Below are 72,089 nucleotides of genomic sequence, written 5' to 3' on the forward strand. Positions count from 1 at the left end.
CAGCCTGACACTCAACTGACTCTTCTCTTCAAGAGGTAAGAACCTATTTGTAAGCTACCACAAAGGCTCTCTGACTCTTGTAATTATCCTTAGATTTCTTGCTAATAGTTCTCAGTCTCTCATTACCCTTTCACAAGTTGTCAATACAATTTAGCAGTAACCAGCCAACTTCACTATCTTTGTAGGCATTGTCCCTTGTATATTTTTCTAATGCATCACTATACCTGCTACAGCATTCCCCTCCACTAGACATTTTTCTAGGTTACCACTTGTAAATCCTTAGCAATTGAGCCAATCCATCCACACCATCTACTAACTAGCATAGCAACCTCTTCACCTGTCAGTTTAGGGATGAGCCAGTCCTGCATCCCCGTCTTAGTGTATGTATTCTCAGGCAACTCAGTACCACATGAAAGAAAATGACGAGGAAGCTGAGGAGCGATGGGAGAGCCATCATACCATGACATGTGACACTGAATAGAGAAAGAGGAAGGACGGTTAGGTGAAAGAGTCCTGTACTGCTGTGCCATCTAAGGAAAGTTTGGCAAGGGCATCTGGGGTTCTTGAGTCAAAATCAGGTGTCAGTAGACTCCAGTATCTCCCAGGAATGGGCCTGACTCATATAACCCTGCCATACTCAATCTCTGTCTGGGAGCATCCCATGTGAAACATATCCCTGACCACAAAACGGAGATGGATTTCAGCATATAGCAACTGGGCCAGCTTCATGGGCATGTGGTCTGTGAAGTTACACAGAGTCCCACACTTAGCAGGGCCCTCTGCTTGTTTTAGAGTTCTGCTGTTGTCACCTCGATATTCTTAAAAATTTTATCCCTGAACAGGTATTTTATAAGTGAAGTTTAATGGGACAATGGAGCATTTGTGTGAGCATATGTATGTCTGCCACTTTATGTCGCTCTATTCATGTGTGGAATTTTCGAAACACCATTCTGGTGGACTCACAATGTATGGCAGTTCAGCTAGACAGTGCGAATACAAGGCAAGCGTGTTACACCTACAACTGAATAAGCAAGTGCACTGATTGGCCAAGAGACCATGCTTTCTGTTCAAAACAGAACCTGCTTCAAACTCAGAAGTTCTAAGAAATATTAACTACTAAGGACTATATCTTATCCTTTCTTTCCTGTATCACTTCCCTGTATTAACTGATAACTTACACAGAAAATAAAGACAGAGAAGGAGAGGGAAAGACCACAGCTTCTTTTCTCTTCAGCTCTTTACTCATCACTAGCCTGGAGGTAGACAGTGTTAACAGAATATGTGTGTTTTAAGAAGTGAAATGAGAATATCTGTGTTAGTTTTGTGCAGTGTCTCAACTATTCTGGTGTCATGGATTGAATTACGTCTCCCCAAAAATGTGTGTCTCAACTTGTTTAGGCCATGATTCCCAGTATTGTGCGGTTGTCCTGCATTTTGTGATTCTAATTTTATGCTAAAGAGGATTAGGGTGGGATTGTAACACCACCCTTACTCAGGTCACCTCCCTGATCCAAGGTAAAGGGAGTTTCCCTGGGTATGTGACTTGCACCACCTTTTATCTCTCAAGAGATAAAAGGAAAGGGAAGCAAGCAGAGAGTTGGGGATCTCATACCACCAAGAAAGCAGCACCAGGAGCAGAGCGCATCCTTTGGACCCGGGGTCCCTGTGCCTGAGAAGCAACTTGACCAGGGAAAGTTTGAAAACAAGGAATCTTCCTCCAGAGCTGACAGAGAAAGTCTTCGCCTGGAGTTAACATCTTAAATTTGGACTTATAGCCTACTTTACTGTGAAGAAATAAATCTCTCTCTGTTAAAGCCATCCACTTGTGGTATTTCTGTTATGGCAGCACTAGATGAGCAAGACATCTGGTAAGAACAAAATACATATACATGTAGGAGCTATGAAATATGAATTGTGTAATTTTGGAGTTTCCACATACTAGTTGACTGCTCCTATATTTTTATTTAAAGCTGGCATTGCATAATATAAAATGAACAATAAAATTCATGATAATAATTTGAAATATTAATTGTCCTTTACTTTCAGTACCTTTAACAATACTTCTTTTTTTACAACAGACTCCAGAAATTATGTAGCTGGCACTACCTAGGACCCTTAGTCAGTTGTGCATCCTGTAGTTGAAGTCCTGCATAGTGTATTGTCATAGTTGTCACATGGGTGTCGCTGTACAGAAAATCCAGGATCCAAAACCAAAACTCCTGAATCCCAATACTTCTGTTAGCTCACCAAACCACATATCCTCTGCATAGAGCTGCCTCCATTTTTCCTGTCAAGGTATGTTTAGAACTCCTGTGGAGGTAAGCTCCTCATCAACAGAGTGCCTGTTTTACATCCTAAACCAATGTAAGTGACAGATGGTGATGATTATGTATATCAGTCATACTTGACAAGGGGGCCACTCTATCCCTCTAAATCAAAGTGTAGCTCATCTGTTCAAGGCTTTGCTGTTTTTCCTTAGAGGAGCAGTTAAGGCTGTGGGTCCCATAGTCGGACTGTCTGGATTCCAATTCTGAATCAACAATGTGACCTGATATATTATTTACTATAAACTTCAGTTTCTTACTCTATGAAATAGGGTAAGATGAAGTAATTTCTCGTGGGTAAAAACATTTATCATGGTGGTAGGCACGTATTTTTCAGAGTTATCTATTGTTATAATTCTCTTCTAGGACTGTTAACAGTTTAAACCCTCCAGAAACCAAGATCAGTCCATTCAGCCCTAAATTTATGAAAATTTATCTTTATGTTCAAAGACCAACTTCCTTGAGTACCTAATTAAGCTGATGATACATCAGAACCCTCAGGCCATTGTCTGCTCATCTCAGACTTTGCCCAATACATGTGATTTAATGATGGTTTATTCCCTCTAAAAAAAAAAAAAAAAGGAAATTAAAATAAATAATTTTCTTTTGTGTGTAACCACGTAAATAAACATCTACCTATAACTTTTGTACCACAAGGAAAGAACCTTATCTTGTGCAAACTTAACATATTATCCTATACATGGCTAGTTCTCAACAAATAATGAAAATTATAACACTAATTATTCAGTTATATAAATACTTTATTATTAAACATAACATAGTTATTTTGTTTAATTGCATGAGAGATTTTGATGTTGGATTACAGATTATTACAGATACCTTTTATTATTATTATTATTCAGCATGTCTGTAGATTAATAGGAAAGAAATTAATATATTTTTTCCAACTGGAATTGAAAGTTTTAAAAATATAAATCTCCAGAGCTTATTTTCCCTTTCCAGCTTATCAAAGGTTAAATTAAAAGACCACTCAGTTGCTTTCAGTCACCGGTATGTGGAATTTGAGCACATCAAAGCAAAGCAAAAGGCCAGTGTTGCTCCATCCTCTGGCTTTTGGCATGATCCTGATGAGAAATAGATTATCAAGTGGTCTTTGGGTAGCCACACTCTGCTGTTATTGAATTTCTCCTCTTTGCAAGTCCCTAGACTTCATTACAGTCTAAGACCGCATTGAAGTTACTAAAATTTTTGATAGACTAGTACCTTTAATGGTCCTTCCTCATTTCTGTATCATTCCCAATTGAACTTGAGTTGAACTGAAATTCTTCAGGACAAAAAAAAAAAAAGCTGACTTCGGTAACTTAGTCAAAGTACTTCAAATCTGGGTCTCGGTAATAGTAATCTGGAGATAACAACTGATTGATACGTTTACCTCTGAATTAAAGACAATTTGAGTTCCTTTTGGGGTCTTTGGAAACCCTGGTGGCATAGTGGTTAAGTGCTATGGCTGCTAACCAAAAGGCCAGCAGTTCAAATCCACCAGGCACTCCTTGGAAACTCTATGGGGAAGTTCTACTCTGACCTATAGGGTGGCTATGAGTTGGAATCGACTCCATGGCAATGTTTTTTTTTTTTTTCTTTTTGAGATCTTCAAGGTCAGTTATAGTAGCAATTATTTCTTGGGAAAATATTCTTCCTTGTTATTCAAGAAATCCGTAACTGTGAGTAAGAGAAAGTTCAAATTTCTCTTGACTAATTAAGGTCCAGTTCAGATAAAATCTGTGCTTTACCAACCACAAGAAGCTCTGCTCCCGAGTAAGAGGGAAAATTAAGACCAGCCCTACTCTCCTCAGCAGAGACTTCTTTTTCCTTCTTGACTTCATCATCTTCTACGTTTGAAAATAAGGCCCAGACTCTTAGAAACCGATATTTTATACACAAGTGAAACATGAAAGGAAAATAAATCCTGGAAGTAAGCATACCTGTTTGTCTCTTTTCTGAACTTTAATCTCATTGGACCCATTGACACACCATTCACTAGGCAGAATATAAAGCCCCAAATATTTTCGTTCTGTTCAAACAAATTGTGAAAATCTTCTTCTCCTTATGACCTGTGGGTCCTCTGTTCCACTTTTCATTCAACTCCTGAACATTGATTTTACTTTCTGCAATTTCTGCCCTTGATTTCCCTGCCTTCACATTTGGTATTCTCTGTGGACTTTGCTCAACTCACCTTTTTTGGCTTTTTCTAATTCTACCTGTCTTGTGTTTACAGGTAACTGTTCAAAAATCTTTATTTCAAGCATCCCCATTTATGACTACCATTTCCCATTGTGTTAATATCAGGGCTGCACAAATGCACAGAAAAAGCCAGGAATATAGTTTCTTAATACCTCCTTCTTACTGCATGACACCTTTTTTTCTTGTTTTTCTAACATCCTTGTTGTTTTCTACCACCTTTCCTTCCACTTGTTATTTTCTCTGCTAAGAATAGTCTTCCTCCAACATTTTATGTGATTTGTTTATCCCCAACAGAGCTCATATGTTTTCTAACTAGAGAGGTCTCCCTGTGACCCTCTACAAAGATACCTTCTACAACTATTTTCTGTCTCATCACTGTTCTTTTCCCTCAGAGTACTTATTATTCTCTGTAAAGAGCTTTAAAAAAATACAGTATTTATTGTCTGTAAATAAATAGAAGCTACATGAAAGGATTTTTATCTCATCCCCAATTATGTCCTCGGCACCTAGCCTGATGCATAATAAACACAGTATAAATGTATTTTTAAATACATTAATAGATAAATAAAAGAGTGAATAAATTAATGAATTAAGAATGTATTAACAAATGAGGTAGTAATTACCCCAGCCCCAGAAAATTCAAACTCCTTCAATAGTATCTGATTTGTGCTCTTTTGACTAACTTTTTCTTCATCACATACCAAAATACTGAAACACACAGAACCTCCATGGTAGTATTTGTAATATTACCCTCTGTAATATTCTGCCTAAGCCGTATTGTTTTTTCCAACATTATTCAAAAACACACAGAACAAAGGAAGACAGTCTCAGAGTCTAATTAGCTGTAGGGCTGATTAATGTGTAACTTTGAATTATGATTCTTTAATAAATTAAAGTTTCTTAGAAATTATTGAGTCTTTTCTAAAAGAAAACATCTCATTATAGAAATGCTTCCCTAACAGACAATTTTAATGGGAATATACATACACACACTCACATATGTGCACACACACCAGAGGAAATGGTAGGGAAACTATATTTATAGTGACTTTAGGCAAGAAAATTATAAAGTGAGGAGAAGGGCTACACAACAAAAGCCTGAAATGCCATCTCTGTAGTTCACGACATCAAGTGAACCAATTTGCTGCAAAGAACAATCACGAAGCAATTTAGAGAAAATAATAAAATCTTTTTATTTTTAAAGAATGAGTAATCCTTCTTTATCTTTTCATTTTTCTTGAGTGCTAAAAAGCATTAAACACCAGAGAATGTAACTCTCTACCAATTAGTTGAGATTTTGTTCCACTTCCTTATGACTTTTAAATATTTATAAATTGTCTTAAAAGGGGTGGGAGACAAATCTTAAAACAGCAGATGTACAGATGTGAGCTGTCAGACAAATGTAATGGCTAAAATAATACTTTCAAACACAGAAGTTTTTTTTTTCTTTTTTTTAATCTCCCTGTTCCAAGAGAGCAATAAACAAAGCTGCAACATCGCAGATTTCCATGGATCTTAATTAATTGGTGGGAGTTATTTTTCTTTGAAAAGACTCAATGTTTCTTCCCATTTCCCATGATCTTATTAATTATCTGAGTCACTTTAGTGTGTGTGTATGTGTATTTCTACTCATTGATAAAAGAGGGAGATATATCCAGCTTTTAGAGAAATTGCACTCTTATAAAATGTCTTGTAATTACTGATTCCTTATCATTTTAATTTGAGTAAGTGGGTCATAGGCAATTAATTATTTTTGCAATTCACTCAACGTTTTAAAACTTTCATTTGACCCGTGCCTCTTGAAACAAAACTAAAATCGGATTTTCATTTAAAAATGCAAATGAAAAAATACAGGGGTTGTATGCTTTATTTTATCTTAAAAAATAAGTCTACAAAAAATTTCACTGAGATTTTTTTGCCTGCATCAACTAGACAATTTCACATGTGACAGTGCTTAACAGGGCCATAAATAATGTAAATTTTAAGAAGTCAAAGTTGGGTTGGAACTCAAAAATTTATCTAAAATACTGATTCCAGAACATAAATACTTTTATCTTAAAAATCACTCCTTTATCCATTTTATCTTAATTATACAAATTGCAATCAACCAAATAAGCATTTTTATTCAAAACTCTAACAGAACAAATCATGCTTATTTGTCCAATTTGGAGCCTAATCTATTGGAGTAGGTCTTCCTCAGGTGGATATCATGTGAATTATATGATTTCTGTGCTTCTAAATTCCTAAGATATAATAAATGGTCATAGAAGTTTTCTTTGCAAACTGAAAGCATTGATTTGGTGCATATGACAAGAGAAATTAAATTAATAGTAAGTGAAAGCTTCACTTCATATCCTCTAGGGATCTAAATGTTAAGTGCAACAACCTAAAACAAATACTTGATTTTTGTCCTTCCATCCATTGTTTGTTTTCAACAAAGGCATAAAGAATAATTCTAGCCTTCTCTATGCCTTATGGAGAAGTATGTGTAACTCCCCCAAAAACACTTTCCTGTCCTAACAATCCATATGGACAAGAATGAGAAAACATAGTAGAAATCAATAACAATTGCTTGTTCTATACTATGGATTGAAGTCATCATTGTTAGTTGCTGCCAAGTCAGCTTTGACATATGGCATCCTCATGTATAACAGAGTGAAATGTTGCTCAGCCCTGTGCCATCTTCATGGTTGGTGGTATGTTTGAACCCATTGTATCAGTCCATTTCACTGAGGGTTTCCCTCATTTTTGTTGGCCCTCTGCTTTACCAAACATGATGTTCTTTTCTTGTGAATGGTCTTTCCTGATGATGCGTCTAAAGTGAGAGAGTTGAAATCTTGCCGTCCTAATTTTTAAGGGATAGTCTGGTTGTATTTCTTCTAAGACTGACTTGTTCATTTTTTTTTTTTTTGGCAATCCACAGTATATTCAATATTCTTCACCAGCACCACTGTTCAAACGTGTTAATTCTTCTGTCTCCCTTTTTCATTATCCAACTTTCACATGCATATGATGTTATTAAAAGACCATGACTTGAATCAGATCACCTTAGTCAACAAAGAGACATCATTGACTTCTAAAATTTTACAGAGATCTTTTGCAGCAGATTTTTCCAATGCAATCCATTGTTAGGTTTCTTGAGTGGATAGGAAGATACAGAGTTTCTGTTGATAAAAAAGTATGCTGCAATTTTTCTGGTCAGGGAATAGTATATGAACCTTTTACAATTATTTGGAAAAACAGAAAATAAAACCATTCATTAGGTTTCCTTTCTTGAGTCTACAATCTATGGAGACATCCCATCCAAAAGATCTAGCTCTTTGCTTACCTAGTAATTAATGTATCATTGCAGTCTCAGCAGCAAGTGGTATGTCTGTATCATCAACAAATGGAGTGAACTGGAGCAAGAATCCTGTCAAATCCCAGGGTGGTATCCTGAAGGACATTCAGGAAAGAGATAAAAAGTTTCCAAGGATCAGAAGAGTATAATCCATTTGATTTTGATGACTTTCCTCATAGTTACTTGTAAAGGCTCTGACATAGCCTGATATTTTCAAAGTATAATTTTTCTGAGTGAATGGTCCTAACTCAAGAGCCTGAATCTTTATAGTAATTTACCCCTGGATCTTATTACATTCAGAACTCAGGACAATACTTAGGAAAGTTTGCTTTTTATCTTAATTTCCTGCCTGGAAGTCAACAGAAAAGTAGTTTTATTCAACTTCTATCATTATATTTTTGATTATGTCAAAAATTGTTTTGCAGCTAGCCCAAAGCTTTTTCAGTGGGGGCACTTATAAGTAATTGAGTGAAAAGAGATGTTGTATTATCAGCTTTCTGCCAGCGGATGCCACTGAGGAAGCACTATTAATTAAAGTTTTTCTTCTCACTGCCATCATGTCTAAGTCAGAGCCTCCTAAAAAGCCCAAATAGCTGTGGAAACTCTGCATTGGCGTGTTGAGCTTTTAAACAATAGATTACAGTCTGAGGAGACATTTTGAGCAATGGAGCACACCCACGGACTGTGTGGTAATGAGAGACCCAAACACCAAGCGCTTCAGAGGCTTTGATTTATCACTTACTACATGACAAATATAGTTTGTCCCCACTATGGTGGAGGAGGTGGGTGCAGCCATGAATGCAAGGCCACATAAGGTGGATGAAAGAGTTGTGGACCCAAAGGGGCTGTCTCTCAAGAAGACTCTCAAAGACCAGGTACCCACTTAACTGTGAAAAAGATCTTTGTTTTTGGCATTAAAGAAGACACTGAAGAAAATCACTTAAGAGATTATTTTCAGCAGTATGGGAAAATCGAAGCAATTGAAATCATGACTGACTGAGGCCATGGAAAGAAGGATGGCTTTGCTTTTGTTACTTTTGGTGACTATGATTCCATCATTCAGAAATACCATACTGTGAGTGGCCACAACTGTGGAGTAAGGAAAACCCTGTCAAAGCAAGAGATGGCCAACGCCTCATCCAGCCAAAAAGGTCAAAGTAGTTTGGGAAACTTTAGTGGTGGCTGTGGGGGTGGTTTTCATGAGAATGACAACTTTGGTCATGGACCAAATTTCAGTGGGTAGGTAGCTTTGGTGGTGGTGAATATGGAGGCAGTGGGGATGGTTACAATGGGTTTGGTAATGATGATGGTTATGGAGAAGGTGGCTTTGGTTATTGTGGAGAAAGTAGAGGCTATGGAAGTAGTGGACAGGGTTATGGAAACTAAGGCAGTGAGTGTGGTGGGGGTAGCAGCTATAACAATGGAGGTGTCGAGGGCAGCTTTGGGGGTGGTAGTGGAAGCAATTTTGGAGGTGGTGGAAGCTACAATGATTTCGACAATTACAACATTCAATCTTCAAATTTTGGACCCATGAAGGGAGGAAACATTGGCAGCAAAAACTCTGGCCCTTATGGTGGTGGAAGTCAATACTTTGCCAAACCACAAAACCAAGGTGGCAATGGCAGTTCAAGTAGCAGCAGTAGCTAATGCAGTGGCAAAAGGTTTTAACGACTGCCAGGAAACAAAGGTCAGCAGGATAGGAGAGCCAAAGAAGTGACAGGGAAGCTACAGATTACAACAGATTTGTGAACTCAGTCAAACACAGTGGTGGCAGGGCCTAGCTGTACAAAGAAGACAGTTTTAGACAATACTTATGGGTATGGGCAAAAAACTGGAGGACTGTATTTGTGACTAACGGTATAACAGGTTAGTTTCTGTTCTGTGGAAAGTGTAAAGCATTCCAACAAAGGGTTTTAATGTAGTTTTTTTTTTTTTGCACCTATGCTGTTGGTTGCTAATTCTAATAGTCTGATCATGATGCTGGATAAAAGTAACTTAAAAAAAAAAAAGAGATACTGTATATCAGATATGGAAGGTGATGATAAATAAAAATCTACAGTTATGAGGGTATTTGTTCAACTCACCACTGAAGACTTGTGGATGGTGAGATTATAGGTTTTGTCAATATAGTTCTGTGATACTTGAAATGAGCAGAAAGTATCTGAATTTTAAAAGTGCCTTTGCTTGGCTAACAGAGAACCTGGAACCATTTGTCTTGTGTCCACAAGACAGTGTGATCAGCAGGACAGAGGCAATACCTGCCACTTGGGAACTAAGAGCAACAAATGAGAAGCCTGAAACTGACAGGCTATAACTCATAAATGTCCAAACTCTGCCCTCAGATACTCTTAGGCAGGTCCCACTGGGGCTTTAGCTGGAAGTCAATTGAATTTCAGGGCCTGAAAGGAACTCTTGGTCTACTGGGAGCAACTATTCTCAGCTGAAACATGGACAAGGAGTTTTAGATAATAATCAGACACTAACAGCAACCATCTGGATAAAAATATAATTGTTTTCTCTCCCTTACAACCAGCCACAGACCAGGAACACATACCCAATGGTAATAAACTAAAATTACATCTTCGGCCTCCATTTGATATTAATTAGACATCACACATCCTGTATAAGACCCCTACTTAGTATTCCAGGATGGGAAACTTACAAAAGGAGCACTCTCACTCTGTGAGAAACTAAGCCCTCTGACCCCTGCCCCCCAGGAGAAGAGGAAGTACATATGTAAGAGACTGTGACTATAACATGAATTATTAAGGAGAAGAGTCAATCCCAAATAATCACTTCATTCAGAAACAGCTTCTATGACTCTGTAACTATCAGTGGCCTAACAAAATGGCACACATATGGGAATTCTTAAATGCAAAGGGGTTATGGTGAATTGTTCATTTAAATCAGTCCACTGGGCATGGAATAGGATAATCCGTGATCTCCACATCTTTATGTAACATATGCTTTAGGGAAATGCAATAAAATAGGAAAGATGATCTTGGAATATAAATATAAACAAAAAACACAAATGGAATCATGAATACCGATTTCCATCCCTATGCGCTGATTTTTTTTGGTATGCACTGAAGGAGCTCTTGAACAAAGTTGAATAGGTGTGAGATTGTTAACCTGGAAAAGTTTGGGGGCAAGGTATAGTTTAATGAAATATTTAATAAAAAGGATATTTTAGTAGAGAGGAAGAAAACTGGCATCCTGGAAGAAAAAAATTGCATGGAGAAGAAATATTCTAAAGTCATGGGCAATTTAGCCAGTGGATTTTCTCAAGCAAGACTCCCTTCAGTGCATGAAAAGAAACAAAAAAGAGAGTAGATCGCCAAATTTCAATTGCTTTTCAGTACATAACAGAATGTGTATATTTAATGAGAAAGGAAGCTGAAGTCCATTGTAAATAGATTTATAAACATACACACAATAAATATGAAAATAAATATCAAATGAACTGGTGAAAATAAAATCTAAGGCAATTAATTTTCCAATAAGGAAACTGTACACATAGTACAATATCCCAATTAGCTCACATCTTTCAGGTTATTTTTGTGAAGATCTTTATAATATGCCATGTACAGAATCATGCAAATCATCATCTTTCAAATCTTGCTCCGATGGCATAATTGAATCCAAATAGATTTAAATTTGGATATGCCCACAAATTCCTATAGTGGCTTGTTCATGGCGTGTATGCTGTATTATGTTTTTCCTAGTCTCAAAGGTTTGTTCCATCATGAGCCAAATATACAGAATGTCCTGAATAATTAATAATGAAAAAAAAAAAAAAAAAACTCAATCAGTAAAGATACACAGGTGGTGAATATCTGCTCTGGTGAATTTTCTGTGGACAAAGAAATTGTCCACTTACTACACGTACTATACCTGATTATACCCTCCTCCAAAATGGATTAAGTAGTCACACTTGGAAGTACTTTGCATTGAGCTAGAGATTGCATTTGGCAGGATCTCTGAATTCAAAATGGATTCAAAATGAAGCAGTATTTGACATCCTTAATGAAATTTGATGTTGTAGCTTCCGGTATTTAATCTGTAGACAATTTATACAGAGTTTTATTAAAAAAAAAAAAAAAAAAAAGGTGGGGGGGGAAGAAGGATGATGGAGGGGGGAGTTAGGGAAAAAGAAAAGGAAGGGAGTAAGGTAAGGAAGGATGGATGTATTTTAGACTCATGGGAGTTCATAAGAGATCTCCAGACCAGATCAAATTAATTTGTCGCTGTCTTAGTCAATGCAAAAGCTATCATCTGCCCATAGTAGTTATGGTTATGGTGGGTTCTTTTAGTCATGACCACTTAGGTACATTGGTGAAGAAAATCAAGCAAAAACCCGCTAAGCCAAGAGAAAGAGTTTGGGCCAGGATGGTGAAGTAGTCAGACTCTTCCAGTGGGCCCTCTTAGAACAAAGACCGGAAAACACAAGTGAAGCAATTATATATATGACAAGCTAGGAAATCTGAGCACCAAAGGCAAAGTTAAGAAATCGGACTGAGTGACGGGGGAGGGAAAGATGGTGCAGAAGCAGTGAGGAGTTGCCGAGTCCGCAGCAGCACTTCAGCCCCTATTCCCCAGCAGTGGGGCTGGTGGTAGTGTTCTGGGATGTGGCTGCTTCAGTGAAAGAAGGCAAGCAAAGTTGTGCACCCTGACTCCCCGGTGTGACTGCTGTAGGACTGGTGGTGGTATTTAGGACATGGCTGGTTCAGAGAAAGAAGGCAAATGTGGTGCCGCAGCCCCATCCCCAAGCATGACTGCAGAGTCAGCACACACAATCTACATACACCACTGGAATCTGAGATAAAACAGCACTCTGGGCACAAGATAAGTGATTTTGTCTAATTTGCCATGCACATCTAATAGCTCCTCTTTCTGAAAGAACTCTTTCCTATCTATCTGATCCCTCCTCTCTCTGCCCTAGCTGGCTTCATTAACAGTTGATTTCTCTGGGCCTGAGATAGGTCCTACTGCACACCCTGAGCCATCCCTCTGGCCTTGGAGAAGGAGAAAATTAACAAACAGGGGAAAAATACTCTGCTGACTCCCCTAATCTGGAAACTCAGAGCAGAAGCAGCTCTAGTCCAGGCACAAGTGGTCCACAGACTTTGTAGTCACCCTTGCATAGATCCAGGTGGCCCCATTACAGCAGATAGGATCTGGCTGTTATGTTGCAAGGGCGAATCTGTTTGAGGTCTGACTGTAACTGTTTTAGCTGTGTGGTAGAGAGACATGTTTTTGATGTTTGATACCACTCTGCCTATTAAACAGGGCCCTCACCTGCCCATAGCAGGGGCCTGAGAACTGGAGGCTCCACCCATACCACCTAGTTACCTGCAACAGGGTTCCAAGGATAAGTAGTGCCTAAAAAAAAAAAAAAAAAAAATTTTTTTTTTTTTTTTTTACCAGTCTCAGGTTGCTATGGCACAGCTGCAGCGCCCACCCAGCAGAGCACTCTAGAGAACGGGACATGCCTTTCTCACAGACATTCAGGGGAACGTTGTCAGCCCCCTGCCTTCCTCAGAGTGTGACCTCCTGCTGCTACCAGAAACCCATGCATACATCAATCACCACTACTCCTCTAAGAGCCTATGTAAGAGCCTGTATGACACCCTAGGTGACTGACTACTGGGACACCTGAGCTGAATCTATACAAGAATAGTGAATGAATTCCTAGGCTCATATACCTGGTAACAACTCGAGCCATCTGGTAACAAGACATCAGTGCTTCAAAGTCTCCAATTATCAAGTTAGCTCACTCTAGTAGCCTATTTAGATATATCAAAACAAAACAAAGCAAGAAGCTAGGACATAGTGAGCAAACCTAAAATAAATTAATACAATAATTATAGATGGCTCAGAGACAACAGTCAATATCAAGTTACATAAAGAAGCAGACCATGATTGCTTCAACAAACTCCCAAAGAAACAAGGACTTTTCCGGATGAAGATGTATTTCTAGAATTACCAGATGTAGAATACAAAAGATTAATATACAGAACTCTTTGAGACATCAGGAATGAAATCAGGCAAAATGCAGAACAAGCCAAGGAGCACACAGATAAAGTAGTTGAGGAAATTAAGAAGATTATTTAAGAACAAAAGGAAAAATTGAATAGGCTGCAAGAATCTAAAAGAGACAACAATCAGAAATTCAGATTAGCAATAAAATTTCAGAATTAGACAACTCAGTAGAAAGTAAGTGGAGCAGAATTGAGAAGATGGAAGTAAGAATTAGTGAGACTGAAGATGAAACACTAGACAACAACATATTTGAAGAAAAATCAGATACAAGAACATTAAAAAATGAAGAAACCATAAGAATCATGTGGGACTCTATTAAAAAGAATAACCTACATATGATAGGAGTAACAGGACAGGGAGGGATAACGGAAAACACAGAGAGAATTGTTGAAGATTTGTTGGCAGAAAACTTCCCTGACATTGTGAAAAATGAAAGGATATCTATGCAAGATGCTCATCAAAACACATACAAGGTAGATCCCAAAAGAAAGTCACCAAGACATATTATAATCAAACTTGTTAAAACCAAAGATAAAGAGAAAATTTTAAGAGCAGCCAGGGATAAGCAAAAAGTTACCTACAAAGGAGAATCAATAAGAATAAGCTCGGGCTACTCAGCAGAAACCATGCAGGCAAGAAGGCAATGGGATGACATATATAAAGCACTGAAAGAGAAAAATTGCCAGCCGAGAATCATATATCCAGTAAAACTGTCTCTCAAATATGAAGACGAAATTGGAACATTTCCACATAAACAGAAGCTTAGGGAATTTGCAAAAACCAAACCAAAACTACGAGAAATACTAAAGGGAATTCTCTGGTTAGAAAATTAATATCAGATATCAACCCAAGACTAGAACACAGGACAGAGCACCAGATATCAACCCAGAGAGGAAAATCACAAAAATAAATAAAGATTAAAAAATGCTCAAAACAAGGAATCAGTGATGTAATTATGTAAAAGATGACAATTTTAAATCAGTAAAGTGGGACTAAATAAATTACTCATGGATCTTCTATATGGTGAGGAAATCAAAGAGATATAGGGAGATACAAGTTAGGTTTAAACTTAGAAAAATAGGTGTAAATATTAAGGTAACCACAAAGGAGATTAATAATCCTACTCATCAGTATAAAATACAAGAAAAAAATAAAGACTCAGAAAAAACAAAATCAACAACAATGAAAAAGAGGATCACACAATTCACAAAGAAAAACTATCTAGCACAAAAAAATAAGTGGAAAAATGAAACTGTCAACAACACACACAAAAAGACATCAAAATGACAACACTAAACTCATGCCATCTATAATCACACTGAATGTAAATGGATTAAATGCACCAATAAAGAGACAAAGAGTTACAGAATGGATAAAAAAAGATCCATCTATATGCTGCTTACAAGAGACACACCTTAGACACAAACAAATCAAAACTGAAAGGATGGAAAAAAATATATTAAGCAAACAACAATCAAAAAAGAGCAGGAGTAGCTATACTAATTTCTGATGAAAGAGGCTTCAAACTTAAATCTACCACAAAGGATAAGGAAGGACACTATATAACAATTAAAGGGACAATATACCAGGAGGATATAACCATATTAAATATTTATGCACCCAATGACAGGGCTGCAAGATACATAAAACAAACTCTATCAGCACTAAAAAGTGAGATAGACAGCTCCACAATAATAGTAGAAGACTTCAACACACCACTTTCGGTGAAGGACAGGACATCCAGAAAGAAACTTAATGAAGACACGGCAGAGCTAAATGCCACAATCAACCAACTGGACCTCATAAAACCCAGTGCCGTCGAGTCAATTCTGACTCATAGTGATCCTATATGACAGAGTAGAACTGCCCCATACAGTTTCCAATTAGTGCCTGGCGGATTTAAACTGCCGACCCTTTGGTTAGCAGCCATAGCACTTAACTACTACAACACCAGGGCTTGCACTTGACCTCTTAGACATACAAAACACTCCACCCAACAACATCCAAGTGTACTTTCTTTTACAACACACATGGAACATTCTTTAGTATAGACCACATATTAGACCATACAGCAAGCCTTAACAGAATCCAAAACATCGAAATATTACAAAGCTACTTCTCTGACCACAAAGCCTTAAAACTAGAACTCAATAACAGAAAAACCAGGGAAAAGAAATGAAACATATGGAAACTGAAAAAATACTTTTCTCAAAAACAATTGGATTATAGAAGAAATTAAGGGCAGAATAAAGAAATTTATTGAATCCAATGACAATGAAAACGTTTTTGATCAGAACCTTTGGGACACAGCTAAAGTAGTGCTCACAGGTCATTTCACACCAAAAAACGTACACATACAAAAAGAAGAAAGGGCCAAAATCCAAGAATTATCACTACAACTCAAACAAATAGAAAGAGAGCCAGAAAAGAGACCCTTAGGCACCAGAAGAAAGCAAATATAAAAATTACAGCAGAATTAAATGAAGTAGAGAACGGAAAAAACAATTGAAAGAGTTAACAGGACCAAAAGCTGGTTCTTTGAAAAGATTAACAAAACCAATAAACCATTGGCCAGACTGACAAAAGAAAAACAGGAAAGGAGGCGAATAACCCAAATGAGAAATGAGATGGGTGATATCAAAACAGACACTACTGAAATTAAAAGAATCATAACAGAATACTATGAAAAATTGTATTCTAACAAATTTGAAAACCTAGAGGAAATGGACAAATTTCTAGAAACACATTACCTACCTAAACTAACATATACAGAGACAGAACAGCTAAATAAACCCATAACAGAAGAAGAGATTGAAAAAGTAATGTAAGAACTCTCAACAAACAAAAGTCCTGGCCCTGGCAGCTTCACTGGAAAGTTCTACCAAACTTTCAGAGAAGAGTTAATACCTCTACTACTAAAGGCATTTCAGAGCATAGAAAAGCTTGGAGTACTCCCAAACTCATTCTATGAAGCCAGGATAAACCTGATACCAAAATCAGATAAAAAGACACCACAAAAAAAGAAAATTACAGGCCTATATCCCTTATGAACTTAGAGGCAAAAATCTTCAACAAAATTCTAGCCAATAGAATTCAACAACATATCAAAAAAAAATTCACCACCACCAAGTGGGATTCATACCAGGTACGCAGGGATGGTTCAATATTAGGAAAACAATCAGTGTAATCCACCATATAAATAAAACAAAAGACAAGAACCACATGATCTTATCAATTGATGCATAAAAGGCATTTGACAAAGTCCAACACCCATTCGTGGTATAAACTCTCAGCAAAATAGGAAAAGAAGGAAAATTCCTAAACATTCTAAAGATGTCCCGGATAAATAAGGCATTACTGAAAAAAGAAGAATAAAGTGGAAGGCCTTACTTTACCTGATTTTAGAACCTATTATACCGCCACAGTAGACAAAACAGCCTGATAGTGGTACAACAGCAGATACATGGACCAATGGAACAGAATTGAGAATCCAGACATAAATCCATCCACATAAGAGCAGTTGATATTTGACAAAGGACCCAAAACAGTTAAATGGGGAAAAGACAGTCTTTTTAACAAATGGTACTGGCATAACTGGATATCCATCTGCAAAAAAATGAAACAAGACCCATACCTCACAGCATGCACAAAAACCAAGTCAAAATAGATCAAAGACCTAAATATAAAATCTAAAACGATAAAGATCCTGGAAGAAAAACTAGGGACAATGCTAGGAGTCCTAATACATAGTGTAAACAGTATACAAAACATTACTAACATTGTACAAACACCAAAAGAGAAATTAGGTACCTGGGAGCTCTTAAAAGTCAAACACGCTCATCCAAACACTTCACCAAAAAAAGTAAAAAGATTACCTACAGATAGGGAAACAGTTTTTAGCTATGACATTTCTGATCAGCCTCTGATCTCTAAAATCTACATGATACTGCAGAAACTCAACAATAAAAAGACAAATAACTCAATTGAAAAATGGGTGAAGGGTATTAACAGGCACTTTACCAAAGAAGATATTCAGACTGCTAACACATACATGAGGAAATGCTCACGATCATTAGCCATTAGAGAAATGCAAATCAAAACTACAATGAGATTCCATCTCACCCCAACAAGGCTAGCATTAATCCAAAAAACACAAAATAATAGCTGTTGCAAAGGTTATGAAGAGACTGGAACACTTATACATAGCTGGTGGGAATGTAAAATGTTGTAGGCACTTTGGAAATCAATTTGGCACTTCCTTAAAAAAGCTAGAAACAGAACTGCTATGTGACCCAGCAATTCCACATCTTGGAATATACCCTAAAGAAATAAAAGCCTTCACACAAACAGATATATACACACCCATGTTCATTGCAGCACTATTTACAATAGCAAAAAGTTGGAAGCAACCAAGGTACCCATCAACGGATGAATGGATAGATAAATTATGGTGTATTCACACAATGGAATACACAACGATTAAGAACAAGAATGAATCTGTGAAACATTTCATAACATGAAGGAATTGGGAAGGCATTATGCTGAGTGAAATTAGTTGCAAATACAAATGTTGTATGAGAGCACTATTATAAGAGCTCTAGATAAAGTTTAAATACAGAAGAAAATATTCTTTGATTGTTATGAGCATAGGGAGGGAGGGAGAGGGATATTCACTAACTAGATAGTAGACAAAAATTTTTTAGGGGAAGGGAAGGCAGCACATAACACAGGGATAGTCAGTAAAACTGAACTAAACCAAAAGCAAAGAAGTTTCCTGAATACAACCAAAAGCTTTGAAGGCCAGAGTAGCAGGGATGGGGATCTGGGGACCACAGTTTCAGGGGACATCTAGGTCAATTGGCATAACAAAAAGTATTAAGAAAACGGTCTTCATTCCACTTTGGTGGGAGGTGTTTGGTGTCTTAAACGCTAGCAAGCAGCCATCTAAGACATGACAATTGGTCTCAACCCACCTGGAGCAAAGGAGAATGAAGAACACCAAAGACACAAGGTAAATAAGAGCTCAAGAGACAGAAAGGCCCACACAAACCAGAGGCTCCATCAACCTGAGACCAGAAGAGCTAGATCGTACCTGGCTACCAAGGATCACTGCCCTGACAGAGAACACAACAGAGGCTCCCTGATGGAGCAGGAGAACAGTGGGATGCAGATCTTAAATTCTCATAAAAAGACCAGGCTTAATGGTCTGACTGAGACCAGAGGGGCCCTGACAGTCATGGTTCCCAGACGTTTTGACAGTCCAAGATTGGAACCATTCCTGAAACCAACTCTACAGACAGGGATTGGCCTGGACTATAAGTTAGACAACGATGCTGGTAAGGAAGGAATGAACTTCGTGACTCAAGTAGACACATGAGGCTATGTGAGTGACTCTTGACTGGTGGCGAGATGAGAGGGAAGGAGGGGACCGGAGCTGGCTCAATGGACATGGGGAATAGAGGGTGGAGAGGAGAAATGTGCTGTCTCATGAAGGCGAGAGCAGCTGGGAGTGCACAGTGGGGTGTATATGGCTTTTTGTATAAGAGACAGACTTGATTTGTAAGCTTTCACCTAAAGCACAGTAAGTAAAAAAAAAAAAAAAAAAACCCACTAAGCCAAGTTATCTAAATGAAAGAATGGTTTTCATCAAAACATGTGATAACAAATATCTGCGTCTTATTGAAGACTCATCTTAAGGAAACAGAAATCTACCTGATAATTTGGTGAGGATTATATGATGAATGATTGCAAATAGACAAATAAATGACACTTCATGTGGAAGAAAAACTCTAGGTTAACCATCATTGAAATACCTTTAATATAAGAGCAAAATTGTTATTTCCTAATTCCACTCTCTTTATCCAGGCTCCTGGTTCCCAAAATTTAAATAATCTCTCCCTTCTCTGAATGGCAATCGTAATTTTTTAATTATATGAATATTATAATTTTTATATTTTCTCTGTCAAAGACTAAAAACATTTTGTGAAGGGATACTCTGAACAACTCAGTATCACTCAGTCCATCTTACATATCTTGTGCAGAGTAGCCTCTCAATAACTGTTCATAATAAAAAAAAAGATTGCATGATGCTTACAATAATTAAACAATTTCTGTATTAAATATGTTTGTGCTTAACGTGACAACTCTACAAAGTGTTTCAAGAAATTATCAGCCTATATTCAAAAGTAAAACCTTCAGAAATTATATGACATTACATAATATTTTATAGTCTTTACTTTTTTTACCCAAACCCATTGCCCATGCATTGATTCCAACTCACAGCAACCCTGTAGAACACAGGAACACTGCCCCATAGGGTTTCCAAGGCTGTAATCTTTATGGAAACAGACTGCCACATCTTTCTGCCATGGAGAGTTTGGTAGGTTCTAACCACTGACCTTTCAGATAGCGGCCAAACAACTGCTGCACCACTAGGGCTCCTTATATAGTCTCTACAGCAAACTTATATTTGAAAGTTCTGTCCTCGAGGTAGATAGGTGACCTCTATATTTTCTAATAAAGTTTCAAAGAATAAAGTCTCGTTACCAGTGGTTTTAAAAAATCAACTGATGTGTGGAGAAAGACATTTGTTTCTTTTTAAGTATACATGCATTAACAATTCCACCATAACTTCTGCTCTGGAAAAATTTTAGTAGGAATGAAAAAAAAATTACACTTTGAGAAATAAGTGCCATCCAGAGATACTGAGATATGGTTGGGAGTTAATTGTCCAATACTATTTAGTACAAAAAGAGTGGAAGATAAGGCATCTAACTGATGCAGTAGTAGTCATTCGCACCTCTGAAAGTTGCAGGAGGCATTTTTAACAGCTTTCATTTTCTTTGCAGGAGATCTCCTTTTTGCAGTGAATGGAATATTCACTGTTTGTTCTAGCTCACATTTACTTAGCAAGAGCTGTTATCGTCCAGGCACACACCTTCACAGAATAAGAGATGTAGAGCAACAATGGCCTTCATCATAAGCACAATTCTTTGGGTAAGCAGCTCTTGTAGTATTAAGTGCTTTCCATTCTGCCTTGGGACTTTGTCGACTTGAGTAGGTTTTTTCTTGAGGTGCACAGATGGCCCCTTTGTGTTCATTATTATATATTGTTAATCTACGGTGGTGGGGAAATCAGTGGATTTCTTTTCTCCCCTTCCTTTGTAACCTGCATTTTAATTTAGATCCTAGTAATTAGTTTTGAAGCAAATGAATAAATGGAATTATAGTACTACTTTCTGTGATTCTGTGGAGTGAAAACATGTCAGGTTTTCCATCATAACCCTTTTATGGATAAATAATTTTATTGGAATTTTTTGGTGATGCTATGCTTTTTCCACTGATGAAATGGATGCTGAAATCATTGCTGTTAGTTTTTTTATTATTTCAAAAAACGGGGTGCCAATTGCAAGTAGGACATATCAGTCTCATGTTCCACAAAGCACATTACACACAAGACATATCAGTCCCATGGCACATCGCACTTCCTGGTTATACCTGAGCCATAAAATATCTTATTCAATTTTCCAAAAATAGACAAAAACACATATGAAATACTAATTAAACACTGCACTTGCTACACATAATTTTTATCAGTTTGATTTAGAGTAGGCCATATTGGTACCATGTTCCATGATGCACACCACACACTTGGGACATATGGATCCCATCGCCCAGAAAGTGCATCACAAACTATTTTCACTCCCAAAACTCATTTACTTGAATATTTCCGAATGCCAGTAACCATACCTTCCCAATAACACAAAGAAAATCGTAAGTATGCTTTTAAGCCTTATCTCACTGTAAAGAAGCCAAAGACAAAAAAAAAAAAAAAAATGCAATTATTTCTCTGAGAAGCATCCCCTCATACTAATGGCTCTCAACACTCAAATGTGGTGCAAACCAACTTCCTTGTTTTTTAGGCAGTTGCACCAGTATCTGCCACACCAAAAAGTACTAAAGTGGCTCAAACGCATGCCAACCTACCTCCAGTACTGGAAAAATGTAACACAGGCATATATATCCCATGGTCCTATTTCTAAAATTTTATGCAACCATTGTGAAAATGTTTCCTGGGCTGGAATTCAATATTTCATCTTGAATGTCTTTCTTTCCTTTTCTTCTGTCCCCCTTTTTAAGTCTTGGGGAAAAAATGGGAAAACATTTTGAAGAAAATGTTCTATTGCTAAGAATGGTAAATGCAAATAGAGTATTGTCAAGTGAGGAAGAAACTTACATCAAGGTTAATTGTATTTTAAAATAATGTACTAAATGCCATTTGCCCAGAAGGATAACAGTGACAACAAAAAACTATGTACATAAAAAGCTGGACTTTGAAAATACTATAGCACCCTAGTAAAAATGCCCTGAGGCCCCAGGTTCTAGAATGTTCCGTGGAGAAAGTTGAGATGAGGTTAGGAGATTAGAGCTCCTTTTCCCATGCCATACCCTTCCCTTAACATTTGCATCCAGAATTTGCTAGAGTTAGCCCAGGGTTTCTGAAGAAAACAAAGCCTCTGGGATCCAACAACTGGAGTTCAAATTTGGCTCTAGCTGGAAATTCAAAGAGTTGAATAATCCCTCTGAATCTCAGGCTCCTCTAGAAAAGCAGACACCTAAAAGTACTTTGTTTATAGAGTCTCTTATTTGTGTTACATACTGGTTATATGAGCACCAAGCTTTTGAAATAAAAAGGCACTAGCCTAAAGTGGAGTGCTCATGTTATGCCTGGAGAGCTTTGCTTAATAATAAAAATCCTTCCGTCAAACTGAGTTTTGAGGATAAATTTCAAATCAACTTGATTGAAATGACAAAGAAGAAAAATGTTTTCATTGTTGATAGTCTGTAATTCCTAAACCCCAAAGGGGCAGCTTCCCACTTGGACGTGTTGCACCTGTGCACACATTATTGTGCATGCTTCATCTTGTAGTGTCAACATGGCTGATATGTGACCACCGCACACTGACCCAGTCATACAGTGACTGATGTTCACTGTATGAAGCTTTTGTGATTGATCATTGCCTATGCTATCAAAATTATGAAATACTGTGACTATTACCCCTGAATATAAGCATTAGTTTATCACCAACATAACCATGAGCTTCTTTATTATAAAGTCTTTAAATGATTACTTAATTAAAAATTAAAAAATAAAAAATAGAGTAAGTTCTACACCTAACTGTATCCGAGCTTGCTTAATTCTAAATATCCCTAAACATTACTAAAGTATCATTGGCTAACAAAGAAGCAAAGGCAATGCAATGGAGAAAGGATAGTTTTTCCAACAAATGGTACTGGAACACCTGAACGTTTACATGCAATCAATCAAGCAATCAGCCAGTCAACAAACCTAGACACAGAGCTTACATCTTCCATAAAAATCAACTCAAAAAAATCATAGGCCTAAATGTAAGGCACAAAATTATACAATTTCTAGAAGATAATAAACAAGAAAATCTAGGGGACTTTGGGTTTGCTGATGATTTTAAAACACCAGAAGTATAAATAACCCATAAAAGAAAAAATAACTTGGACTTCCTTAAAATTAAAGATCTCTGCTCTGCAAAAGACACTTAAGACAATGAAAAGACAAACCAGGGACTCGGAGAAAATATTTGCAAAATGCATGTCAGATGCAGGACTTGTGCCTAAAATGTACAAAGAACTCTTAGAACTCAGTGATGAGAACAACTTGATTACAAAATGAACAAAAGACCTAAATAGACACCTCACCAAAGAAGACACACAGATGCCAAATACAAAAAATGCTCAACGTTATATGTCATTAGGGAATTGCAAATTAAAACAACAATGAAATATCACTCATTAAAATCCAAAACACCAAATGTGGATGAGGATATGGACCATTAATTACTGGTGAGAATACAAAATGGTATCGTCACTTTAGAAGGCAGTCTGGTAGTTTCTTATAAACCCAAGCATAGGCTTACCACATGAGCCAGCAATTGTGCTCCTAGATAATCACCGAAATGGATAGAAATCATACAAATATTTATAGAAGCTTTATTTGTAATTGCCAAAATTTGAAAGCAGACAAGATGTCCTTTAGTACATGAATAAATAAACTATGACGCATTCACACACCGGAATATTATTTAGTGATAAAGAGAAATGAGTTATCGGGCTACAAAAAGGTATAGAGGAAACTTAAATGCATATTGCTAAGTGAAAGAAGCCAGTTTGAAAAATTACATACTGTATGATTCCAAATACGTGACGTTCTGGAAAAAGAAAAACTACGGAAACAGTAAAAATGTCAGTGGTTACTAGGCATTCAGGGGGAAGAAAATGGAAGGATGAACAGGTGGTGTATGGGACATTTTTAGGGCAGTGACACTATTCTATATGATGCACGACATTATACATTTATCAAACCCATGGAACTGTACAACACAAAGGTGAACCTTAATGTAAACTATGACCTTTAGTAATAATGTATCTATATTGATACATCAATTGTAACAAATGTATCACAGGAATGCACTATGTTAATAATAAGAGAACAACATGCAGGAGGAATGAGAGGGTGTGAGAACTCTGTACTTTCTGTACAATCTTGCTATAATTGAATACTGCTCTAAAAAATAAAGCCTTTAGAAAAAGAAATTAATAGCTAACCCCACCCATTGATCCTTTTATTCATTAATTGATTCATTTATTTAATAAACATTTATTGAATACCTAATGAGCCCTGGTGGCAAAATGGTTAAAGTGCTTGGCTGATAACCAGAAGGTCACGGTTTGAACCCAACAGCCACTCCACGGGAGAAAGATGGGGCAGTCTGCTTCCCTAAAGATGACAGCCTTGAAAACCCAATGGGACTGTTTTACTCTGTCCTATAGTATCCCTATGAGTTGAAATCAACTCAACTTCAGTGGTTTGGTTTGATAGATTCCAGATCATATGATACAGACACAAACATAAACTGAGTTCCAGTCCTTTCATAACTTACAGTTTAACAGAGAAGGTAGACGTTGAACAATTACCCCAAAGTTAGATGGCTATTGCAAGAGGGTAAAAGGTTTCTCTGGGGATATATTAGACAATAAATTCTTCAATGGGTCTGAATCTCTCAATAATAGTGACTAATAAAAATGCTCACCTATTTTGATAACCTATGTGGAAAAGTTGAGGAATTTCTGGAACCAATAATAACTCAATAGCTTCTCCTCTGTATGTATACCTAATCTCTCTTGTTTTGCCTTTTCTCACTCAGTTATCTTTAAAATGTTACACAGAATAGTGCAGTGATGTGAAGTTCTTAATAACAGTAGAAATACTACATGAAGCAGTCCATATGCATTTGTAATTAGTTATAGAATAAACATAGAGGAAAAGGTGAGGAAGGAAATATACTAGGGTTGTGTTTTTTATTAAATCTGTGTCTTACCAGTCAAACCTATTTTGGTTTGTAGAAAGGCTCTCCTTTAAAAGACAACCGCAGTAACAGGTGTGTGCTTTGGCATTGTTTTTCACTCTTCCTTGATCACCTAGGCTTTCTTGCACATAAAAGTAAAGGAGAGAAACAGGATGGTAGGCAATTTGCCGTTTCTCTAAAGCTACAAGAGGAAAAACAAAAATGAAACTCCCATGTAAAATCTGAGAGGAAACCTGGTTTCCTTAGTCATGTTCCGTTCTTGCTTTCGTGTTTACAGCATACTCACAAATAAATGATCCTAATTTTCAGCCAGAATTTAAACCTCAAGTATTCCACTCACTGGGGGAAGAAACATAAAGGCAAGGAGGATGATGTGCCTGGCTTTTGCTGTGACAAAATGTTCTCTTGGAAGCTGAATTAAAATATTGGTGCATTACTAACTAGGTTTACACAAAATTTTGACTGGGAAAGGCTCATTTCCTGCTAACAGGAAGTGAATCTCAAAATTGATTTTTCTTCTGTCTACAAGGTAGAATTGTTGTAATGATAATGAGGGTAAAAAGAGTCTCTTATGCCAATTAGCTATTTTTCTAGAACAGCTATTGAGCAGTTACCTATAATTTCAACTCAATAGATATTGGCTATGTCCTAGGTGCCCAAGACAGCCCTAAATCTTAAGACCGTAAAGGTAGTATATGGTAATATGTAGGTGATCTCAAGGGTTTCTTGGTTTAGTAGGAGAAATGGATAAATTAACAAACTATTTAATTCATATGAAAATGGAAATGGATATTTTATTATAGCCATTTTGAAAAAGACTTCTTGTTCATAGAGGATAGATACATAGAGAGAACTGAGGATGGTAGTATTGTAATGCTGAATATTCGGTGTGCTCCGGGGCGCTGGTGGCTAGGAGTTGGCCTTGCTGAGCAGGATGAGACAGTTGACTTGGGTGATAAGGTTAGGCCTAAACTGGGGAGGCAGCCCCATGGGTTATGCCCCAGGCACAAAGTGTCAGACATTCCAGGGAAACACAAGAGACATTAAATAAGGATCAGAACTCTGCTCAGAAAGATGAGCTAGGCCTGGGAATTATTTAGTCAGGATTCTTTTTGGCCCAAGTGACAATAATACAAGTTGAGCTAATTTAGCCAAATTATGCAGTTTATTGGCTTGCATAACTAAAAAGTGCAGGCCACCCATGAGGTTATCATGAATCTATTTCTCTTTTCCCTGGTCTCTGCACCCCTGTATGCTGGCATCTCTCACATGCAAGCTGAGGCCTGCAGAAATTATGGCTACCACATCTCCAGGTTTATACTCTATCAGCTAAACAACCCAAGCAAAAAGAGAGGTGCCTTTCTCTGAAGGTTCTGGCAATTGAAACTCTGATAAATCAAAGCTCTGCCTGTGACACATTCTTGCACCCCCATACCAGAGTCAATCATTTTGGTTCTGCTAGGAATTGTTTCCAGCTGCAGCAAGGATGATGCTTGAACGGACTAAAGGCATGTAGTCTAGGATTAGTATGTCAACTCCAAAGTATAAGGTATAAGGATTGGAAAGAAAGACACAAAATTATCATTAGTTATATTCGATAAAATTATCTGGATAGAAAATGCTATGTACTCTATAGAGAAACCGTTATAAATAATGCAGTTGATTAGCAAGGTTTCTGGATATAAGAATAATATATAGCAATCAATTGCATTCCTATACTGCAACCACAGAGAGTGTAAAAATGTTATTAAAAAAATATAATTTTGTATTTTTGTAGCAACAAAATTTTAAGATACTATATTAAGCATAACAAGCATCAGTAGAAAACTTACAAAGTTTTATTAAAATAAACATAAACATTGGAGAGAGATATATGTTCATGGATAAAAAGATCTAATAGAAAAATATGAATGGGATAGAGACGCATAACTACACAGTAGCAAAATGCCAATGAGTATACTAAACCAGGGTCATCTAACTAAATTTGGCCTACCACCTGTTTTTGTGAATACATTTTTATTGGAGCACAGTCATGCTAATGTTTTTATATATTGTGTGTAGCCGATTTTATGCTACAACAGCAGAGCTGAACAGTTGCAAGAGAAATAGCATGGCCACCAAAGCCCTCTACGAAAAGCTCTCACCAAACTCTGCTCTAAATGGTTGACATAGACTTTGCTTGGAGTGTAAAAATAAATTTTAGTTTACTGAACGCATCTATAAATCAGGCAGCTTAAATGTATCATCTAAGTTTATTATCAAACCTTGAAAGAATATCAGTATTATTCATTACATATGAGGAAACAGACTCAGAGAACTCAAGTAACTAGCTCAATATCATCAGAATAATAAGAGACAGAAATAAGCTTCTCTGACAGAAAAAGTCAGACATTGAACCAGAGAGTTCTATTTTCAAAGTTTTTTTTTAAACTCTACCAAGATAGATAATGTTGAATTAATGACTTCAAAAAGGACAAAACCTAAGATGTAAAATATATGGAAATTTGAATTTTCAAGGAAATATAAATTTTGCCTCACATATTTACAGATAAACCCCCTAAAAGGGAATCACACAAATACATACATACACAATTTATCTTTTTATCACTCTTTATAAGACAAGAGACACTGTATTAGCTTAAAGAGCCAATTATATGACACTATAAAGCTCAACAACTCAACAGTTCTGTGGAGTATCTGTTTTATACAAATCACTAATAAAAACAAAACAAACAAACAAACAAAAAAAACCCCATTGCCGTTGAATCAATTCTGATTCATAAATAACATCACTAATACAAAAGTTACCTCACTGCTGGTACCAAATTCTGTCTTAGTCACGCCTGCTGCTGCTGCCAGTCCTCTATCCATTCACAGTCTCAAAACTGCTTCCACATTTTAAGTGTCTGTTAGAGCAGAAACCCACTCTTCCATACCAAATTCTTAGTCATTTCGTGCTATAACAGAAATACCACAAGAGGATGGTTTTAACAAAGAGAAATTTATTCTCTCACAGCTTAGTAGACTAGAAGTCCAAATTCAGGGTATCAGCTCCAGGGGACGTCTTTCTCTGTCAGCTTGGAGGAAGGTCCTTGTCATCAATTTTTCCCTGGTCCAGGAGTTTCTCAGTTGCAGGGACCCTGGGTCCAAAGGACATGCTCTGCTTCTGATTCTGCTTTCTTGGTGGTATGAGGTCCCCATGTCTCTCTGCTCACTTCTCTCTTTTCTATGTCAAAAGAGATCGGCTTAAGACACTATCTAATCTTGTAGATCTCATCCAACTGACTGCCGATAATCCATCTCATTAACATCATAGTGATAGGATTTACAACACATAGAGAAATCACATTAGGTGATAGAATTATAGATAATCATACAGTACTGAGAATCATGACCTAGCCAAGATGACAGATATTTTGGGAGGGACACAATTCCATCCATGACAAATGTATAAAAATCTCTGACCTTAAGTTTTCTTTAATGAAGGAGGTATACTCTAAAAGCCTTGAGGATTGGAGCCGTGTATGTACTGAATACAATGTCTAGGGAATAAATTAATGGTATATTTTCAAATTGTCAGACAGTATTTTGAAAAGTGGTATACTTAATACAAAGAGTTTGTCATGGATTGAACTGTTTCCCCAAAATATGTGTCAACTTACTTAGGCCGTGATTCCTAGTACTTTGTGATTAGCCTCCATTTTGTGATTGTAATTTCATGTTAAAGAGGATTATGGTGGGGCTGTAACACCCTTACTAAAGCCACATCCCTGATCCAGTGTAAATGGAGCTTCCCTGGAGTTTGACCTGCACCATCCTTTACCTTTATCTTACAAGAGATAAAAGGAAAGGGAAGCAAGCAGAGAATTAGAGACCTCATACCACCAAAAAAGCAGTGCTGGGAGCAGAGCGTGTTCTTTGGACCCTAGGGTTCCTCCACAGAGAAGTTCCTAGTCCAAGAGAATATTTATGAAAACGACCTTCCTCCAGAGCTGACAGAGAAAGCCTTCCCTTGGAGCTGATGCTCTGAAATTGGACTTCTTGCCTACTAGACTGTGAGAGAATAAAATTCTGTTTGTTAAAGCCATTCGCTTGTGGTATTTCTGTTACAGCAGCACTAGATCGCTAAGATAGTCTGATACCAGTTCAGAAGAAAGAGAGACAGGTCTAGCAAAATCAGGGAGGCCTCAAGAAAACACACCACCCAGTCAGAGACTATTCAACAAGCAAGAAAAAAAATAGAGTATAAAGAACAACATGAGAGAGGTGCAGTCTGGGGTAAGTTTAATCTAGCTGCGAGCCTTGAAACTTGAAAGTGTTGGGATGGGGAAGAGAGAGAGCCAGCAATGTGAACAAGAAGGAAATGTTAAGAAATACACTGGTTTATAAAATTCACTTGGCCATCAAATGATATAATCAATCAAAGCCAGTTTATTTGAACTGAGTCCCTGAGAAAAGAGATAAGAAGTAGACACGGCAATCATTAACACATGGTAACCCATAACACGAAGTTCCTGGTTGGTGCAAATAGTTAATGACCTTGACTGCTAACGGAAAGATTAGAGGTTTAAAGTCCTGGCCATCGACTTCAAAAATCCTCACGGAGATAGTGAGAATGGTTGCACAACTAGAAGAATGCAATCAATGTTACTGAATTGTACATGTAGAAATTGTTGAGATAGCATGTGTTTTGTTATTTATATTTTCACCACAATAAAATAAAAACAAAAGTAAGCTCAAACAAAGAAAAAAAAAAAACTCAACTATGGAACACAGTTCTCTGACACACTGACACACATGGGGTCGCCATGACTGGGTATCAACTCAATGGAAACTAGAACACGAAACAAGTAACATTGTTTTGCTTATAAAATTAGTGTATTATGTGTATTTATATTAAAAAGATAGCTTATTTGTAAAATTATTACAAACTTGGCAATTTTATTTTATTTGTTTTTGTGCTTATTTTACAAACATTACAAGACTGGACTTTAGTTCAGAAGAAATCAATAAAATCTTGAAATTGAAGAAAATTAGTTACAATATTGATCAAGTTGAAGTTTTTTTACCCTTCCATATTTCATTATTTTTTTTATTTGTTCTGAATATTTCCAAATAAATATCAGCTCTTATCACATGCTAAGAAGATGGAAGAGAAATGACAGTCTCAGACAAGTCAGGCACTTGATGTCCACCAACCCTAGCTGCAGAACCATGGATTGCATTCCAGGAGAAGATGTCTGATGGACTTTGTATGTGTCCTGCAATAAAAACCTTCTTCCTCTTTCTGCTGCTGAGATTGAAGAACATGAACCAAACTCACTGCCATTGAATCAATTCCCACTCATCGCGACCCCACAGGGTTTCCAAGGCTGTCAATCTCTGTGGAAGCAGACTGCCATATCTTTCTCCCGCGAGCAGCTGGAGGTTTGCCCCTGACCTTTTCAGTTAGCAGTCCATTGCTTTAATCCCTGTACCACCAGGGTTCCTTGAAGAACATGAATGTGGGCCAATTATCCCCACACAGCTTCTTTCCAACACTTGGATTCAGGAGAAACACTAAATTAGCAGGCAATAAAATTCCTGCCGTATGTTTGTTATCTATTATTTCTCCTACATGTATAAAAGAGATATATTTAGCTTAATTCTGCAGAACAACTCTTTTAAATGGACATTTTGTGAAGAATGTATAGGTATAGAGATAGAGGTAGATATAGATGATATAGATATAGGTGATATAAATATAGATGATATAGATATAGATAGAAATCTATTCCAGGTGCAGCAATTCCTGAAGATGTTTAGAGAGTTCTGCAGTGACATCCACACCTTAGTCACTGAGCACAATGTGACTTATGTTCTGCCACTTTAGGATATTAAGCTATTGCAATTTATTACACATTTTCTCTGATTTTCAAAAAAATCTAGAAGACGAAAACGTTGCGGGGCAATCACTAGCTGTGTGACCTTTCAACAGCCTTCTTACTTGATTGGGTATCTGTTTCCTAATCTGGAAGGTAAAAGGGTTATAGGTGATCTATGTTTGCAATATTCTGTTTCTATGAATTGACGCAGCATGCTAATAATGCAGATATATCTCAGCATAATTAAAGACAAGTGTAAAACTTCCATGATGTTAAATCATCTCAGCTTAGCCCCTCAGGGAGGATTACTGAGTTGTCATTTAATTACAGTGGCATGCGATGCACGTATTTCAGAGCTGGGTTCTGAAGGGCTATGGGGCAATGTTGTGCTAATATGTGTTCCAGGAGTCAAAACTTTTTAAGGGATTATTTTAGAGAAATAGGAGATTTAACTAAAACATGAAAATAAGATTACTTGAAGTGGAAGAGGACTGCAATGTGAAAAAAATAAATAAATAAACCCTGGGTGGAATTAATTTAACTGTGGGCAAAATCTGTGTGAGGGGATAAGAGAAGAGGGTGTAGGTGGTATGGGCCATGGCAAAGAATTAATTCCCTTGGAAGGAAAAGAGCGGGCCAAGCACATTTCAATGTTGCCAGGAGGAAAGGGGTGAAGTAGCATTCCAGGAAGCATAAACATTAATAATATATTATGTGAAACTAAATATAATCACAAATCCACCATGTTTCGTATTATTAATTCTGAAGTATAATTTATCTGGGCAATAATTACAAATTTAATAATTAAACTTATTTTAAATATTTTAATTTTATTCTTATTGAACTGCTGAATTTAAGTTTCAGAGGGAGAAAACAACTTTAACCATTTATGGAGAAATAATCATGTTATTAGGAATTTATGTAGACCTGATGCTTCTTCAAGGATCCCCGGTGGAACAGTGGTTAAAGCACTTGGTTGCTAACTGGAAGGTCAGTGGTTCCAACCCACAAGTGCTCCACAGGAGAAAAACCCAACAGTCTGCTTCTGTAAAGATTTACAGCCTTGGAAACACTACGGGGTGGTTGTATTCTGTCCTATAGGGTCACTATGAGTTGGAATCGACTCAACGGCAAGTTTTTTGTTTTGTTTTGTTTTAATTATTATTCTTTCTGAGCACATAGCCTGCTGATGTTTCACTGCAGGATGTGTAGAGAGATTACAGTTAAAGACTTGCAGAGCTAACTAGAGAACTGGCTGTTAAAACGCATCTTTTTAACTTGAAAGGGTGCATTGAGCTAGATGACATAGATTACTTCCCAGATATAAATTAGGCCCTTTCCAGCAGGACTTGTACAAGGCAATTTTACAAACTAAAAAACAAAACTTTAATTAGCTGTCTGAACTTGGGAAATTTTATATTTTTTCTGAATTTCTTTTGCTTCATTCTGTTGAATTAGCTCTATTTGGCTCTCCAGATCTACTTTTCACCCTTGTCCACCCTGCTGTCTCTTCTGGAATGCTAATCTGTATAGGCTACATCTCAGGATTCCATGGCATTCAGACTCTGCTTGGGTTTGTAAAAGAGGAAGCTGAGACAGAAGAGCAGAGGGCAGCAGGAGTGTGATGTTACGATGTTTATTCCCTTGTGTCCATTGATCGAGGGTCACTGTACCTCCCAAGGTAACGTTCTCTACACATCTCTCTCCTTCCAATTTCTGGTAACTGCTTGCTCCTTTCATACCTTCAGGTCTAGGAGTGGTAACAATTCCCCCGCCGTCACCAAAGTCCTGCACTAAATTTGGTTTCCCTATCCTACACAACCGTAAATGGTTCCTTTGCAAGTGAACCCCCTGAGAATCAACCTAATGAGAGAGTAGCACTGTTTCCTATTGGAACCTTGACTGACCCAGCTCATTTGAAATGCATATGATATTAATAACCACCTTATAAGGTTATTACGAGCATTGCATAGTACAATACTGGTGATAAAACTAATATTAGGCAGGTTATCTAGAAAATAGAATATGAGATGAGACTAAGTGCTAATGCTTTATTTTGGGAGGAGCAATCCCAATAAGCAAAAGTGAGAGGAGGGGCACTGAGTCCAGAAAGAATGGGAAGCAACTGAGAAACGATGTGTTACCTCACTGGCCACTGCTTCATGACAAGTTGAAAGGAGACATAGTCAATTTTTTGGCAGGTGAACACAAAACACAAAAATTCTCCTCGCAAGGCAAAGGAAAAACAAACAAACAAACAACTGTGTCTTGAAACAGTTCTACAGAGAGAGAACAGAAAGGAAACATGTTCCAGATCCCGCTGTACCTTTTCTGCCATTGGTCACATTTGGTCTCAAAGTGTTTTGGCTCCCAAGCTTCCAGAATGTATCGTCTAGCAGGTTCAGAAGGTATTTGGGAAGTCAGATTCCAAGTGATATGACATGGCTTTTCATTCATGCCCAGAAAAGGTAAATAAAGACAGAGTCAGTAAGTCATTTGTAGCAGCAGCTGAGGCAAAAAAAAAAAAAAATTGGCTATGGGTACAGGAGGCAGATGCAGCACAAAGAAGTACTGAGAAGTGTGTAAGATATGTCTGATATATGGATAATGCTATTATTATCATTATTAGTGGTAGTATTCATACCTTAGATGCTAATCATTGGCTTCCCTACCATGCTACCTTCTTTAGGTTACTGTGTTTCTCAGTTCTTTACTCCAGGAATGAACTTACCATGTAAGACAACATACCATATGACTGCACCCAGGCAACAGCTAATGTGGATGATAAGGAAGGGAGGAATAGGGCCTGGGGCAACTAGGCAGATTCTGGTTGACATAAATAGATTCTCTTCTCTTTCCAGAGAATTTAGAATTGGGACACTGGAAGAGTGATTTAGAAAGATGGTAGAAAAAAAAAAAGTAGACACATAAAATATTATTAAAGTAAATGATATGGAGTATAGTGTCTAGGATCTTAAAAGCTTGTGGGCCGTCATTTTATATACATCTACTGGTCCCATACCATCAGAAGCAAAGGAGAATGAAGAAAATCAAAGACACAAGGGAAATATTAGTCCGAAGTGCTAATGGACAACAAGTAGCACAGCCTGCAACAGCCTAAGCCCAGAAGAACTAGATGGTGTCCGGTTACCACCACCAACCACTCTGACAGGGATCACAATAGAGGGTCCCGGACAGAGCAGCAGAAACATGTAGAACAAATTTCAAATTCACAAAAAAAAAAAAAAAGACCAGACTTAATGGTTTTATAGAGACTGGAAGAAACCCTGAGACTATGTCCTCTGGACACCTTTTTAACTCAGAACTGAAGCCATTCCCTAAGTTCACCCTTCAGCCAAAGATAGACAGGCCTATAAAACAAAAAATAACACATGTAAGGAACGTGCTTCTTAGTTCAATCATGTTTAAGAGACCAAAAGGGTAACACCTGCCCAAAAACAATGACAAGAAGGCAGGATGGGACAGGAAAAGTGCACAGATGGAAACAGGGAATTGGGGTGTGGAAGGGGAGAGTGTTGACACATCATGGGAATTGCAACAAATGCCACAAAATAATTTGTTTATAAGTTGTTGAATGAGAAACTACTTTGTAAAGTTTCATCAAAGCAAAAAAAAGAAAAAGTAAATGATCTTGTCTACTTGAACTGAAAGATTGAAGATGAGGCAAGAAGCTACATAGTAATCCTGGCCCTGAGTCTATGTATAAGCCACTTTTATGCAGAAGCAGAGGACCCACAAGTATACCCAGAGAGCTGGTATGCATAGCGAGGAAGAAAAATGAAGCCACTTTTCAAAAAGAAGCAGAAGCAAGAGACTACTAACTCCACATGGAAGAGAGAAAGTAGGCTTGACTTCAGCTCTTTCATGTCACCCAACTGTCCCTTACTTCCTATGCTTGGATTTTTGTAAAACTTCATGATACCATTTGTATTAGTCAAGGCATTTTAGGTTATAAGTGATAGGCCCCACTCAAACAAAAATAACACATAGGCTCATATTTCTGGAATATGCCTGGTACATCTGTCTTTAAGTGTGGGCAGATCCAGGAATTTAATGAGATCATTAGGAAATATATGTAATTCTGTCTGTTGCCTTAGTTCTCCTTTTCTTTCCTTTTTTCTTTTTTTGCAGCCTTCATTCTCAGACAGGCTCTCTCCAAAGTGGCAGAAATGATAATGTTTAATTATTTTCAGTGATCTTGATCTCTGGAGAAAGAATCTTAAATTCCAATGTCCATGTCGGTTCCTCAAAAAGAACTTTTGATTGGTTTATCTTGAGTCAATTTACTATGCTTGACTCAACTGATGATTGCAGAAGGATAGGGCACTCTAGAGAGCCCAGCATTGTTGCCAAACACTTTACTAGTGAAGGTGAAGCTGTGTGTCAGTCCCATCCAGTAAGGACAGTAAAACCCCTAAATGGAACAGATGTTGAGAAGACCAAAAAGAGAACAGATATCTATTACATCTCTCTATTCTGTTTTTGAGAATCAAATAACTCCTGACTGGGGTATCACCTTTCTCCCCTTTTCATAGCTTTTGACATACTTAATCTTTAAAAACAAAACACTTTTGAGCTCCTACTAGTTTCCAACTCCAAGACCATTGCTATATTTGAAGAATATATTAGCAAATATTAGTAAATAAGTACAAAATTACAGTGCAATATGAAGTCATGTAGAAGATATAAAAAGATTAGCCAGGACATTTAGATTTTTCTCCAATTCCTTCAGTAACACTTGCTTTCAGATATTTGCCATAAACACCAAGTTAAATCATTGTCTTTGCTGAACTAATTACATTTTGAGAAGAATGAAGGCTAAAATAGAACATTCTGTGATCACATAAATGGTGGAAATTAATTACCTGGTAGGATTGTGGATCTTGACAAAGGAGAAATATCTGGAAGAATAGGAATAAAAAAAAAGGGGGGGGGGCTGTTATTGCGAACCTCTTAGATTCTTGCTACAGCCCATATACCCGTAAGCTTGGACTGTTTTCTTGCTAATCAGGAGTCTCCTAACAAACCAAAACAAGGACTGAAATACATTTGAAAGAGGTCATGGTGTAGGGTGTCCATTAACTTGACCAGGCTTTTTCATAGCAATAGATGTTTCCATTGGCTGTGGTTCTCCCTGACCCTCTGGATATTTCTGGAAAAGAGAGATCCACTTCCACGTAGCCTCATAGCCTCTTGCTTCTCTGTTGCTTTTGACACTTCGTGTCTTCAGTTTCTAAATTCAACTTTTCCCTTGATATTTATATTCTTTTAAAAATTCTATGACATATTTTAGGATTTTAACTATCCTGTACATTCTGAATGTATGTTGAAATTGCTTAATAAGCCTGATTTTGGGAGGCAATAATAACTCCTACCACAAATATAAACTAAATATAATATGGCTGAGTTTATAAATATGTGATTGTATTGGTGTTTAGCAGACACATGGTAGATATCACTAAAGGCTGATTTCCTTCTGTTCTCGAGAATTGTTTAACTTATGGAGTGTGTATATATGTGTGAGTGTGTTTGAAAATACATATATTATCTAAGGTTTATTCTTCTAAAATAGATGCAATTCATTTTTTGAAAACAAAGCATGTTTTTAAATTTCTTTTTATAAAAAAATTTTGGGGGGAAAAAACAAAAAAGGCACAGAGAAAAAAGTAGCAATCTTGTCATCTGTTAATATTTTGGAGAATATAACCCAGACATATCTTCATGCATATATATCATCTTATATCACAATTAATTTAATTATATCCTTTTATAATAGGATTGTTTTATCTCTCAGCAGAAGAGGGTCAAATACTATAAATAGGATTTATCTCTTTTTTTTTTTTTTCCTTAAGCCAGTATTTATGTTTCATATTCATATTATCCTCGAAAGGACCACTAGCTATACATTTTACTTCATCTTTATCTTCATTTGAAAAATGCGAAAGAGATTATATGTTTAATTTCTCCACAGAATCACCAATGGCGTATTGAAATGCCTCAGCTTAATAAAGAAAGCTATGTGATAGGAATACAAAAATTGTCAGATAAATGTCAAATTACGGCTTTATAAACATTCTGTCTGTCCAGAATGTGTGTACTGATTGAGTCAGTTCTGACAGATAAAGAGGGCTCACTGAATAGCCTTTCCTGAGAAACATCCTTCATTAATATTTACATTTCTCTTGACAGCGCTATTGCTTCATGCATAGGTTCGGTAAATACAGCCTGCGTTGGCAAATATACATAGTCATAGGCCTGCATTTGTCTAAGAATTCAAATGCTTTGGGTCAGAATATGGGCCTGATTGTTCTTATGGACTTCCTAGACCTCAGATTCACTAATACAAGGAAACAAAATTCCATGGCACTTACTTTAAGGCATAGGGACACTTACAGTCAGTTCACTTGTGATAGATAAGAGAACAAAGAATGGCTTTAACTCCCACCCCACCTCCCTTTTTTTTGTTTTCTTTCTTCTTCATTTTCTTATTTTGCTGTGAGCAGTCACTGAAAATATGTCTGGTCAATAAGGGGCAGGTAAAATTGGAGGGGTTGCTATAGGAACACAGAAAATGATGCAGGCCAATAACCACTGTCATTTCTACTGTGTTTTCATGGTGTGTTTCCACTGTAGTAGTTAAACTCAACTTCAAAAGACATCCCTTAAGGGAAGGCTGCTTAAAATGCAGGAGATTCCTTCTAAGGGGATTTTATATACTAACTTTCAGCCAAATAAATTCTAAATCTGTGTAGAGCTACAAGCAGAAAACTGGTATTTCTTCTACTTATTCTGTTGCATTTTCAAGGCATATTGACCAAAATCATTTTTGCACAGTGGAAGACCTGTGAATGCATTTTAACAGTGATGAAAGCATGAGTAATGAGGAGCGCTGCCTGGAGCAGCCTGTGCTCACTTCTCCCCAGCTGCTTTCTTCCATTTCAATAGGCAGCATCTATATTCCAACCCTGGGACCTTCCTCATTCCCAGTGCTGTTGAATTATCACACTCAGAACTATACTCCTCTCAAATCTTGTTTTTCCAAAGGTGACTGACCCTATTGCCTTGTTTCTGACCTCCATTTGATAACTCCAGAGTAATCTTTTGAGGCATTTCACATCGACATACCAAAACAATTTCACATTCACCAGGCCCATGACTGAAAGAACAGGGTCACTGCAACTATGGCCACGTGAGACTGTCTTAGAGGAAGGAGGTTCTCTTCATTATTCAAAGCCTTATATTTAAGGAGGAGATTAGCTCAACCTCATCCTGCTCACATCTGTTCATTTTCATGTGTCCAACTCATAAGCTCAGTCAATTTTCTTTCTTCTCCCTCAAAGCTGTGGGTGTAGCACATGAGCAATTTATTCTTCAAATGAGAGTGGAGGAATAGTTTCTAACTCAGTGATCAAAAAGCTCCACAGATCAAGATAGCTCAGGAAACAACATCTTTCACAAAAGCACATAAACGATATGGCTAGTTGAGAGATGGTTCTCCTTCCTTCTCTGGTAAGTTTGAGACTAAGGTCAAATGTTCATTCTTTCCTTGTTAATAAAAGAAATGAGGTGGGTGGCCTATGGTTGACAGGAGAGGAACTGTGGTTAATGTAACAGTCTTCTTGCTCCATTTGATTCTGTCCAGGGAAGTGATTTTCACCTATAACACTCAACTGAAGCATAGGGATTGATGAGGAAAAGAGCAGAAAGGAAAATAAATCCCCCAAAAGATAAAAGTTACACAACATTTTTTTTTTAATGGGAAATGACTCATGTATAAGGGTCAATACTTAATATACCTGCAAAGTACGCCTTTTTTTTTTTTTATGATGCAATCAAGAATAAATTATCACTCACATTGAAACACTTGAAAGTTCAGAGCTAGTTTACCCTGCCACACTAAAAAAAAACAAACCAAACCCACTGCCCTCAAGTGGGTTCCAGCCCATAGCGACCCTATAGGACAGAGTAGAACTGCACCACAGAGTTTCCAAGGAGCACCTGGCGGATTCAAACGGCCGACTTCTTAGTTAGCAGCTACGCCACCAGGGTTTCCAAAGGGCTGTTTAAATGATGTCTTTTCAAGAGCTTTTATCATGAGTGTATATGTAGGTATCTGAGAGTGGGCAGAGAATAAGTATGAAAGTAATTTCTGTATTATATGTCCTCGGTCAAAAAAAGCAGTCAGACTCAAGGTTGTATTTGTCACATATTCAGTACCTAATGTATATTCTAACATTACCTACTTTTTGATAAAATTGCACATATAGTTCTGGAATATATTTTAAAGAGTTTTCTAAGAACTGTAGCAAAGAGTTTATTAAAAAAACCTTGGATTTAAATGTTATTTTCCAAAAAAGCGAATGTTAAGAGTAGAAACACTCCTAGCTACCATCCCACAAGAAAATTGTAGTCTTAGTCTCATAAAAAAGAAACAAAACGTATCATTCCAGAAAATACTTCTGACATTTAAAGGATCCTGTTTTAAGCTGAATAATCCTTTAGTTTCAAATAGATGTTAAGGCGAGCAGAGGGAGGGAATGGATGCAGGAATCTGAGCCTTCAAAGGCAAATGGGGCCAGTTTATAAACGATACCTTTCATCTCCAGAGCTGTTTGCTGGAGGGCAATGCTGAATGTTTAGTTTGAAAATGAATTCAAATCACTAAACAATAAAGGTTGCAGATTTAACTAACAGCATTAGATATTTTGCTTTCCAATACAACTCAGTTTGGCTTTTTAACTATGCTGAATCTAATTACAAAAGGAATGCATTTTTGTTTGTCTTGAGAGAAGCATTAACATTTTGAACATTTATCACTGCATACCCACACAGAAAAGAAGTCAATTTTAGAATTAATGAATTATCCTAGGTACATGTGCAGTTATTCACTATTTGCAATTTCTTGCTAAGAGCATTTCACTCATTATTCCACCATGGGATGTTGCAGTTAGTGGCACTCCCTTTTAGACCAATAAACATTTCCTGGTCCTAGAGCATTGGGTCACTAAGAGTCAAAATCAACTCAACAGCAATGGAGAGAGAGAGAGAGAAAATTGATACATTTTCACTACTACCTTTGAGAAAGTGAAGACAGCTCAGTCAGGATCTGAAGTATTCTGTAAATAACTACCTTTCTTCCACCTGCCTGGATTTAGAACCAATAGAGGGTCATAGACATCAGGCAAATGTAAATTTAAAATTTCACTTATTTTTGACTAAACCGGTATTGGCTTATGTGGCTTAAGGAAACTAGGTAAGTGGGATTCATCCTTGAATTACACAGACTCATTCACCCTAGTCCTGGCTGTTCTAAACAACTACAGGCCTTACCACACGAGAAGGGCCTTCCGTATAAAACCTCTGACATGGAGGTCCGGAGAAGAATGTGTACATCTGAAAGCAGTTGTCTCCCAAAGAGAGAAAAGAAAAAAAAGCTGAAGAGGGCAAACTCAACTCTTCCCAAACTCTGCAATCAGATAAACCATTTCTTCTGAGGGGTGAGTGAGCCAGTGACACAAAAGGCCTGGGGTGTTAGACCCTTCGACAGGGAAACAAAAGGTAAAGGAAAAGAGAATCCTTCCACCACAATACAAACTCTTTTCCCCATCTAACAAGCTATTTAAAAAAAAAAAAAAATGTGTTCTAAATGGAAATCCAATGATCTGAAATAATTCATTTGCCTTGCTAAGTCTTAATATTAATTCATTAATTTCTAATGTTAAGTCATATTTCCACAAGCATGGATCCTTTGAGATTAGCCTTATGTATATGATAATAGGAAAACTGGTGTAGGATTTTAAAATTTTCATACTCTTGATATTCATTTTACTCTCAGCCAAAAAGCAATGCACGTGTGCATACACACACCCACACACACACACCCCCCCACACACACCCACACACACGTTTGGCTGCTCAGTCCATTTTATATATGTTAATGCTAAAGGAAAAAAAAAAATCTATTTCCCAGTATAGTACATCAAAACTTGCTTTGTGTACACAGATTTTATTATCCCCAGAGTGTCCACAATGCTGCTGTGAATTACCTCCTTATATGCAAAGACCACGGAGGTCTTTTTCCTTACTAAAAATAAAGTTTAGACTAATTATATTTGATGTAAGATGCAGAATAAAAATGCTTATCCAAACCTTAAATATTCTCCTCAGCTTTGATTTCCAAATGTTTTAGTCCAACCAAATACTGCGTATATAAAGAAAACATAAAGTAAGGAGACACATAATTTATGAGTCTCAACTATTCTCATATCAACACAACAAATAACCAGACTATTGCACGTCTGCACTGCCATAGTTCTTCAGACATGCTACATCCAAAGTGATCTTGTGACAATTATATGGATGATTAAGTTGATCAAAATGAGCAATTTTCTTGTATCATGAAAGGTGGGGAAATAATCACTGAGCACTTTGTGCCAGGTATTCAAGATACAAAGATAAATATACAAGGTTTTTATGTTGTTTATGAAGTAGCCAAGAAGGTCAACTTATACAAAATTACCCCTCAGTATTTGTCATGGAGCCCTGTTAGTACAGTGGCTAAGAGCTACAACGGCTAACCAAAAGGTCAGCAGTTCAAATCTACCAGTTGCTCCTTGGAAACCCCATGGGGTAGTTCTACTCTGCCCTATAGGGTTGCTATGAGTAGGAGTAGACTCAACAGCAATGGGCTTTTTTTGGTTTATCTGTCATAGCAAAGAGTAGTGCATGGTGTGTTTTGTATTTTTGGGGGGGGCGGGGTGTAAGGATGGAGGTTTCTAAGAAGAAAAATCACATAAGCCAGGAACAAGTAGCATGCTAACTCTATCTTGAAGGAAAAGTAAGATTTTAACCAATGAGAAGGAGTGGTATGGTAATTCAGGTGGGAGCGGAGGGGAGAACACTCCAAACCAAGGTATGGAGACAGAGATGAAGCTGGCTTTTTGGAAAGCAGAGCCTGAAATTGAGGGTTCGTGCAATATTATTTTATTATGGCATACACTTTTAGGGCGCAGGAGCAAGAGTCCAAGACGTGTGAACCAGGAAAGGGGGAGAGCCATATAAGAAAAAATATCTGGAAACATTTTGGAACTGGTGCTGCTAAGTAAAAGCAATTTTTTCATGCTTGGTGGCATATCCTCATGGCCTGATCTCATTTCAGGGCCATCTGAATGAGTTGAGGGAGCGGGCGAAAGGGGAAGAATTTCTGTCCCCCAAAAACGTGTGTCAACTTGGCTAGGCCATGATTCCCAGTATTGTAGGATTGTCCACCATTTTGTCATCTGATGTGATTTTCCTATGTGTTGTAAAATCTACTTCTATGATGTTAATGAAGCAGGATTAGAAGCAGTTATGTTAATGAGACAGGACTCAATCTACAAGATTAGGTTGTACCTTAAGTCAATGTCTTCTGAGACATAAAAGAGAGAAGCCAGCAGAGAGATGGGGGGATCTCATAACACCAAGAAATAAGACCCAGGAGAATAGAGCATCTTTTGCACTCAGGGTCCCTGTGCTGAGAAGTATCTTGACCAGGGATGACTGATGACAAGGACCTTCTCCCTGAGCTGACTGAGAAAGAAAGACTTCCCCTGGAGCTGACACCCTGAATTCAGGCTTCTAGCCTCCTAGACTGTGAGAGAATACATTTCTGGTTGTTAAAGCCACTCACTTGTGGTATTTCTGTTACAGCAGTACTAGATAACTAAGACAGCTTCCATTTCCCATTGGTCAAAAGTACTCTCCATATGGTATTAGCTCCCAACACTTCCAGGTTGGGCATACATGAGTGTGGATTTCCAACAGGCTCCCATGGTAGAATCAACAATAAAGCTGCAGGGCAATTATCTTCAAAATTAAATCTAATAGCTTATTTCATTGAATGATTATTATAATATTATTACAAAATTATTACAATGGCTTATTCCTTGGAAATAAGCAAAGGAATCATAGGTGGGATTGGGGGACAACTATAGATACAAACACATGTTCAAGTACTTCTACAGTGATTCAGCTGAGAGGTCACACGGGGCCTGACCATGGCGGGGAAAATGGAATTGGTAAGGGCACTAGGTCAAGAAACCTGGGTTCTGGTCCATGGTCCACCCCTGACTCGCTCAATGACTTCAAACATATGAGATCACTTCTCTGAGTCTCACTTTTCCTGGCTGTAAAATAACAATAATTAGATCTGCCCTGCTTGCCTTATGAGATATTAGATTCAAAATATATATTAGGAAGCATTTGTAAAATGTGAGAGGTCATTATGATTACTAGAATATGAGAACAAAAGAGGGTAGTACTCTTTTTAACTGTTACTTCTAGATTTATAGAGACTGAGAATCAAACACCAGAGATAATCAAGTCCATTTTCTGAGCTTCATGTAAATATAGCCTGCTTATGGAAATAAAACATTGTTGAGACAATTACCTAGAAGATTAGAAACACCAGCAACTAAGAAAACCCACAAGAAACAAAGAAATTCCTGTGTTGACGGAGCAATATTGTCCCCAACTGAGCTCCCCAGAATGACTGCTTATAGTGAACAAGTTCCTTAAATTCCAAGCTCTCAATCAGAATTTGCTCTATAAGCACAAAATACCTTAATCTATAACTGCAAAAATTTAATAACTATTGCCTCATCTATACTAGCAAAAATAAATTTTATAAAATGAGAGAATCATTTAGATAGTAAAAGCCTCAAAACCCAATTAGACTCATCCATCTTGATTTTTGGCAAAAATGTGTTCCTTTACCTAGATTATCAAGATAATTATTTCAACGTGCACTTAACAAGCAAGCATAGATCTGCCTACATATTTATCTCTATTCGCCACCACCAATCACTGGAGTCATTCTGTTAAAATTTGTAATTAAACTGCTTCTACTATCACTTCTCAAATCTCATATTCAGCCCACCTCACCTCCAGGCACTGGAAACAGCGTAGATTGCAAATGGCATTTCCAAATTACTAGTCATATCAGTAAGCTATTTTTCTGTTTTTTCGCATTGAGTAGACATAGGACTTGCCCTCTGTAAAGAAAATGGTACAAAGCCCTCAACAGGGGACTTATAATAGCTGAGATATTCTGAGTTATTGCTGGTCCTGAATTAAATGATTTCAGTTCTAGTTCTGGTTCTTCCACTAATTGATTGTGACCTTGAGCAAGTAAATAACTTGCTTGATCCCCAGTTTCAAAAATTGTTATTAAATTGATTAGATTAGATATTCTTAATTATTTCCTACCTCTAATATTCAATGGTGATTCACAGCAGTAATGTGAAATGACTATCCCATGGATATGACCTCTTAGGAGTAAAGTTTAACTAGTTAACCCTGATATTACTAAATATTACAGGGATAGCAGCTACCATAGCCAAAGCATCCCATGCTAAACTGGACCAAACTTGCTGGAACTGATTGCTTAATTCATTTCTCCCTGACTTTGGTACCTCAACTGTAGGATTAACTTTGTGGTAAAAACAAAACAGCTGATATTACAAAACCGAATGTGGAAAATATATGCCCTGGCCCTGTTTCTCAGTGCATGATAACTCATACATACAGAAGTGTACAGCTTTGACCTATTCCCTGTAACTACTTTCAAATCCTTTCCTATCTTCTGGTATGGGGAGTCAAAACCAACCACACAACCCCCTTTGTGAGCAAGGGCTTCCATTTCCAGTGCTTATCAAAGTCTGTTCTTTTACTAAAGTTTAACAGCTTTCTTTCACCTCATTTCCTATCCCACCCTACACTCTTATCTCATTGACATTCCTTGGATTCTTTATTAAATAGGTTGAAACCTTTTTAATTTAATCTTTAAAGATAATCCCTCTGTAACTTTAAAAAAAAAAAAAAAACTATAACCTGTCTTGTTCCAGAAATAATTTAGGGCATCTCATGAAGAAAAATGTAAAGTAGTATAATAAAATACATTTTCAGTTGAAAAAAAATTTGAGGCAATGAAAAATTAAGGTTAGTAAAATATGTTGATGCTAGGAGACAAGTATACAACAATTATGCCACAAAATTCTAGCTCCATAGTAAAGGGAGACTGAAATTTGTCATTACCTCACTATCAGTCAGCAGAAACAGGAAGAAACGAATTGTTACGCAATTCACTCTCTTCATAAGGTTAAACTACACCAATTACTGTGAAGTATTTTTCCACAAAGATAAATTTCTCTCCCAGATCTCCATCAGAAAGATACCCTGTCATGTGGTGAACTAACAACTTAATCCTAACAGTAGGTATATCACAGAGTCCCATGGTGTTGTTTCTTATGACACCCTTCAATATAAGCTGTCTGCCTACATCAAAGGGGCAATACAATAAAATCAATACAAGTAAGTATCAAATTTGGTGATCTGGTTTAATCCAGAATATTGTTACACTGTGTCGCTCAACTGGGTTTTTAAAGGAATTTTATGGCGGTGTAGTCAAGACAATCTGCTCGAATGAGTACATGAAGTGCTGGATAACAGCTCAGTAAGCAGTCAAATACTTTATCTACCTGCGAAGCCAGGAGAAGGGCTGCCAGATTTTGTGAAAAATGAATTGTTTAACAGGGGCAAGTGCCAACATGGAAAGCCACACCACTCTTGCTATGAGGGGTTGTAAGGGAGACCCCACCAGCAAGGCAACTGGTCTACTACGGAAGGTAGGCTGCTACAATGCAACACAACAGAGCACTAAGAGTCCCAAGTTCTATGTCTCAAAAAAAGAAATACAATTCAAATCTGTGAAACTTTTAAAGCAACTAAAACCAAACAATCTACTCTAGCCTTTAAAGGATAAATCAAATCTCTAGAAGGCATCTATTTTTAAATCTAGAACTTTAAGCACTGTAACTTTCTGGTATACCCTGGAAAGTCAAAATAGTTGCAAGCTGGATTCCTAGGTATCAACTGGATGAGGTAGCCTGTCATAGAGCAGCATTATTATTTATACATCAGTTTTAAACTAGAGGGCTTTTGAAACAAATATGACACCTTAGTTTTGAAAGAGTTGATATGTGATTCTTTCTACTATGAAGATCATCTCACGTCTGATATTAAAACTTTGGCATATACTCATAAAAAATATTGCTTAGCTTCCAAGATTTTACAGTGTGGGTGGGGCAAGCATAACTCATTTATAATTATTTGACTGTTTATTCATACCCTGTCTGGCACCACCCTAAACCCTAAGCTTCTTAATTTTGTTTTACCTTTATATTCCTGCACTACTAAAACAGTATCTGGCATGTAGTTAACTGTCAACAAATCTAACTGGATGATAAATATATGTCCAAAGAAGGCATTCATAATTTACCCCCACTGAAAATTATCATCGCAACAGAGCCTACCTTCCTAGATCAGTGGTACAATTAAAAAAAAAAAGTCACTTGATACAAATGTGTATTCCTTGACTCACACTCAGAAATTATGATTGTTTTAGCTCATGGTGGGGTTCCACTGTCTGAATTTTAAATAATGAGTTACCCACTTAAAAAGTAAGGTTAGCTACATTCCGCATTTACAAGTGATTAGCATGGTAACTCAGCAAAAATGTTGCCTGGAATTGACAAATTTCAGGGCATTAGCCAATCTTTCAGGCAAATTCAATCATTCCGGCTAATCTGGATTCCAGAGATCCAGGAATCAAGGTTTGGAAACCACTGCAGTTGGTGTTAACCTAGATTCTGTGTGAGCATTACCAGCCAAGGTTTTAGCCCATATCCAGTTCCTACTCATGGTCAAAGGGCCGTAGGGGTCAATAAAAACTGCAAATCATCTTCTCATTACTAACAATTACTCCTCGAGCTGGTAAAGGATAAAACAGAGGTCAGCAATGAAATGCCTGTGCCAAAAATCTATGCTCCTTTTGTACAAGGATCCTAAAAAACTAAGGCTTATAATTTATCAAGCAAGAAACTTTAGAAGAAATAGATGGTAGGCTAGCATGTCTACAATTTGGGGTAAATAATGAGTCACCCATTTAAAAAGTAAGCTTAACTACATTCTGGGTTTGTAAGTGATTATTATGATAATCCAGCAAAAAGGGTGCCTGGAATTGACAAATTTCAGGGCATTAGCAGATCATTCAGTCACACTCAAACATCTCACATAGATTTATTGTCCCCAAGATTTTTATTTTGTTTTTCTTTGCTTCTTAATTTAATTTTCATATAGCCTCTAGGGTTATCTAAAGGTTCTAATGTAAACTCTGTTAGAGTTCAAATTGGGATTCCTTTAAATTTTAGAGGCTAGTTCCAAAGGTCTGGCAATGTTATTAGTTATAGGTGGTTATTTCTAAGAAAAGAATGAGTTAGTTAAGAGACAGGACACTCTGGTGCAATGATTTTTCCTGTGTAGCAAATACGTGAAGTTAAATTCTTTGCCTGGTAGTATAGTATAGTTTAGTCATGCAAATAATTGTTGTGCTTCTACTAAATATCACAAACTGTCATGGGTATATGGAATGCAAAAGTGAATTAACTGACTCCTTTACTTTCGAAAGGTCACATTCTGTGACTCCTAGAGACCCTATAAGACAGAGTAGAACTGCCCCATAGGGTTTCCAAGGAGCAGTTGGTGGATTTGAACTGCCAACCTTTTTGTTAGCACTCATAGCTCTTGGCCGCTGCAGAAGGCACTGTGAGAATACCCGAGATGGGTACTATTGCAAGCCAAAAGAAAGGAACGAATTGCCATAAAATAATTTCGGAAGAGGTGATGTGTCTTAGTCAAGTTTAAAGGGAGGATAGGAGTTAGATGAGTGGGGAAGGTTATGCAAAGCATTTCAAACAGGGAACAGACGAATAAAGAAAGGAACAGCATGGTAGATTTACTTAGGTGTTATATTATTAAAACATACATGGGGCTCACTGAGTAAGAAGACACGAGGCTGGAAAGTTGTGACAGAGCCACATTGTCGTGCCTTCAATCTAATAAGCCACGTGGAGCCTCTGAAATTTCAGAGTCAGGCAATGGAATTCTCAAGGGAACAGAGGATCATTGCAAGGATAATATATGAGGAATCAAGCCTTATTTTAATTAGGAAGGTATGTTTCATATTCTTTTCAGTCAGCAATGTTGGCCACCAGGAGAGGGAGATAATGAAGCCAATAGATTTTATTCCTACATCGTGCGTTATATCAGAAAAACATTGATCCTCAATGGTATATGACAAAATCAAAATCACTAGCGGCTATTCCTCATTATTTGATCTTCCTTTTAAGATAAACCAATGTGTAGCTAAAATAAATGGATAAAGGTCACCTTTTTTCCAGGGCTTCCCCAATTAGGGGGAAAACTCTTTAACCTACCAGACTAAATTTTATTGCAAGGTGATGATGACAAACCTTGAAAAACATAAATAGATTTTTATAGGCACCCAGATAACTTCGATACTCAGAAATGTTGTAGCAATAATATTTCAGGATTATATGACCTTCTAGACTCTTCCATTCATGTTTTTGTATGGCTGTGTACTTTAGCAGCAACTGCACATTCTTCCCTTTTTTTAATCACTCCAAGTCAAATTAGAACTAAAAGCATTTCAAATTGAGGAACATCTTCCCATAGAACCAGTCATTTTTAAAAGAAATTAGGTGGAGATAATCTACAATTAGAGAAGCAGTAGGTATTCATTAAAGGGCATTTGTCCTCCAGGTTTATTTTTCACTCATGAATGACCTCATCATAGAAAAAAATAAGCATAATTTATATCAATAATTTGCTTCCATGATGTGTGAAGAAAATAATATCCCACAATAAATTAAAGATGCTTTTATGACTGCATTTTATCAGCTTATTTGCCTTTACTTATATATATATATTTTTTATATTTAGAACTGCAAAATCATATTAATAGAGAGTTATGAAAATAGTCCACGGGCTAGAGGCCTGGTAGTTTATTGTCTGATAGGAACAGTAGTACTCTCTTATCTAAGTGAGGAGAAAGGCTTTGCTGAATTTGACTTGTTAATTATGATACTTTCCCGATTATTGAGAGGCTGCACCTAATCCTCTAGTTTCCAGAGCTTGAGGTCGTCTAAGTGGAGTTGCTATCTTTTGTGTAAACTAGTCAATCACCTTGCCAAACAGATTCATTTGACTTGTCTTTTAAAGTGACCTTCTGACTTGTAATCATCGGCATTCTCTTCATGCTTTATTTCATTTTATTTTACTGGAGAGCATTTTAGAATGTTTGTCATGAAGAGAGCTACATAAATATTAATGTATTGATGTTGTTATGGCTTTTCAAACCTATATTTCATTTCATGAGTTTTAAAAGCTACAAAATTTACTGACTGTACAGAAAATATAGGTATAATGGACTTACTGAAATGCCTTAAATGTGATAAAATATATGAATTATTAATCCCATGAAAGTCGGTCTGATTCGGTTTAAATGCCAAATTTTCTGAACCAATCTTGAATATTTTTTTACTGACAGAGATAAAATCTGACATGACAGATAAATACGTGAGCCCTCTAATTTTTGAGTCTTGAAGTTTATTTGGAGATAAATATTATAAAGTAAATAAAAGCATCAATCAGGACCCATTAGGACTGACAAAGTCACGCTAAATTAAAGTTACATGTTCCTATCTCAACTCCCCTGCCTCTGCTATCACAGTTTGAACACTACATGGGCCTTTGGTCAAGAATTGGCAGGGTCAACAATTTCCCTTTACTATGCAGAATCTCCAAATTAAATGTTTGGGATAAAATAAATAAATAAATCACAGTTGAAAGCCTTCAAGATAGCCAAAACGGATGGAAAATACCTCACTCAGTGATACCCTTTACCTGTTGAAACACAGGGAAATTTTTCAAGGAAAAGGCGATTTTGTAAGTACAAATGCAACGTTTAAATTCAAAATCTATTCTTAAAGATTCACCTGACAGTTTTCCCAGAGCCTTATCCTCATGCAGTTAGTGAAGGGGAAAAATCCACAGGAAAGACACTGGATATTCTTTCTTCTAGAAGTGTTTGACAGGTACTAACAGTAGGGACTATATTGTATCGAGGGGCACAAAACCAGGATACAGAGATTCTACTCTTAGCAAACTTAAAATATTGTTGGGGAAGACAAAGCAAACGTGAAAAATATTGACTTAGAGAATTTAATATTTTCCCTGGTAAAAGTAGACACTGCACTGGCAAAGGTGAATCATGCAGGTTGCCTGGCACAGCGATGTCATGACTTGGTTTTAATGGAAATGATTGAAGTGGATTGCTGCAGAGGAAGCTGGACGATGTACTCGGCAGGAAAACGCAGCATGAGCCAACCCAGAAGGCTAAGAATTAGAGATGCTTGAGATGCTGAAGACACAAGTCTAATTTAAATGAAGGACTGAATGAGTCTTTCCCCCACAAATGGATGGAATACACATGTCTTAGAGTAGCAATATACTAGTATTTCAACAGCAGTTTCCTCCTCACCATCTCCATAACATAACTGCTTTCAACCAGGAAAAAGCAAATAGGCAATAATAAAATAGTTGCTATCAACTTCACTCTGACTCCTGGCAACCCCATGTGTGTCAGAGTAGAACTATGCTCCATAGGGTTTTCAATGACTCGTTTTTTGGAAATAGATCACCAGGCGTTTCTTCTGAGGTACTTCTGAGTGGACTTGAACCTCCAAACTTTCGTTTAACAGCTGAGGTCACTGACTATTTGTAGCACCCAGTACTCTGATAAACGTAGTGAACACGAAAAAAAAAAAGACATGTAAACAACTGAGATTGTGTACAAGAAAAAACACATATACTGTATACATCTGCAGACTAATCAACACAGAAAATAAAATTATAATACACACATGTTTCCAAACTTGATGTTGAAGAATAGCCACAAAAAATATGAAGACAAAAAGACATAAAATATGCTAATCTGTCATAAAAAAGCTCAGATTAGTTCAAAAACATGATATCATCCTCAATTGTATAGAAAATGTGTAAAGAAGCAAACTGATTAAGAACCAATCCCAAACCAAACCTGTTTGCCGGTGAGTCGATTCCGACTCATAGCGATCCTATAGGACAGACTAGGGCTGCCCCACAGGGTTTATAAGACTGTAATCTTTACAGAAGGAGACTGCCACACCTTTCTCCTGCAGAGCAGCTGGTGGGTTCGAACTGCTGATCTTTCAGTTAGCATCTGAGTGCTTAAACCACTGTGCCACAAGACTTCTCTGATTAAGAAAAGGGAGAAGTAAAAATGATGGACAGATTTAGGCCCCAGAAAAACCCAATGCTATCAAGTCAATTCGGACTCATATATGAGATTTAGGCTAGGCAAATGCTAATAGGAGGGAAGCCGAGACAGTATTATCGATGTCAAAGAAAGATTTATGTAAGGCAAAAGTATGAGTGAAGCGAGGAGAGCATATAATGAGGTTATAAGTATGATCAATCTTTGTGAAATAAATAACAACACATAACAATATTTAAATAATAAAACTAGAAAATACATGGAAAAATCAATAGGAAGCAGATATTAATTTACATCAATAAGCTCATAAAAAATCTAGCATACAAAACAATAAGAAACACATAGAAGATCTACTATATATGTGTATGTATGGGTTTATTTATATTGTATTTATATATATTATGTTTATATAGTTACACTTGTATAGATTCATTTTATTTGTACATTGTTCTTGTTAGGTGCCATTGAGTTCATTCTGACTCATAGCAACCCTATACACAACAGAACGAAACACTGACCCATCCTATGCCATCCTTACAATTGTTGTTGCTATGTTTTAGCTTATTGCTGCAGGTCCTGTGTCAATCTATCTCACTGAAGTTCTTCCTCTTTCTCACTGGCTCTCTATTTGTATAAACCAGAAAGACAAACCCAGTTCCGTCGAGTCAATTCCGACTCATAGCGACCCTATAGGACAGAGTAAAACTGCCCCACTGAGTTTCCAAGGAGTGCCTGGCGGATTCGAACTGCTGACCCTTTGCACTTAACCACTACACCACCAGGGTTTTCTTTATTTGTATACATCTACGGAAATGTCCAAATCAAATGCTATACCTCCCAAATTGATGATATACATTATTTTCTAGTATCCATAAAATATTTCAAAAATTAGCTGTAGTTTTGAACACAGTGAACATGTTCATATATTTCCCAATGTTTAAGTAGTGCAGACCCTGTAATTTTACATCAATGTAAAAATTCTTAAATTTAATTAAAACGAAAGAAAAAACAACCTGACAAAATACGTTTCACACAATCCTTAGGTTAAAGAAGTCAAAACCCAAATTGCAAATAGCTAAAAGTTAATGATGCGTATCAAAACATGTGTGATAGAGCTAAAGTTTTGCTCCAAGAGAAAATTTATAATGGAAGCCAATGAATTAAAATGAATCAGTTATGAGTCTGAAACTAGAAAATAGCTTTAAAAATCAGCTATAGGATAAAATCTTGTAGAAAGAAGAAGGAAGAACCTAATAAAGATAAAGTGAAAAATGTACTAATTAGAAAACAGGAAAAATACCATTAGCAAAGAGGTAGTTCTTTGAAATGAAAATATAATGGACCTTGGAAACGATTAATTAAAGAGAAAACAAAACAAAACAATTCCATGATTAGAATTTATAAACAGAACAGTGACCACTGATCCTGAGGAAATTAAAAGAATCGTAACAGAACTATTTAAAAGATAATTTTTAAATGCTGAATACATAGATAATTTTCTGGAAAAGTAGAAATAAAACACAATTGACCATGATAGTGCTCTGAAAGGAACTCCAAAAGCAGTTTAACACAAAGATTCCTTCAAGATTTCAAATAATTCTGACACTGAATCATTTCACAGGGAAAGAAGGAAATCTTTATACTTTCCTTGTGAAGTGAGGATATAATACGACAAATATAAGATAGATAAATATTGACTGGCCTCACAAATGAATATTCATTTTTACTGTAACGTTTTCAAATAAAAAATACGGAAGTCAACAGTATATGAGAAGAATAATTCATTAGGATTGTGGGATGTTTATTACAAAAATACAAGAATGACCAATAATAGGAAATCTGTTAATGTAATATATAATATTAACAGTTCAATTGAAATCTAACATACAATCTACTCAATAAATGTTAACCAGATTTTTGCGTACATTTGAAACCTATTGCCGATTAATTAAAAAAAAAAAAAATCTTAGTTGACTAGAAATAGAGAACCAAATTCTTAGCAGGATAAAAATGTGTACCTCAAGAAACGTTGGCCTGATTTTCACATGTTGAAAAATTAGAACTATTTCTATGGAAGTCAAGAACAAAATTATAAGGAGGAGGTAGCTCACGATGCCCCTTATTATACAATTAGTTAGCTTTGATTTGGAATTACTAATGTAATAGACACTTGCCATTTTTTCAGTTACCCAACATTTGACAAGTATTAGTGGAGGGCAGAGTCCACGGCACTGGCAGAGCCAGTTTCTTACTTTGTTGGCCTTGTGTCCAATAGAAAGAGGCACATGATCGTGTAATGCAAAGAAGCAAGGAGAATGGAAAATTAAGAAATGAGAGATTCAGGTTACACTGTCCCAAATGGCAGCCTGTTATCCACAATACCAATCTGTGAGTTAATCTTTGACATATTAAAATATTAAATCTACATTGTGTCAACATATTAAAGTACTCTGAAGCTGTAGAAATCAAAAGCGACTGAATGGAACAGAATAGAGGTTGAAGCAAATTCTAATATATATGGGGTTTTGGTTCACTCTAAGGATGGTTTTCCAAACCAGTGGGAAAAAGAAGGATTGAAAAACTAATTCACTGACTGGTATGTGGTTAACAGGCTGCCATTTGGAACAATGTGATCTGAATCTCTCCTCACTTCTTAAACCAGGGATCTTCAAACGAGCAGCAATTTCAGAAACCAGCTAAATCAGAAACTCTGGAGTTGGAGCCCAGCCACCTATGTTTTAACAAGTCCTCCTGACAATTCAGATGTATGCTAACAATCGAGAAACACTGGCTTAAACCATAATAAGTTTCCAATTGTTCAAACGTTTAAATGGGAAAAAAAAAGTTATAAGAGTTCTATTAAAAATGCAATTTATTTATCTTGCAGTGGGGAAGATTTTTCCTAGGCAAAGCATGATATCTAGTAGCCATGAAGTAAGACATTGGTATATTTGACTCTATAACAAATAAAAGATTAATATTTTGCACATGGTAAGAAAAATGAAAAGTCAAAAGCAAATGCTAAACTGGAAAACATTAGAAACACATCTGAGAAAGGATCACTTTCCTTAATTTACAAAGGGCCCATAAATATCAATAAGAAAAAGATGAACAATATAATAGGGAAAAATGGTGAAATGTGAAAAGATACTGCACAGAACAAAGATATACACAATGTCAAAAACTGTGTTAACAATACTGGGAAAGTGAGCACAACTTGACCAAGGCATGGTCATGGAAGCTTCATGGGACATCCAAACTTCCTGAGGGGCCAAATTACTGGGCTGAAGGCTCTGAGGGCCATGGTCTCAGGGCACATCTAGCTCAATTTGGCATAACATAGTTTCTAAGGAAAATGTTCTGTGTACTACTTTGGTGAATAGTGTCTGGGGTCTTAAGAGCTTGTGAGCAGCCATCTAAGATACTCCACTGGTTGCACCCCGTCTAGAGCAAGGGAGAATGAATAAAACCAGAAGACACAATGGAAAGATTAGTCCAAAGGACTAATGGGCCACAACTACCACAGCCTCCACAAGACTGAGTCCAGCACAACTAGATGGTGTCCGGCTACCATCACCAACTGCTCTGACAGGGATCACAATAGTGAGTCCAGGACAGAGCTGGGGAAAAATGTAGAACAAAATTCTAACTCACAAAAAAAGATCAGACGTACTGCCCTGACAGAGACTGGAGAAACCCTGAGAGTATGCCCCCTGTGCACCCTTTTAACTCAGTACTGAAGTCACTCTTGAGGTTTACCCTTCAGCCCAAGATTAGATAGGCCCATAAAGCAAACAATAATACATGTAGCTCAACCACATATACGAGACTAAATGGCATACCAGCCCAGGGGCAAGGACAAGAAGGCAGGAGGGGACAGGAAAGCTGGATGAATGGAAATGGGGAACCCTAGGTTGAGAAAGGGAGAGTGTTGACACATCACAGGGTTGGAAACTAATGTCACCAAAAAATATGTATATTAATTGTTTAAAGAGAGACTAATTTGCTCTGTAAACTGTCATCTGTAGCACAATATAAATAAGTAAATAAGACTGTTAAAGGATGGTCAATGGCATTATTATATTAATGGAAATTAAAACAATAAGATACTATCATTTCATCTATCAGAATGAAACATTAAGCTATAATGTTCAATGCTAGCAAGTTGTAGGGAAATAGGAAATCCCTTACAGTCTTGGTTGAAAACAAATTTCACCCTTCGTAAGGTGATTTCACAATACATATCAGGTTTTTAAATAAACACAACAATGTCACTCCTAAGAATTCATCTACAAAATTACTTAAAGATAGATGTGAAAGGATATTCTTAGCAGGATTGTTTGCTGAGGAAAAAAAAAAAAATCTCCAAGCAACCTAAATGTCCACCAATATGACACTAATCAATTTAATTAGGTGATACCTGTATGAATGAATAATAAACAGGCATTTAAAAGACTGAGGTAGATTTGTACATATTAATTTGGAAAAAAAGTTCAACATACTAATAAACAAAAACACTCAGGAACAGAAAAGTGAGGTACTTTTTGTGTAAAAAAAAAAAAAGGAAAGGATACACTTCAAATAAAATGTTCTCCTGGAATTGATGGTAATAAATGATGAATGGTGGATGTCTTTTGAGAGGAGGGTTTGGGGTGTGAGAGAAGAGTCTCTCTCTCTTCACGTGTTGTCCTTCTGAGTGGTTCACCCATTCTAGGCATGTGTACATAGAGATACACATGAAAGCATGTATAAGTATGATGTCAGCTTATATTATCTAATGGTGAAGTTATAAACTATTTTAATGTTTTTTTTATTACATTTCCTCTGCAAAATCACTCCTACATTTTATATTTACAAAAAAGCATAGAAGAATTAACTTTCAATTTAATTGTTTTACAAACTGTTAAATATATACATATATGAGCAAGTTTTATCTACTCTTTTCTTTACACTCATCAACATAACCAACTATTTTGACTTAGAAATCTTAGGATTTAACTCATTGGTGGATTGATTTCCCTACTTAAATGCTAACATCACCAATTAATCTTAAATTAGTCTTTGGTGGATTTCTCCTTCATCACTACTCGTTAAAATGAAAAAGCTAATTTGAATAGATGGGAGCTTCCTCATGAAACTCTTGTCTAAGAAGTCACTTTGTAAATCAAAGGAAAAGAGCCTGGCATAATGTAAAGAAGTAGAATAGTTACCAGCCAGCCCTGGACGCTTAGAGTTTGAAGAGACCCATTTTGATATGTGCACAGTTCACGGCCTGTGACAGTAAATAGCGATGAGTAATTTGGGTTCTTGGCCTTTCAAACAGAGACTATCTTTCTTATTATTCACTCTAACACCTTGCCCAAACAATGTGGGAAAAGAGGTGGGTAGAAAGGATGTTTAGATAATTCAAGGTTAATAATTTACCCCAAGTTACACATGATAGATGAAGGGTAAGAGCTCAAGGGTAAGTCCTCCAGGTCAGAATTCCAGCTTCACCATGACTCAGCTTACCAACAGGACCACACTAGCCTCTTTGTAGGGTTGTTGTGAGTATTAAATGAGCTGATCCAGGTAAAGTGCTCAGCACTGGCCCTACCAGAGAGCCAGGCTTTTTAAAAAAATCAACCATAAAAGAAATGCTGCATAAGAAATATACATGGGATCCAAGTTTTGACTATTTCAGCTATTGGAAATAAAACAGATACCATGAGCTAGTCCAAGGTATCAGGCATAAAAATGTCATTGTAGATGGCTACAGGTTTTGGGCAGAAATGATTGTTTCAAAACAAGTAGACACACAAATTTGAACAATGATAGAAATAAATTGTGTGTTTTCAACACAGTGGGCCCACTTCCACTCCATATAAAGCATTTTAACTTTTGATTCAGAATAAGTGAGACCAAAATCAATAACATAGTTAACAAGGTAAAAAAAAATAAGCATTTCTCCGATATTTTAACATGGGCTTGTCCTTTTCACTTATAACTAGTTCATGGTTACTTATTAGGTGCTCTGGGAATCACCTGGATTTTGGGGACAAGGTAAAGGATGTTCGGTTTTCACAGTTCCAGTTCCCTTCGTCAGATAATCCACTAAATTTATAAAGAGTCTTTTTGTTCTTGAAGAAACAGCAATATTAAGGGAAAAGAAAAAAAAAATGAGGGGTAGAGGATTTCCTAAAAATAAATGCTATTTTATAATGAAAGAAAATGTTTTAAAAGACTAAAAAAAAATTGTTTGTTTTTATCAGAGTGTTAAAGGACAAATGAGGTCACCTGCTTAAGGCTAAGTACAGTCAAGTTACCTAAGTAGAACTGCAATATGAGATACTATATTTCTACTGAGAGTATCCAAACATTCATGAATGTGTTCTCTAGAGTAGACAATCTCAAACTGGAACCCATGGAGGGGCTTTAGGTGTCTGTGAACCCCTACAATTTGTATGCAGAGTTTTTTTGTGTGTGTACGTACATCACTTTCTTGAGATATTCTGGATATTTTGATCATTTATCAAATTTATCCATTTATCTACTGAGCACACAAACCCCACTAGATTTTAGATATTTCAACCGATTGAAGCTTGGCAGGGCTTATCAGTCACAGGACAGATTGATATGGGCAATGCATAAAGTGACCTGTGGAAGTATATTATATGTGGTTGAAGGGATATTTTCATAATCCACTTGGAAAGGAAGTTCCAGTCTAAGCCTAGTTAACTGTGGGGCTATTTGTTAAATGATGAGATCTTGATTGTACCCTATTCACATAGCTTATAGAACACAGCCACTGAGTAAATACACTCTAACCAAAGTTGACTGTTAACTTATTTATTGTTCTTTTATTTTAAATTTCATTTTACTTCTTATTTTGCTTCAGGCTAAATAGACGGAAAGCCATTCTGCAAACCTGAGCTGTAAAGCCTTACTTGCTTCTATTTCGGAGAATCACAACAGAACTTTAAATAAGAGGAGGAAAATTGGAGTATAAATATCCATGTGTTCACAATGCCTTTGCCCTTGTGGCTGGATTTATGTGCCTTTTACACAAGGGGAGAATTGGGTTCAATATGCTTTCTAAATAAAAACAAATATCACATTCTGAAGAGGCATGGGGTGTACAAGTGTACGTTGTGTGTACATTTCATAGACCCAAATTATACTCGTGTTGATGTAATTGGAAAAGACTGGAAAATCAGTCTTTTGTCCTGTTGTTGCAACAGTACATCATGAAGAAAACATTTGTGGATTGGCTTTAAAAGATTGTGGGGATTATTAATAAAATTTTATTTTCTCCGATATGGACTTGGAGTCATCATATTCAAGTTGTTATGGAATTTGAGAGCACATTCAGAGATTTTCTCTGAGGGTCTGTTATGGAAAACAGTTGGAGAACTCCATCTATTCAGGCTTAAATTACCAATGTTTTGACTCTTTCAGGAGCATGTGAGACAAATTATACATTCTGGTCAGCACACTCCTTTTGGGATTGGACTGCCTGTTTCTATGATTGTCGATACACTCATAAACAAAGGAGGACATCTTTTCCAATAAAAGATTTTAAGTATACAATTTGCAGCACTGAGTGTAAAGTGCCCCAAAATAATGTGAAAAGACAAAGCAACTTAAATTCCCTTCTGACTAAAACAAAACCGTTGTCATAAAATATGGACATGCTATTTAAATACAACTCAAGAAGAAAAATGGAAAACAGACTAGATTTTCTTAAGGTGCAAACGTTCAGCCTTACAAACATTTGTGGAGACAAAAAATTAAAAGCATGTGCCTTGTTACATGTTGTAATCCAAATGCATGCTAGGACCAGATTCTTATGAATTGTATCTCTTCTCATACACACACACTCATAATCTCCCATTTCTTGAATGTGTGTGGATTGGGAAGAGTACATGTCTTCTTTGTCTTCCAAAGGTATCTTTCTCTTTCGTTTGTGTTGGCTTTGTCCAAGCTCTTTTTCCTCTTGGTGTTCATGTAACAAGTATTTCTTACTGTAACCCACATGTCATCCATATGTGTATATTAATATTCTCTCCACTTAGCAAAGTAAGCTCGAAAATGGTTTAAAACGACCATCAGTATATTAAGCATTATTGTGGATTGAATTGTATCTCTCAAATATATGTATGGGAGTCCTGATCCTGGGGGTCCTGTAAATTAAATCCTGTTTCAAAATAGGGTTTTCTTTGTTATGTTAATGAGGTCATATCAGTATAGGGTATGTTCTAAACCTAGTCACTTCTAAGTGATATAAAGAGTAACCTAGATGAAGTAGTGCTTCGCTACTAGCTGAAAGGTTGACGATAGGAACCCACCCAGAGACAACTTGCAAGACAGACCTGGAGATCGGCTTCCAGAAGATCACAGCCTTGAAAACCTGAAAGAGTAGCTCTACTCTGTACACACAGGATCACCATGAGTCGGAATAGACCCCACAGCAACTAACAAAACACAACAAAGCAGAAGTGACAGAAGCAAACAAGCATACATGGGGGAAGACAGAGGCTATTTGATAACGTTGAAGGCAGAAGAATCTGTAAGCCCAGGAACTCCAAGGATTGCCAGCCATTAGGAACCGAAACAGACAAGGACTTCTACTTTGAGCCAAGGGCCCGAATTTGGACTTCTAGTCTTCTGAACTGTGAGAAAACATTTCTGTTCTTGAAAGCCACCCACCTGTGGTATTTCCGTTGCAGCAGCGCTAGATAACAAAGGCAATCATCTAACTAGGGTAATTTGTAGAACAAAATTCCAACTCACTGACGTGAAATCCCCCAAGTTTTGAAAGTCTCTTTTTAGCATTAATCTGGCACTTTTCTATGAGGAATTGGTAAATTCTGGTTAAATAGCAATTTCTGAAGAATGTAAGATTGGATAATCATCCCCTCTCAAAATAATCAACCTGAGTGGGGGCAATATGTGAATGTGTATCGTGTATAGAGAATTTACAAACAGTAATAACCCAACCAAAAGCTAATTTCCTTTTTATTATTACCATGCACTGAAAATCTTAATTAATACCAGTGATAAAATACTCTTCCTGAAAAAAAGCTTTTATTGGTCTAAGTTCTAAACAATTGCATTTGTTAATTCTGAATTCTAATAATACTTATTTAAACTTCAAATAGCACAATTTTACTACTTATCCTTTAATAAAAAGCATAATCTAACATTCTGGAAAAAAGCAAAACTATAGAGATAGTAAAAAGAATAGTGGTTTTAGGGACTTGGGGAGGGATGAATATGTGGAGAACAGGACATTTTAAGGGCAATGAAACTATTCTGCATGATACATTATTGGTGGATATATGACATTATGCATTTGTCAAAACCCATAGACTCAAACAACACAAAGAGTGAACCCCCTCTAAACTATGGGTATCAATCTTGGTTCATCAATTATAACAGGTATAGCACAGGAATGCAAGATGTTAATAACAGGAGAAACAGTATGCAGGGTGCCGGGGAATATGGGAAGAATGCTATATGTTATGAATTGAATTGTGGCCCCTCAAAATGTGCGTCACCTTAGCTAGGCCATGATTCCCAGTATTGCGTGGTTGTCCACCATTTTGTGTTATGATATGATTATCCTATGTGCTGTCAATCCTAACCTCTATGATGTTAATGGGCAGGATTAGAGGCCGCTTTTTTATATTAATGAAGCAGGACTCAATCTGCAGGATTAGGTTGTATATTGAGTCAATCTCTTTTCAGACACAAAAGAGAGAAGTAAACAGAGAAGTGAGGTATCTCACCATCAAGAAAGAAGAGCCAGGAGCATGAACTTCCTTTGGACACAGGGTCTCTGCACTGAAAAGTTGCTAGACCAGGGGAAGATTGATGACAAAGACTCTCCCCAAGAGCCAACAAAGAGAGAAAGCCTTCCCCTGGAGCTGGTACCCTAAATTTGGACGTCTAGCCTACTAAACACTGAGAAAGTAATCTTCTGTTTGTTAAAGGCATCCACTTGTGTTATTTCTGTTATACCACAAGACACTGTACTTTCTGCACAATTTTTCTGTAAAATGAAAAGTGTTCTAAAAAATAAAGTGATCTTAAAAAATAATAAATAAATCACTCTAAAAAGTGTATATTTTGCATGGAAGCTAATTTGTATATGTTGTGTTGTACTGTTACACATGACATGCAGACTCAGACATACATGTTCATAGAAAAGTAAGTGTTTAACATTTCAAAATCATTCAAGCTTCTTTTGGCTACAGTTGGTATCACTAACCACTGTAACACTACTTATTCTGTGTTTAAACAGTTGGTTCTAACTAAAAAATATTTGCACATTAATGGTAAATATGAAGAGACAGAAGTTGAATTATGCCAGTTCTGTCGTTCCACGTAATCACTTAGAGTTTATACTTGTGTTTACATTTTAAAAGAACGAAATAGTGTATGAGCTCTGAAGTACACTGTTTTTGTTTGGGATGTAGAAATTTAAGCTCATACATTGAATACGTTATTTAATTTGAATAATATCTATAAAGTTGAAATGTATTATTATTTTTAAATTGTTAAATGTTTCTTATAAAAATATTAAAATGAATCCAGAAAATCATTATTATTATTATTATTGATAATAATGAATATTATTGAAAATCTTTTTTTCCATACCAAACCTGTGAAAACCAAACCCGTTGCCATTGAGTTGATTCTGACTCATAGTGACCCTACAGGACAGAGTAGAACTGCTCCATAGAGTTTCCAAGGAGTGTATGGTGGATTCAAACTGCCATCCTTTTGGTTAGCAGCCGTAGCACTTAACCACTACCCCACCAGGGTTTCAGATATGTCACTGGATGTAAACTTAATTCAATATTAATTATAAAAGTTTTGACTAATAAAATAAATGTTCGATGATTTATTATTAATCTTATATTGTACTCCTAGAAGTACTGAAGGAGTTGCATTAGGTAAAATACGGGTAGTTCCCGACTTACATCATACTTGAGTTACAATGAACTGCACTTACAGCTGTCTGTATTTTTTTTTTCTTTTTGTACATCTTATCATTCTTACAGAAACCCTGGTGGTGTAGTGGTTAAGTGCTACAGCTGCTAACCAAGAGGTCAGCAGTTCAAATCCTCCAGGCGCTCCTTGGAAACTCTATGGGGCAGTTCTACTCTGTCCTATAGGGTCGTTATGGGTCAGAATCGACTCGACAGCAGTGGTTTTTTATCATTCTTTTTTCGTACATCTTGTTGTTAGTAACATGTACTACATACAATGTCACAATATGTAATTTGCTGGTGTTATCATTCTCATATTTTCACTTGCAGATGTTCACAGATAGGATTTATAAAGATACTGATAAGAAAAGGCAATGATAATGGAAACTGAAAAAAGGTATTTGACTTATATCAGAAACAACTTATAACAGAGTCATCAGAACAGGACCCCCTTGGTAAGTCAGGGACTACCTGTAGTAGTTAATAGAGTATGAACTCTGTCGCCCTGAATCTGGTGACTTATCATCTTGGAGGTACATGGCTCTTCCTAGTTGTTGAGTTCTGAGATGGCAACTTAATGGCTTAAACTAGACTTAGTGGGGAAATCTGGATAATCTTACTCTCTAAGGCCATGTACACACATGTACACACACACACACAAGCAGGCAAAATGATGGAAATATCCACGAACAGAGGTACCCGCTTCCTAGACTCACGTGCTTTGGAACTATCACCTCTTGCTTGTCCCTAGCTCTTTTAAATCAGGATTCTATTACACCAACTGAATTGATATCTAAAAGGCAACTGCCCTTACTCGTGATTTTATGTCTCATCTTGGTTATCCTCATTTTTCTCCTATCCCATCAGTATATACATTCCTTTTGCTCTAAAGTTATTCCTGTGGTCGCTAACACTAGTTTGAAACTGAAAACAGCTCAATTTTCATTTCATAAACGCCTATACAAACATTTAAATGCATGCAGAGTACCCAGAAAAATGACTTCCGGACAAATTTTTATTTCAAACTGAAGAAGCACTTGCTTTCTTTCTTCACTGCAAGGGACACAAATGTCACTCTGCCTGTATCGAGTGTTTAGCCAAAGACTGTGTGCTCCTCTGCTGCCCCATCTGAACGCTGCCAGGGATCAGGTTGCTAGTCTACTTGCATCGACAAGGCAAATAAGAAAAACTAAATGTGTCATGATTACAACATATACCAAGGTTAAAATCTCTCTGATGTGACAAGTCTTTGTACAATATCCCAGAGGATTGTCATTCATGCTGTCATCTAAACTATGTCTACAATAATGTGTAATCGGCCATTAGTAATGGAATACATGACAGAAAGACATAGTTTCTTGGCTGGCATAGTTTATCACTTCCTAGAAAGGCCACATATAGTTCTTCTCCAAAGTATGTGTGCAGATACAGTGCCAACATTTGAAACTTTTGGCCAAAGTCATTTTAAAACTGGGTGGGTTCATGCTCAAGTGAAAACCTTAGACAAGAATACACAGCCTTTGGAATCTGTTAAAATGTCATTACTGCCAAGAATGTGCTATATGGGAATAATTAGCTACCATATTCACCATGGATGCTATACATTATATTCTGGAATGTTCCTGGAACAAACCTTTTCAGCATATTTGACATAATCTCACAACCTTTTTATGAGGAATTTTAAAAAGAGAAAGAAACAAATTAACGACAAAAATTATATTAAAAATTATTTTTTTCTCATTTGTAAATTTTTTTCTTCTCCGCCATTTTTAGTCCAAGATGTCTTTTTAACATTCTAAACAGGATATAACCTCTATCTTCTCAGGAAATGGATTGAGGTCCACCCTCAGTGCTTGTGGGTATGTTCTCTTTCTAGTTGTTATTGATTAGGCAAAATGGACTAGTAAGCAAAATATACCTTTTTGGAGTTTGAGACTATTGTTCCAGAAAACCTTAACATCTTCATATGATAACCTCTCATATCTATTTTCTTCTTTAATTGAACTGCAAGTATCTGAAATGATCATTTTAATAATACTAACATGATTTTTTTTTTTCTTTCTCAAAGTTAGTACGCAAAATTTTGGCTACTAGCAGTTGATTCACTTAAAGGCATTCATTAAACCAGGAGTTGTCAAACGATAGCTCATGGGCCAATCTGGCCAAATTTCTGGTTTTGTAAATAAAGTTTTATTGGAACACAGACATAACCATTCACTTACTTACCATCTATAGCTTCATTCTCCCTACAAATTATTTGTGATAGACACCATAAGGACAAATTCTAAAATATTTTATAATCTGGCCCTTGACAGGAAAAGTTCACCTACCCTTTCATTAAACAAACATTTATTCAGCAACCTGTTTTTGCTAAACACTGTGCTGTAGGGTCACTATGAGTAGGAATCGACTTGATGGCGATGGGTTTTGGTTTTTGGTTCAGAGTAATGAATACAACTGTGATGCAAATTCTCCACCACATTTAATAAATTATGATGGATTTGGTACCAGAAAATATGAATAAAAAGAAAAGAAACACAATTTAGATATATTATTTAGAGGAACAGTATAGGATCAGAAAAGTATTCTTCATTAATGAAGGAAATATTGAAGGGACAGATTCTGTATTCCTGAGGAGAGAAAAAAGGCACAATAATTTTAATCTATTATTTAATTCTTATGATCTTACTGCCTTCAAGGACTACATGAGTGAGGAAGCTATCGGTCAACATTCCACCAGGGAATCTTATTTCAAAGTGATATCGGCCAAAGAAGAAAAGAATCAATTTTTCATGTGATTTTTTAAGGCTTTTGTTCTGATTTTTTTTTTTTTTTTTGCTTTTCTTCTACAGTGCTAAATCAGAATATACATTTTTTCTTTGCACTGTGAAGGTTGAGTACTGAGGTGAGCATGACATTGTCTTTGTACAATTTATTTTTATTCTATTTCTTTGAGGTAATAACACTTAAGGGTGTACGTGGTGATTTCCAGCTAATTGTTTTCTATAACATCAAGCCAGTCTTCTTGAAACTCATCTGCCTTAACCTCTTTGGACCTTGATTTTGATGTGTTCCTCCACAGAGAAATACAAGACACAAAACAAATACAGCCCAATCAAGCTGGGAGTGACTTTTTTTTTTTTTTTTTTACGAAGCATAGTTCTGAAATCCATGTAAATATCTTCAATATGTCTAAGGGGAAAACATGCATTCTAATTACTCTCCTTATAGTTTCACCTCTGACCTTTAATGTATTAGGAAAGTAGGCTTGCCTCTGAGCCTGGAATCATTTTCTTCTGCATTACAGAAAAATCATACAGGCATTCTTGAACACAAAGGTGAACAAAACAACAAGGTTTTGTTGTTTCTTTCCTTCATAACAATTCCTTTAGGTATTCAACTAAGGTTATCAGAAAAATCTTCTAAGAGACAAGAAGTCTACTGTCTAAATAGATGTAAGTATTGTTGATGCTAATAACAATCTTGAAATAGTATTTCAGTTATGACTTCTCTATCCCTTCCTTCCTCTAAAACTGTTGCGAAGTGGCTCATAATAAAAACATAGCTACAAAATGTCTGCAAACAATTAAAAAGAGACTAAAGCCAGGGATTCCTAAAGAATGTGGAACAGTTGGAGATAGCCAATAATTGCAAAACTAGCAAGCAAACTAGCTACAAATTGGTGAGTAGCTGCCTCAGACGGAAAACATGGAAATATACCTTCAGATGTAATGAAGAGATACTCCTACAGTGAAAAAGTTATTTATTAATTATTTTGGAATAATACAAGGTTTATAATTGAGCTTCTACTACAATGGCTGGCACACTCTGGGTACCTAAATATTTGTCAAATGAAATGATAGACTGGCTTAAAGCTAGTTTTGATGGAGTTTGTTATATAAGTTAAACACTAGTTGATCATCTGTGGGTGGCTAATGAGAACAAAACACTGAAAAGGCAAAGTCATGGATTTTAATCCTTACAAGGATTGACTTCTTTTGCTCATTGCCATATGATTAGAATCTCCTTATATTTTTCATTTATCTCATACTGATGTTATTATCTTAGGAACTAGTTGAGAGGGTCAGTTGACTCAATATCAAGGTACTAAAATTGTTATTGTGTCCTTTGGTACTGTCTTAGTTATCTAGTGCTGCTATTACAGAAGTATCACGAGTGGATGGCTTTAACAAAGAGAAATTTATTCTCTCACAGTCGAGTAGGCTACAAGTCCAAATTCAGGGCATCGCTCCGGGGGAAGGCTTTCTTTCTCTGTTGGCTCTGGAAGAAAGTCCTTGTCAACAGTCTCCCCTCAGTCTGGGAGTATCTCAACACAGGAACCTCAGGTCCAAAGGACACACTCTGATCCCAGCACTGCTTTCTTGGTGGTATAAGGTCTCTAACTCTCTGCTTGCTTCCCTTTCCTTTTTATCTCTTGAGAGATAAAAGATGGTGCAGGCCACACCCCAGGGGAACTCCTTATATTGAATCAAGAATGTGACCTGGGTAAGGGTGTTACAATCCCACCCTAATCCTCTTTAACATAAAATTACAATCTCAAAATGGAGGACAACCACACAATACTGGAAATCATGGCCCAGGCAAATTGACACACACATTTTTGGGGGGACATAACTCAATCCATGACAGGTACTGTCAAGTTGGTCCCAACTCATAGCAATCCCATGCACAACAGAACAAAACACTGCCCAGTCTTGCACCATCCTCACAATCTTTGCTACGTTTGAGCCCCTTGTTGCAGCGACTCTGTCGGTTCATCTCATTGAGGGTCTTCCTCTTTTTCCATGACCCTTTACTTTACCAAGAATGATGTCCTCCAGGGACTGGTCCTTCTGATAACATGTCCATAGTAAGGGAGACAAAAATTAGTACTAAAAATAGTACTAAGATTAGTGTAACTAAAATAACTCAGGTTTGTAAACTCTGTTGAGCTGTCCCCATTCCAGTTTTTTGAGTCTCACTCTTTTTGGAATTTCTTAACTTTAAAATAAGAGATACTGCAAGGCTGTGAACTCAGTTTGCAATGTAATTCTGTCACCCGAAGCATCAAACTTTGAGTTTGGAGTTTTTGAAACCTCAAGGGTTTCTTTCAGGGAATTCATATATAATTTATTACCTAGTTTAGAGTGGTTTTGCACTTCGTATTAATGGAATCATACAAGGTGTGTTCTCATAACTTACTTTTTTTCTCAACATTATCTTTTAGATTCATCTTTACTGATATGTGCAATGGTAGCTATATCATTCTGATTGATTTATAGTCTCTCACTGTATAAATAGCTAGTATTGATTTATTCATCTGATAATTGGTTGACATTTGGGGCTTTTTTCATATTTTTCTATTTTGACAAATGCTGTTAATAATATTTTGTACATATAGTGTTCATTACTAAAACTTTCTTTAGCGCAGGTTTTTCAAACTAAAATTTGAGAACAATGAATATAATATGAAATCAATTTAGTAATATATAACCAAAATTTTATTAAAGTATAACAGAATAGAATCAAATACATTAGAGTGCATTAGGCATAATAAGAGTAATGTTTGTTTACAGTGTTCCATCTCTATGTGTGTGTACATGGTCAAAGGGTAAAGCTCTTTGAAATATTTTAAGAAGTTCTAGTTTAGAATATATAGCTAAGAATGTAATTCAAATTTTTAGCTTTTCCAAAATGATTGTATCTACCGTTCCACATTTTCACCAACACTTATTACTGTCAGAATTCAAATTTTGGTGGCAAGATCATACTGGCCTTATAGAAAAAGCATGAGTTATTTTCCCTTTTTATACTATTAAGTTGAAAATATTTTTCATGAAAATTAAAAAAATAATTGTCTTTAAAATCTCTAGGTTCTTAGTTTATATACGGGTAACTCTTTAACAGCTTGTGTATAATTTCTATTTCTTTTGGAACCGGTTGTATTTTTTGAAGAGTTATAATCTTCTAGAAATGTGTCAATTCATCTAGATCCTTGAACTTATTGATGCAAGGATATTTATAATTTCTGCTTATTACCTTTATAATTTCTGTGTCATCTATAGTTTTTTTATTCTTAATATTGTTTCTTTCTGAATCTTCTTACACTTTACTAATGTTGTTGTTGTTAGGTGTCGTCAAGTCAGTTCCAACTCATAGCGACCCTATGCACAACAGAATGAAACACTGCCCGGTCCTGCAGCATCCTTACAATCGTTATTATGCTCGAGCTCTTTGTTGCAGCCACTGTGTCAATCCACCTCGATGAGGGTCTTCCTCTTTTCCGCCGACCCTGTACTCTGCCAAGCATGATGTCCTTCTCCAGGGACTGATCCCTCCTGACAACATGTCCAAAGTATGTAAAAAGCAGTCTCACCATCCTTGCCTCTAAGGAGCATTCTGGCCACACTTCTTCCAAGACAGATTTGTTCGTTCTTTTGGCAGTCCATGGTATATTCGAAATTCTTCGCCAACACCACAATTCAAAGGTGTCAACTCTTCTTCGGTCTTCCTTATTCATTGTCCAGCTTTCACATGCATATGATGTGATTGAAAATACCACGGCTTGGGTCAGGTGCACCTTAGTCTTCGGGGTGACATCTTTGCTCTTCAACACTTCGAGGAGGTCCTTTGCAGCAGATTATCCAATGCAATGTGTCTTTTGATTTCTTGACTGCTGCTTCCATGGCTGTTGATTGTGGATCCAAGTAAAATGAAATCCTTGACAACTTCAATCTTTTCTCCTTTTATCATGATGTTGCTCGTTGGTCCAGTTGTGAGGATTTTCTTTATGTTGAGGTGTAATCCATACTGAAGGCTGTGGTCTTTGATCTTCATGCTTTACTAATATGCTTTTTAAATAACCAACTTTTGCTGTGTTGATCCCCTCAAGCTCTTAACCACCTTGCCACCAGGGCTCCATTGGATTATTAATTTCTATTTCATTAATCTCTTCTTGTTTTTTCATTATCTGATGATGGAGAACTGATGATCATGCAAACTTTATGGTTTGGTGGCTCCAACAACATTCTATTCATTATAGGCAGCACAGGTCACATAATAACCTAAAGGTGGATGTATGGTAAACCAGATGGTAAAAACACTGTTTCTAATGATAAAGAGCCAGGCACCAGAAGAGACTTTTTTAAAAATAAAAAATACATACAATTTAGTGTTTAAAAGTTTTAAGGAAAATTATATAGAAACACTAGTTTAAAAAAAATGTTATGAATCTTGGTTCACTTTATTTTAGTTGGTTGAATATGTGCCTTGTATTATTATTATTATTATTTTTTAAAGAAACAGTCATACAATGCAAAGAGCCCTGATCTTGAATTGAGATTTGGTTTAATTTGGGACTACAACTTTTGTTAACAGTAGACTAGGTTATTGGAACAACCTTCCCACTAGGGACAACCAGAAAAGCTGGGTACAACTAAAACAATCTGTTTAAACCTTCAAAAATCTACCAAGATGGCAAAGAATTATTGACCCAGATCTGGGGGAGAATTTGGGCTATGCCTTTGAGGTTACTTTTACCTCTGCCTCTGAGACACTGAGAGACTGGATGGCTATTTTGACAGCCATTGGTGTACAGGGCCTGTAGGAAAGTCATTAAAGTTTAGGGCCTATGAAAGACGAGGGGTTCTTAAACCTCTTTCTCTTTATGCTGGGAGCCCAAAGTCCTCTGTGTGTAAGAATAAACCAAAACTAGACGAGAAGTTCAGCTTCAAATAATTTCAATCTATAAAATTGTATTCAGGTGATTCCTGAATGTAAGTGTTCCCAGGCAAGTGGCAGAAGTAAATTAAAATCATTTCTACAGGAAGATAATATTGTCCTGGGCTTCAAAGTATTTCTATAAACAAGTGTGAAAATAAAATGTCAAGCACACAGGGACATAAGTAACATGAAAAAAGTAAAACTGAGGGAAAAAAAACAGACAAGCAAAAATAGACTGAAACGGGATACAGATACAGGAATTATCTGAAGAATTTAAAATAGTTATATTTGCTCTACCAGGGAGATAAAAGATGAAATTGAAAACACATTGTAAAAAACTGTGAATTCTAAAAAAAATAAATATTTCAAATGAAAAATGTATAGCTCAATTGAAGAACTCATTAAACCAAAACCAAACCCATGTCTGTCGAGTTGATTCCAACTCATAGCTACCCTATAGGACAAAGTAGAAATGCCCCATAGATTTTCCAAGGAGTGCCTGGTGGGTTAAAACTGCCAACCTTTTGGTTAGCAGCCGTAGCTCTTACTCGCTACACCATCAGGGTTTCTGAGGAACTCATCGGATGAGTTTAACCAGATGATTAGATACAACTAAAGAGAAAATTAGTAATCTGGAATATTGATCAGAAAAAAAAAAAACTGCACAGAATGAAGAATGAAGAGCTAAGATGATGAAAAGTGAATGTGAAAGTAGGAGGTGTAAAGAATACAGCCATAAAACTTAACTATTTATATATGTGTGTATATATATATATATATATATATATATATATAGTTTAACTTCCAGAAGGATGGTAGAGACAGAATAGAGCAGAAGTTTTCTTTCAGAAGGTAATACCTGGGAATTTTACAAAACTTTGCAAAACTGGTGAAAGAACATCGCTCCACATATTTGAGAAGCTTTTTTTTTATAAGCCACGAACACCTAAGCACATCCTATAATCACTGCAGAAAAAAAAAAATGTCAAAGAAGATGTTTAAAATAGAGTAGAAAACCAAATGAAATTTTAAAGTGCCTTTAATGGAGCAACAAATAGCCTATTTCTCAACAAAAACAATGAAAGCCAGAAGACACTGGAATGGTATCTTTAAATTGCTCCCTGAAAATAACTGTTAAAGTAGAGGGGTTTTTTTGTTTTGTTTTGTTTTGTTTTACTCAAGAAAATATCCCTCAACAATGAAGGCATAGTGAAAATATTTTCAGCCAAGATAACCTGAAAGAATTCATCACCAGCAGTCCTGCATTAAAGGAAATATTAAAGGATGGTTTTCAAAAAGAATGAAAACAATAACAGATGGAATGCTGGAGATGCATAAAGGAATAACTAAAAATGGTAAAAAGATTTCAAAATAATTTATTATGGAAACATTCAGTGAATGAGAATAATATTGCTTTTCAGAAAAATAATTACTTGTAGGTTAAATATATAATTTGTTTTTTCTGACTACTGTGGAGAATATGGAGGATTCTGGCTCTTGACTAGCTGCTGTCACACTTTTGACCTTCCTGTTCTCTATATGACTTTGGTGAATGGGGACTGCTCAGTTTCATGTTGTGTGTGCAAGAGCCAAACCTCACACAGTTCATCTCTGTGCAGCACACGGGAGGCCTTGAACAGCTTACAGTCAGGATTTCCGAATAGCCTGCATACTCCATAGACTAAAAGTATTCATTAATTGCAAACTAATTAATCTGGAACATGAGAATAAAAAGAATTAGCACCCATTTCTATTCTGCTTATTCAGGGACAATAAAATGGTAGCTTAATTTTATTGTAAGGCTGGAGTGTAATTTATTTAGCGGTGGTCTCTTGTGACGGCCAAAACCTGTGTTCTCCAGTATTCAGAGCCACCAACTGATCCTCTGAAATCTGCTTTGTCAATATCCACATCCTGCCAGGACCTATTAGCTGGTTGAATTTATTCATGCCACACAGGGCAATCAATGTTTCCCTGCATCACCAAT

General features: G+C 36.6%; 1 pseudogene; it reads left to right on the forward strand.

Annotated features, from left to right (window-relative positions):
- The first annotated feature begins 8,423 nt into the window (after positions 1-8,423).
- LOC100659773 (heterogeneous nuclear ribonucleoprotein A1-like) lies at positions 8,424-9,808 on the forward strand (annotated as a pseudogene).
- Positions 9,809-72,089: the final 62,281 nt, after the last annotated feature.

The sequence above is a fragment of the Loxodonta africana genome, chromosome 2 (genome assembly GCF_030014295.1).
Source record: "Loxodonta africana isolate mLoxAfr1 chromosome 2, mLoxAfr1.hap2, whole genome shotgun sequence".
Taxonomy (NCBI): domain Eukaryota; kingdom Metazoa; phylum Chordata; class Mammalia; order Proboscidea; family Elephantidae; genus Loxodonta; species Loxodonta africana.